Below are 72089 nucleotides of genomic sequence, written 5' to 3' on the forward strand. Positions count from 1 at the left end.
TGCATGTTTGAGAAAAGGTTATTGTACTGCAAAAGACCTAATCCTTCACTGACTGTTTACTCTAGAGCAGCTAGATGTTGGTGCAAAGGCTAGGGAACATCCATGTTGTTATTGCAGGGTAATAAATGTAGGGTAATAAAGGGTCATTCTATGTCAATCACACAGTATCAAGGAAAAGGGTTGCACAGTCTCAGATTTTGCTCAAAGCTTGTCTACTACATAATGTTTAATTAGGTCCCAAAATGAAGACCGAAGATTTTTGTTAAATTTCAATGTTTTCATATTTTCTTTGCCCTTGGATTTTAAATGTCTTATGTTGGGAGCCATGTTTGAACATTGATATTTTAAGTAAGGGACAACGGCTGCTGAGGTATCACTATATATAGCCTACAGAATTCATGGACTAGGCAGAGGCAAAGAACTCATGACGTACAGTACAGGCAGCTACTAGCAGCTACAGCACTGTACATGGGATCTCACAGACATGCCCCCAGAGTGTAGTGCTGTAGCTGCCTGGCTGCGTTAGCTGCTGGCTGTAGCAACTCGAGATTGGGAAAACCCCCGAAAACAATCAGTTTTACCTTATAAGGACAGAACTCAGTGATCTCAAGAAACGGAGATCTATGTGAAAACTTTCTTTTCTAATTTTGCAGCCAATTAGAAAAGAGTATTTTATATCTCCAGGGGATAAAAAGTATTACTCCTGGTCTTCCCCAGGACTTGGTTTGGGACCCATTCTTAGACAAGGTCAACAACATCAGAAATGGTGGAGCAACACCCTTATCTGATATGACATGATTTAACATGAAATGCCCCTATGGGAACATTCTTTTAGTTCATGCAGGTGATTTGGAACCCAAAAGAATGTTTCTCTCTGACCAGACAAACTTAATATGGATTTTTTGTTCTTTGGTTTAAATCAGCTTCCTTTTGATTTTTTCCCTCCTCTTTCTCTCTCAAATAGCAGGGTAATGATGCTTGTACGCTTATGGAAACATGTTTCCATGATTAGTGATTCATTTGTGCCTGTGTAGATCCTCATACCAAAAGAAATATACTCCCTATTGCAACTCTTTTCATTTTCATGCAAAACATTAGGCCTATAATGTGGGCAGCCGTGGCGGGCTTTGGGCTTGGTACCGAAAGGTTGCCGGTTCGATCCCCGATCTGTAGTGTAGCGTGACTTTACAATGTGAAGATGTGATAATAATTAATAATCAAACTCATGATTTACTATTAAAAGAGTTTTAGTCATATAACTGCTTAAATCCAGCTTGCTTTAAAACAAATAAAAATGTGCAAATGCTGCAAGATAATGATAGACAACCAGTGTGAAACAAGTTAGACTTATAATGTTTAAAAACTTAGAAGTTTAGAATTTAAGTGTGTTTTCTTAATTAAAAGCATAAATTGTTTTTTTTCTAGAATAATCTGTTATGATTTTGCTTAAACTTAAAGGGTGTTTTTTCTTAAATATATATAAGAAAGTTTGCTTATAAAACTTAAAATGTTTTGCTACATAAAATGTGTTTGCTTAGATATGAAAAGGTTGTGTTAGAATTAAAGTGTGTTACTGTATGCTAAATGAGATGTGCTTTGAACAAAATGTAAAGACAGAATGTAAGAACATAATGTACCAGCTGTAAGAAACTGTTTGTCAGCAAAACAAAAAGCTGACTGGCAACCAAACAAAAACAAAAAAGCAGAACCAATATTTCATGGCAAGACACAATACCAAATTTGGACATGTTCTATCTGACCGAGAGGGGTATAAAAAGAGAACGGCCCCTTGTTCAGGGCTTTTTTGGATCTTCTTTTTTTCTTTGGATCGAGCATTTTGCTTTTAGACTTAGACAGTTTTCTTTCTTTGTATTTTTTTTATTTGTATTTAATAAAAGTCAAAATCCTAACCTTTGATTAGGGGTTTGTAAAAAGACCGTCTAGCGTTTTCTCGTATTTTTCTGCCTCTCCTGTGTTGCTGAGAACCCCGGACGCCTTACAACAGGGGCTCTGCCCCAAAAATCTTCGCTCCGGGTGAGTAAGCGTCCGTTTGAGGGCTACTTTCTAAGACACTGTATATGGGCAAAAAATATACTGCGCACGCACTGACACACACAGGAGTAGAGAACTCAGCCAGGCATTTAGGAAGGAAAGTTCTATGCTCCAGGGCAGACAAAAATCCAAATAGGCTTTGTTAGCAAATTTATTTGTTGTGAAAAATTGTTTGTGAAACTAAGGTCTAGGACCCATTGTGGTCTAAACGCACATCACACACCCAAGCGAGGATACGGAAATCTGTCTGATAAATACATGTGTATTTGGAGATAGGACTTAAACGGTTATAGATCCGTTGTGGTCAATTGAAGTGCTTATATGTTACAAGAATTGTCATAAAAAGGAGCTTTAATTTAATTTTGACAAGAATCCCCAAATAATAGGGTAGTTGATTTTCTCTCAAATCTGGACGGCCAGACGAACGTCCGTAGTGAGTTTTTGACCTCTCTCAGATTTTGATGACAAACAACTCTTGCAAATACAGCTCTGAATTTCTTCCTCTTTTAGTGAAGTTAACCACATATTGAAGTACGAACCAAGGGAATAGGGAACAGCGACTAAGAGATAGAAAGTGACTCTGAAGTAGTCCACCTTCCTTAGCCCCCAAACCCCAAATTAGGGAATTTGATTCAGATAGAGAAAACCTCTCAACAAAGTCAACCCTATCGTACATCCTAAACCCGTTGAAAAGGGGCCCTCGCATGAGACACATACACTGAAAGATACTTCCTCTTTTACCCTGTGATATTATCACAGTCCGAAGACAATTACACACAGGAGTAGCGATCTCAACTGTGTTAAAGGGAATCCCTTTAGACACCAGAGTAGTCACAAAACGCATACCTCCTCTTTTACCCTGTGAAATCCTCACAGTCCGAAGACGAGCGCACCCACACCTACAGGAGTAGCGATCTCTACTGTGTTACGGGAGCCCCGTTGACACCAGAGTGGACACAAAACGCAACAGTAGGAGCGGCTGAAGTGTCCTAGAGCAAGGCTCCTAACCCCTCACTGCTCCCCGAGCGCCGCTGTAACAAGGCAGCTCACTGCTCTGGGTTAGTGTGTACTTCACCTCGCTGTGTGTTCACTAAGTCACGGATGGGATACATGCAGAGACCAAATTCCTTATATAGACAACTATACTTAGCCTAGAAACCTGATTTACATTTACATTTAATGTTGCTTACTCAAGTTTACTTTGACCTATTCCAGGGCAACCCCTAGGATTTGAGATAACATGGATATTGAGATAACAAGGATTATTGTTCAGAGGCACAAAAGGCTTTGGCTTAGATGGCCAGAAGTTAGTCTTGTAGTATTACAACAATATAACTATCTTGCTGCTATTTCTACACATTGATGGTACATTCAAATGATGAAATACAATATTTTATTTTCAGACACACAGGCTCATGTTCAATATCAAGCACTTACCCTATGTGAAACTTACTACCCCTTTTTATTCCAGACATGAAGACCATTCCCCATTGTTGAACAGCTAAACAGGCATGTTTAAAATAATGTGCTTTCAAAACATAACATTATGTCAAATAACAGAAAGAATCCCTTAACAAAGGCAAACCCACCCAGCACTCACACAATATACTCTAATAGACTATTTAAAGGTTTCACAGGCAGGCAGCAGCCCGTAAGATCACATACAAGCTCGGTCAGAGAGTTCGGAAAAACATGGTGGACTAACACAAAAGCCCTGCAGATTGTTGTGTGTGAGAGCATTAGCAAGCTCTGGGGTTGCTTCCCGTGAGAGCAGGAAGAGAGCTGTCGCTATGTTTAAAAATGTGTGTGTATGTGTGTGTGTGTGTGTGTGTGTGTGGAGGGGGTGCGTCAGCTGGACAGCCGGTTATGTAAACTGGATTCAGACAAGTTTTCCTGGAAAACCTAAGGGTGAATAGAAGTCCACACATTCCTTTTCTGCACTTATAACCCTCCACTTGCAAAAGAGGCAAGCTATCACCACAGAAAATACAAAATACATACTAGTGAAGGGCACTGTGAATACACACTCTCACACATTTTTTAAAGGCATCTTTACTTTTACTACTTTTATTTTACCTTTCCATTGTAAATACTTCTCATGGCTTGAGCCTTTCCCCCTGGACATGCACATGTGCATTTGTTTTGAAGCCAAATGACATACTATGGAAGAATAATAGACTCAAAAGACTGTTCTGGCACTTCCTGTTGAATAGCCAAACCTGAGCATAGCCATTGGCTATTCAACAGGAAGTGCCAGAACAGTCTCATAAGTATTTGTACTTGCAGAAAATTTACTTGTGCGAGCGGCAGAGATTCGTAATGGCAGAATAGCTTTGTAATTCAAAGACAAGCAACTGTGGAAGGTTTAGTACCTGTGGAATATATAAGTGAAGGATATATGAGTAATACTTAAAATCTTAAAATGTTTTTTTTTTTTTAAATCACAAATTAGTTTTACAGTTACAAATCCTGATGCACACACACACAATACATATGAGACACTTCTCATAAGGTGGTGAAAAAGTCTGTGCACTCGCAGAAAAGATTTGTAACTGTTTTTGATTACTATACAGATCATTTTTACAGTTACAAATAATTTCTACAGTTTCAAAACTTGATACACACATAGAAAACTTTTGAGTTTAATATTCTTCCATAACATAAATGACTAGCAACAGGTGAAAACAATCCAATGGTTTGGAGCAATTGGAGCTTTTTGAGCTATTTTGAGCTATTTTGAGCTAACCACAAAAACAGTTCCATGCGATGAGATTATCAATGACAATTACCTTACTGATGATTAAAGTACTACTGAAACAAAATTGAATCCAATATCAATTGGAATGTGGCCAAACAACAATACACAACAATTACCCATAAACATGGGTAAAAAAAGCCTACAAAAAGTAGCCTTTTGTATCATCAGCTTAAGAAAGAACTATTTCTATTTAAGACTTTTTTGACCACACAGTGATTTATATATTCTTGATATTAAGCAGGCTAATACATTTAAAAGGAGTGGTTTCTCACAACTAGGACTAGGTTTTTCACAATCAGACATGCATGCTAGACATTAATCTAAATAAACATCTCGCCATTACATGGTTCTATGGTTCACATGATATGACATCCATTTCAGGATGTTCATGTTCAAAGTGATCCTATTATGTTGAGACTATCTTTGTTTGTTTCTTTGTGTGTTTCTGAAGGAAGAGGGCTTGGACATCACCGAGGCTTGGCACAGATCTTGTGGGGAGGAGGCGAGTAGGTGAAGCCTATCACTCCTTCCAAGCTGAGCTCCACACCTGGGACTGCGGAGAAGGTGAACCTCTGCAGCAGCGAGGCAAACAGCAGGAAGAGTTCCATGCGAGACAGCTGCTCTCCTAGACAAACTCTCTTCCCTGGGGGGTATGAATACATGTGACAACATGAAGATACATACCGGACCTAAATGTACTCAGATAAAAAGCATTGTAAAAAAGAGTCAGTAACAACAACAACAATCTGTCTGTTGATTGCTTAGTCATTGACTATCACGGCAACAACAATCATGTCAGTTTGATAATGACGTAATAATAAGTAAGGGATAATGGACCACACGGTGGTCTGTTCACAGAAGTTAATGCACGGTCGAGGCCAAGATTCTGATGAACTTTAGCTTTGAAACATCGCTATTTTACTTAGCCTGCTGTCATCCATCTAGCTAAAAGCCACCTCCGTCATATGCTACAATGTTGCAATGTTCTGAACGTCTGCATTTTACAGCTCGGATGCAACGTGACAGTTCATTTAAACTTCACGAGTTCGGCGAATTAATATACTGTGTGATACGGCCAAAAAAATGGATCTACTTCATAGGTGTGCAGATAACATACGGTTAATGGTCGTTCTAAATTACGTAGGACAATGGGAAATTCAAACAAGCAGTGGAATAATGTGATAACATGTACTGAAGTTTTATAAATGTGTGATGACAGTTTTAAAAATAGATTTAGGGCTTGATATTTGGTCACCTGCTGAAAACGGAAAGAAAGCATCTCTCCTGCGGAAGTGTCCCTCGGAATCCAGGAAGTGTTCAGGGTTAAACACATCAGGTGTCTCCCACTCATTTTTATCATGGAGCACAGATGACAGGTTTGCGGTTATCGCTGTTCCCTGAACAGGAAAAAACAACATCATACCATTTATTAATAAATTCCAAACAATTTAGGCTGTGTTCACAAAGGGCTTGAAGTTTAACAGCTTAAATGCTATTCTTGTTTGTTTGTTTGGTTGGTTGGTTTTTTCCACACACACACACTTTTCCCCCTTGCTCTCCATACTTATGGGGGTTCAATGAGCTAGGAGGGTAAGCATGTGGTTTTGCTCAGATGATTGAAAGGTCAAAGATCATTCACCTTGGGTATAAAGTATCCAGCCAGGGTGGTGTCTTTGGATGCCATTTTTGGAAATCCTAGTGGCACAACATTTCCCAACCTCTGAGTTTCATGGATGACTGCTTCAGTGTAATGCAGTTTAGGTCTGTCAGTCATGTTCGGGAACCGTGACTGGCCGATCACATTGTCTATCTCAGCCTGGACCTTTTCTGCAATAGAGAAATAGATCTGCTGGCTTAGACATACGTAGACACTTAAAGCTGCTGATTATAGTGTGGAAACCTCTGATGTACTGTGATCAGTACTAAATGTCATATCTCATTCATAATGTCATTGTTATACATTATGCACTGGTAGGCATAGCATTGTTGTTTGTAAAAAAATCATATACATAGATGAGCATTTTCATGGTCTCTAGTGACAACTGGAATGAATGTTGTATGTAAAATAATGATTTAAAAAACCAGATTGATCACTTACGCTGTATCTCAGGATACTTCATCATGAAGTACAGGGCCCAGCGCATTGTAGTGGCAACAGTCTCTGTGCCAGCCTCAACCATGTCGAGGGTGCAGACAATCAGGGTCTCTAAATTAAATCCTGCCTTTTCATCAGTACTCTGAAAGGCAGAGAAAAGGAAGGGCAACAGCCCTTGCTACAGCATACTGGATGAACTTCCGATGTCAGTTTACCTTGTTAATGTTGCATAATGGTGTTCTATCACAAATGTAATGTCAATGTGATGTAATCTAATGTTATCTTTAAAAAAAGATAACATCACAAAAAAGCAAATGGGTGTCTGGGATTCCAATGGCTACCTGTCTCACCTTCTCCATTTCACCCAGAAACACATCTACATAATCACGTGGGTCTGACGGATCCCTGTCCTCAACGTGTTTCAGAATCTGCTGTCGCAGGAAGTCTTTGAATATCCGATAGTTGGAGTGAACGGTCTGGTGGGGACCTGGCAGGTAGTGGAAGAGGCCTGGGAAGGCGTTGTACAGCTGGGAAGGAGTAGAACATCGACACAGATGAACATGAGAATGTGGATCAAAATTGATCATGGTGCATTGTGAACAGGAGTGTTTGTGGTAAAATAAGAGGTAAACTATCAATTCTGTTATCACGTTAAGGTGGACTGCGCCATGCGGTATCGGATTTTTAAAAAAGGCATTCAGAACATGTTTGATGATGGAAGTTATTGCCCAATGTTTATAACAATACCAGTGGTATTAAATGGTTCCTAGAGTGTTGATGAGTGTACATATTATGATTGTGGATAATACAGTGTGATTTTTGAATGTTAAAAGTTTCAGTTGCCGAATAAACTCTTTTGAGAGGTAGATATGGCTGAAATTTCAGAGGTGGATAAACTGTGTTTTATCTCCACTACAGCCCTGATTGTGAAGAATCAGAATTGTGGATTTTGCAACGTGTGCATCACTGACCTGTGCCTGTGCAGTCCCTGCCAATATAACCGCCTCAGCATCTGCCCGGAGAACGTTCTGGAACTGCTCATCACTGTACTCAAACCGACGCCCAAAGACGACTGAATAGATGACATTTGCTGTTGCACTGCACAGCGTGTACTGCGGATCAAACGGCTCTTGTGGACAAAACAAACAACAAAGACAGTCATTAAGCATGTCTGGCCTATTAAAAGCATGCTGCTGCTGATGACCTAGTGACTGTAACCCCCATAGATATATATATACATAGATGCCCCCATAGATATAATACATCTATGGATGCCCCATTGTTCATTGAGTTCTACTGACATGTATACGTTCAAGAGTCCAATGCAGTATCTATGGTAACACCTCTCTTACAGGGAGATTTTTCAGTGTGTTCAGCAGATTTCCCTCGTCGGAATAATATAAGGAAATTTGAGAACTATTATTGCTCGTTATTTTGTGTAATGGCATGCCTCCACAATGACAACAACAGCAGTGGGAATGAATCACTGAATATTGAGTGTTGACTGCCAAAGAGCGCTACACTGACTTTGTCCCTTCCCCTATGAACCAAAGGTAATAAATGTCAAAATCAGAAATAGATTGACAGATCTACTTCTAGTAATCAATCACTCTTTGAAGCTAGACCTTAGGTCAATAGTCTTTCATTAATAATCAACAGCTTAACCAGCCATGTGTGGCCTCATTGATATTTACTGACACTGCTTTCGCTAACAGCTGTAGTGGCATATGTTTTGGTGTTACAATAAGCATGCATTAATATCTAAGCATGGAAATAATATGTCTTTGACAGTTCAGTGTTGTTTCTATGTGACTCACACCTTGTTCCTCCTTGAATGCTTCACAAAGGTAGTGGCACTCTTGCTGAATGTGAAGCTCCAGGGTTTTCTTTCCTTCGCCAAAGTGTCTCAGATGGGCATTGGCAAATTTCTTCTGCACCTTCCACATATACCCATTACTCAAGGCAATACCTTCATTCAAAGACATACAACGCAAATGTTTTACATTCAGCATGGCCTTGCAGAACCGGCATGTCACAATGCCAATCATGCAGTTTAGCATCAGATTCTTTACTCACCAATCCCTTTAAAGACCTTGTGGAAAAGAGGAACGATTGGGCGGTCTGCAAAACTGTCCAACTGAGTAACCAGGGCCTCCTTCACCATTTTGTATCCTGATATAAACACTGTTTTTTCACTGCCCCACCTCAGGCTGTACACGTCTCCATACACCTCAGCCAGCTTTAAAAAGTAAACACAGTGTAACTTGTCAGGAGGTCAGAGATATTCCTACTTACTTACTTAGTTAACAAATAGTTTTTATGGTTTTAAAAAAGTTTTTTATGGTTGATAGCCTTCCAATTCTGTCCTGCTGAAGCAGCACACTGATTGGCTTGAAAAGTGTATAGTCCCAGCACCTTTATTGGCTTATTTCCCACAGACAAAGTTCAGGACCATGCCATTGACAGCGGTAATTATATGTTTGCAGCGGTAATTACATGAATTTATTTTACCGCTAGAACTTTGGGAAATCCCATTCAAGTCAATGGAGCGTTCTACTAGCATTGTGAAGAGCCGTATAATAAGTATAATTAATCGTTGCTTATCATGTAACTCTAGCTTTTCCATCCACTCTGTTCCCTCAAAAATAATAAAATAATCATTTAAAACTCTGCACGTATCTGTGCATGGTCCTGAACTTTGTCTGTGGGAAATACGCCAATTAAGGTGCTGGGACTATACACTTTTCAAGCCAATCAGTGTGCTGCTTCAGCAGGACAGAATTGGAAGGCTATCAACCCAATAATGACCGGCGTTCTATACATTATCCCTTACTTATTACATGGCTCTTCTTCACAGGGCAAGTAGAACACTTTTAAATTCTGTTTCAACTTTCATGGAGTAGACATGTACGACTCTGTTCTAGTCAAATTTCACATCTCTCAAGTCTATCGTCTTTGTGTAAATCGAGTTTGAATTGGAAAAATAAAAAAGTGTTACAATTGTGCCAGTTCTCCCCTACTTCTTTGTGTGCAATGACAATGTGGAATATTATTTTCCTACCTTGTCCATAGTTTTGAAATCTACTCCTGTGAAGACATTCCCAACTACTGGGAGAGGCCATGGTCCAGGTGGATAATTGGGAGGATCTTTGTTTTTGACTATATCCACTACAATCAAGAGAACACAAATAACCACTAACCATGCTTTTAAGTCAAGCAAATCTAGCAACAAGTTTAGTATCATGACTGGACATGTCCTCAAAAGAGTCTTACTATGTGAATGCCCCTCTGTTGGGAGAGGAGACTATATGCTGTGTTATGTAACCCATTGCAAATTCTTCCTGAGTGAGGGGATGGGATGGGTGGGACTTAGTTCCTTTGTTTATAAAATGTGAAAGTTTATGCTTGATAACACTGTGCGGTGGGAGTAAAGTTCGTCCAAAGTAAATTGCTTGAAAAGAAAAAAAAACCTTGGAGTTATGCCAAATGCAGTGCAGCTGGGAGCTTTGCAGTGGGGTTGCTGTGTGAGCTATTTGTTGAATGTATTTGTGTTCCCTTTTTATATAATGTTCTCTTTTATATATATATATATATATATATATATAGTGTGTGTGTGTGTGTTTTCTGTTTGTGATTACAATCAGTATGTAGTAGAAATTCCCTATTGTGGTAATGGTAATACAATAAGATTTCTATAGTAGACCTACTATAAGATAGTATAGTGGTTATATAATACTTCTATGATGTATACCTCTATAATATATTACTCTAGTGTTCCTAGGCTACAGTCTTAGTAATATTTTTACTACCATATTCATCTGGAGACTCAGTCAGGAAGGTCAATCAGGAAACAGGCTTTATCAACGATGTGCATCAAGGGAGATGCACCCACAGTATTCACCAGTATCTCTGTCTATACAAGATTAATCTTAAACTAAAGTAAGCCATGCATCAGGTACACTGTGTGAACTGCAAGCAGCATGCTATTCAGTTAAACATAGCAAAGATCATTATGCCTATGTTCACCTCACCTCACTATTTCTTAATCTGTGAAGTCAATTAAGTAAAAATGGGAAAAAAATATGAGAAAGTGCTAGGAAAATCTCTTTATAAGCTACTAAAACAAGAACAACTAGGCCACCTAATATAAGTTGAATAGCACTTGGTTAGAAGCAGTTTTTTGCAATGTGTGGCATTTGCATTTTGTGTCTGGAGGCTGTAGCCTAGTACACATGCCTATTGTCCGTTCCAATCTGAACAGAACTAGGACATTTGCAGGCTTCAGAAGTAAAACAAAAACCCAGATGAAGTAAATGAAAAGTTGATCACTGTGATCTAAACTTATACAAATAGCTTGGACGACAAAAGATGAGGGTGCCGCCGCTTTCTTTCTGTGCTTCTGAAGCAACTCTGAAAGACTTTAGGTTTATGGCTGCTATCCTTGCCAGGATTATAGCCTATGATTTTGAATGCACGCAAAACCGGACAAAAAAAGTCTAGAGAAAAGGCTAGAGTGGGTGAAATACATTTATCAAACACAGACGTGACTATCAAAGGAATGACTTAATTTGGTTGTTTTGACTTCGCTGCCAACTGGTTAACACCCAGTTTGTTTGTTTAAAAACTGAACGGAAGCAGTTTTTTGTTTGAAGTGACGAGTTTAGTAGCCTAAAGTTCAGTCTGTTACCAAAATGACATCGATCTTATTTATTTTTTATTTGCTCGACATTAGGAGTGTTTTTGTGTTTCTCACCGTTTTCCTTCTAATTTATGACTTCATCAAAAACAAACGTCCAAATAACTTTCCTCCTGGGCCGCGTCCGTTGCCTTTTATAGGTGACCTTCATCGCCTTGACTTCAACAATATTCATCTACAGTTTTCCAAGGTAGGTCCCTTGGCTGGTTTTAAAGCAGGACATGATTAGCAAACCTGCATAGCCTAGCCTATCCCTTACACAAGTTATAGTTTTTTTCGAAGTACACTAGGCTACAGTGCAGTAGGCTACAATGATGTTTAATGATATGTCCAAAATATTGCATTTCTGCAGTAAAGTACTATGCAATGCAATGGCGTTTTTTCATTTCCAAAATATTGCATTTCCTGCATAAGAACTGTAAATAATTCCTCCAAAACTGCAGTTTAGATATTCAGAAAACTGCCGTTTGGATACGTAGTATGTAGTAGTAGTGTAGTTATTTTTTGTAAGGGATGTTCAGTATAAGTAAATATACTCTTTTGTGTCATGTCTTTTTGTGTCTCTGTTACTGTCACTAGTATGCTACAGTGTAGCATGTATCAGAATTTGTTGAGATACAGTGTAGCATGTATCAGAATATGTTACCAGTTATAACAAAATATTACACAGTTAAAGCCTAGTGTAGCCTATTTTTTCAACTAAGAATAGCTAAATGAAAGTCCTGGCTCTCATATACTGAATTAGAAATTGTAACCCATGCTTTTGTTACATCTAGGCTGGACTATTGTAACTCTCTGTATTTAGGTCTGAACCAATCTACCCTTGCTAGACTTCAATTAGTCCAAAATGCAGCAGCTAGGCTTCTTACTGGAACAAAGAAACATATGCACATATGTGCTGGCCCAACTCCATTGGTTACCTGTCAAATACAGAATTCATTTTAAAGTTTTACTTTTTGTTTTCGAAGCCCTAAATAGATAGATAGATAGATAGATAGATAGATAGATAGATAGATACTTTATTGATCCCTAGGGGAAATTCAAGGTCTCATACAGACATCACACACACACATTCACTAACAGCAGAAAAAGTAATTAAAAGTATATAATATAAAAAACACAACTAAGCAATAAGGACAGTAGAAGATAAAGAACGTACTAAATATACTAAAATACAAATGATACTAAATAACACTTAATCTAAATCAATTCTAAAAACAGTATCCACATAGTGGGTGATTAATCAATCAAGAGGCGCTTGCAATGACTGAGGCAGGGACTGAGCCTGTGATTCTCTGTGCATAGTAAGGTAAGGTAAGGTGCTTTGTGTGAGTGAGTGTCAAATGAGTAAGTCCAACAGTGCAACAGTGCAATAATAAAGTCTATAAATAAATATATATATATATATATATAACTATATTAAGAAAAGGTATAAGTGTGGCCACAGTTTGGCTGTGGCATGGAGGGAGGGGTTTGCATATGTGCTAATATAGCATGCAAACAGTGAGGCAGAAAGACATGATGTCTTCCACAGTGTGGGAACTTGTCCGAGGCGTAGACTCAAATTGAAGATGTGCTTCAGTGGCTCCCCCAGTTCAGCAGCACAGGCCTTGAGTAGCCTTGGGCACAGTCTGTCAGGCCCCGCTGCCTTATTGGTGTGAAGTTTCTTTAGTTGAGCTCTTACTTGATCTGCTGTGATGATCTGGGGTGTGAGGGGAGGGGGAGGGGTGCATCTGGGATCTGTATGTCTGATGGCTGTTGACTGAGGTCGTTGTCACCTCATTGTTCGTGATCGCCATGTGGGGGAAGGGTGCAATATCCAGTGATGGTGGGGGTACGATAGCCTGTGATGGTGGAGGTGAGTGTTGCACTGGTATTGAGGGGGTGTGGGGGCTGGGGGATGACCACCTCCTTGATGTCCCTGTCAAGGCGGCCAGAGTCGTGGACATCTCAACAGGCACAGGCAAGGAGGCGTCAGGCGGGGGCAGGGCGTGAGGTGATGGTGGCTTAGGTCGTTGGGTGTCACCGGGATGCAGAGCTGGAGGCTGGGAGGTGGGGGTAGGGCAGGCACGCAAACAAGAGTCAGCCGGGGGTGGTGGACAGACCACTGCCATTGGAGCTGGAGCAGGGCAGTCAAACCTGTTGTAGAAGTGGTTCAACTGGTTCGCCCTGTCCAGGTCCCCCTCCACAGAGCTGCTGCTCTTCTTCAGGCCAGTGATAGTCTTCATGCTGTCGCATGCCTCCTTCATGTTGTTTTCCTGCAACTTCTGTTCCACCTTCCTTCTGTAGTCCTCCTTAGCCTCTCTGAACGCCATCTTTTTCCTATTAAGAAGGGTCTTGACATTGCTGGTTATCCAAGGTGTTGCGAAGGACTGCTGTTTCAGCCACAACGCTGTTCACGTAAGCAGCCAGTTGTCGCCGCTGGGTCATGCTTGCAGCGCGTGCACCCCTTCTGACTCCACTTGTTCAACTTATCAGAGTGTGAGTCTGGGGATGCTTGCGCTGAGGGTGCTCAGTGGCGGGAATAGAGAAGGAGCAGATACATTGGAGACGGCTATAGCCTTTACAGAGTGGATTATTGCGTTGGACTGGACACTGTATTTGTATTGTTAAATTGTGTGCGTTCAAAGACCTGTAAGTACTGCTACATAGTTACAAATTGTTTGTTATGTATATTGTAATATTTGTGCTGAGATTGCCAATAATATTCCGTGTGGTAAATGTGCTATTAGAACGCAAGTGTTTGTTTATGGGCCACGGTATTAACGCAAGTGCGTGTCATTTAATTATTGTTATATGTTCGTGGTTACTGTATACATTGCTAGTTTGCTAGTATAATGTTTTGTATCGTGCCTTTTCCCTCTGAAGGCTTATGTGCAGCGTGTTTAACTGTAACTCCTATGGAAAGAATGTAATGCACTAGTTTACACACTTTAGGTGATTTTTAGGTGAAGATTTGCTGCTAGCTTATATCAGGTTGCTGCTAGGCTCATATATGTGTCACCGTTAGCCTTAAGCATTAAGCTGTGGATGTTTATATTGACGTGAATAGTAAGTATTTCTGTATTTGTCTTTTTTCCAGAACCACACACACTCACATATACACAAACTCAGACAATAATATTCATCACCAACTCCATTCATTCCTGCAATAAATACAACCATTGAGTGTACATCATCTCCGGCATTTTAATCCAATGCACCACAGCGGCTACTAAATATTACTGACCAGTGACTGCCACTCTCCTTAACAAATTGGTGCCGAAACCCGGGAAGAGTAGTTGCTGTGGATCAACCAGGATGTACCACCAGTCCAACCAAACAGCCGATGCCCGGCCTAGACGTGAGAGAAGACCACCAGCTTGGTTTGACGATTATACGGTCCATGGTATGGAATCCTATCATGAGGAAGCGGAGATGGCAGCCGAGATGGTCCCTTTTGCCCTCCATGCACCTGTAACCCAGTTATCTGTGGATGCCAGTGCTACACCTAGAAACCCGAGCCAGCCGGTGCCCCTCAGACCACAGTATCAAAGCACTCCTGCCCCCCAATGTCCACCAGCAGCACAGGACACTTCTGTGATTTTGGAGGCTCTTAAGCAGCTCCAGGAGGACAACCAGAGACTGCACTACACAGTCATACAAATGCAGAGACAGATCAACACCACTGGTTCAGGATCGGTCCCCATGCCTCCCCCCCCTGCCCTCTCAGTGTTACCCCGGTCTGCTTCATTCAGGCCAGCACTGGACTGTAGCCTTCCACCTCCACCTCCACCACACAACATGCAGCCCACAGGTGCACGCCATGGTGCACTCAAGGAGGAGAAGGATGACTGGCCACTGCCGCCACCTCCAGCAGAGCTAGCGGCCCCCAATTACCCAATGCCAGCACCCTCTGCAGTTACACACAGCCCCTTGGTGGAGGAGCTCACAGAGCACATGAGGAGAATGGGGAATATGCCACAGCACCCTCCAGTGCCCACCCCAGCTTACTGTGAGCCAGACACAGGCTCAGTTTGTGATTCAGAGTTCAGCATCCCTGTGTCAGGCAGAGCATCAGCAGGTCATCAACCAGACATAAAGGATTTCCACCACCAGCAAGAGCGGGTGTATCGTGGACCCAAGCCCAGCATTCCCCACTTTACAAAAGGAGACCCCAGAGAATTCACCCGGTTAAAGATAGCACTGGACAATTTGTTACCTGCTGATGCAACTGAGCGCTTTAAATACCAGATACTGGTGGATCACCTAAAGTTTGATGAGGCTCTTTTAATTTCAGACTCTTATACCAATTCCAGGCAGCCATACACAGACACAATGGCATCCCTCACTGAACACTATGGTCAACCACACCAGCTGGCACTGAGACGCATCGCAGAATTGATGGAAGCCCCCAACATCCGCACCAATGACACCTGTGGCTTCAAGAGATTTGCGCTGCGAGCACGAGCGCTATTGGGAATGCTTGACCATCTTGGAGAGAGTGGCCAGATAGAGCTGCATTGTGGGTCACATGTGACAAGATTACTGCAGAAGCTCCCACAAGACATGAGAGCAGAGTTTAAAAGATATCTGTACCCTCAGCGTATCCGCATCCCCACTCTGCTGCACTTCGCTGAGTGGTTAGAGTATGAGCTGAAGATGCAGGAGACTGTGTTTGAGATCCTCAGTGGGAGTGGGAAAGCAGATGGAGACCTAAAGAAAGACAAGTGTCGGGATCCTAAGTCAAACCGGCCCACCAGTATCTTACACGGAGCAGATCAGCCTGACAGGAAAGCTGTGAGTGAAGCACCTTCGTCAGTAAGTAACAAGCCAGGGGACAGACAGGTGTACTGTCCGTACTGCTCAAATTCTCAGCACTATTTGAGTGTGCGAACTTCAGTCTGTTGAGTACAGAGCAGAAGACCTCGTGGGTGAAGACCAACAAGAAGTGTTGGCGCTGTGGTAGAGGTCACCAGGCTGCACAGTGCCGTCTCAAGACTACCTGCAAAAAATGTAAAGGGAAGCATTTAGACATCCTCCATGATGTGAACTCCAAACCAGCAACTGAGAACAGCTCTTGTCCTGTCGGGAAGACGAATGATGTGTTCTATTTGGATCGACGGTCAGGCTGCAGTCCAGTAATGCTGAAAGTGATCAAGGTTATCCTGCGTAATGGTAAGCACTGCATGGAGGCATATGCCATACTGGACGATGGCTCAGAGCGCACAATTCTGCTGGCCAAGGCAGCACAGGCTCTAAAGCTGCAAGGAGAACCTGAAGACCTCTCCCTGAGAACAGTGCGTCAAGATATGAGAGTGATACATGGGGCCTCTGTTACATTCTCCATCTCTCCTGCCTGTCAACCACACAGGACTTTCAAGATTAGTGGAGCGTTTACTGCAGATCAGCTAGGCTTAGCGGAGCATACCTACCCGGTGAAGATGCTGCAGAGGAAATACAAACACCTGAAGGGACTGCCACTGCAAGCATTCAGTCAAGTCCACCCAGTCATTCTGATTGGTTCAGATTACACACATCTTATCACCCCAATCGAGCCGGTGCGCCTGGGGCCCCCTGGTGGACCAGCTGCAGTAAAGACCAGACTGGGCTGGACTCTTCAGGGGCCTACAAGGTTTGTACAACAGCAGCTCCAGCAAAGCCAGTGTTTGCACGTGTCTACTCTATCCCCCTCCGCAGAGTTGTTCCAGCACGTCGAGAGGCTCTGGCAGATGGACGTTCTGCCCTACAGAAGTGAAAAACTGGTGACCCGCTCCAAGCAAGACAAGGAAGCCATCGACCTCCTTGAGATGAGAACTGTGCGGATGGATGTAGAAGGGATTCAGCGCTATGCCACCCCGTTGCTGCGGGTAAAGAACATGCCAAAGCTTCAAGCACCAAAGGAAGCGGTTCTTACGTATCTCCGCAGCACGGAGAGGCGGCTTGCCAAAGATCCTGAGCGGGCAGCTGCTTACCGTGAGGAAATTAAGAAATTGGAACAAGCAGGATATGTTGTGAGGGTCAAAGAGGAAGAGCTGAAGAAAAGTGTTGAGTAGTCCTGGTATATCCCTCACCATATGGTCTGTCACAATGGGAAGAACCGCATTGTTTTCAATTGCTCCTTCACATACAAGGGTGCTAATCTGAATGACCTACTTCTGCCTGGGCCCACCCTAACGTCAAGCCTGCTGGGAGTACTGCTACGTTTCAGGGAGCATTCTATCGCTATCAGTAGCGATATTAAAGGAATGTTCCACCATCTGAGGCTTCTGCCTGAAGATAGGGCTGTTCTCCGCTTTCTGTGGAGAGACCTACAGAAGGAGGAAAACCCGCATGTCTTTGAGTGGCAAGTTCTTCCGTTCGGAACCACTTGTAGCCCATGTTGTGCGACATTCGCATTGCAGAAACATGTTTCCGATCATAGCCAGCCAGGGGAAGACGTTCGGATAGCAGTAGACAAGTGCTTCTATGTGGACAATTGTCTCCGAAGTGTACCTTCCCTGCATGAAGCTAAGCTACTGGTAAATAAGCTGCAATCTCTCCTGTCTGAGGGGGGGGTTTGAGCTACGTCAATGGGCCAGCAACATTCCTGGGACCATCAGCCACCTGCCAAAGGAGTTGAGATCGGAGAGCAACGAGTTGTTGCTAAATGCATCAGAAACAGACCCGCAGGAGTTGGCCTTGGGCCTTAGGTGGTTTTGCCACTCAGATACCCTTGGGTATAAATGCCGTCTGGAGGGTCACCTCATACCTACTGTGAGGAATATCTACAGGGTTCTGGCAAGTCTCTATGACCCATTGGGTTTCATCATTCCATTCACCACAAGGGCCAAACTCCTTGTGCAGGGCCTGTGGAACAAACCCAGAGAATGGGATGATCTAGCTCTGCCTGAAGATGCCCTACAGATGTGGACAGAGTGGGAAAAGGAGTTGGAACACCTGCAGAAAATATCCATCCCCCGTTGCTATGTGAGTTCTCAAATGGACAGTGTGGCATGCACTAGAACAATCCACATTTTCTGTGATGCGTCTGAGCGAGCCTATGGCTCTGTCGCTTATCTGCGAACAGAAGACCAACATGGACGGGTTGAAGTGTCATTCCTCACTGCATGATCCAGAGTGGCACCTAAGAAACAACAATATATGCCCAGACTGGAGCTGTGTGCAGCGCTGACAGGAGCTCAGCTGGCTGCTCTGCTGCCAAAGGAGCTCACACTCCCTCTACAGGATGTTGTGCTCTGGACAGACTCCACGACCGTGCTTACCTGGATCCAGTCAGAGTCCTGTCGGTTCAAGGTGTTCGTTGGCACAAGAGTGTCAGAGATACAGGAACTGACAGGTGCCAGGGAATGGCGTTATGTGGATACTGCCAGTAACCCCGCAGACGACATCACAAGGGGTAAAACATTGCTGGAGATAGCTGAAGACGGCCGGTGGAAGCATGGACCAGCATTTCTATCACGACCAGCAGAATTCTGGCCCTCCGCAGGCGTGGTGGAGGAAGATGCTGAACTGCGGAAGCCCACATTCTGCAGTTACGTCACAACAACTGCAGAGCCCCCACTCCCAGATCCAGACCTTCAGGGACATGGTGCATGCTGTTACTCTCTCCCGCTATGGGGCGGCCTCCAGTCAAACTGGTCCGACTGCAGATGATTACCGGGAAGTAGAAAGGGATGTCCTACGGCAATCACAGCAGGATAGTTTCCCCGAAGACTATGCCCATTTAGCTGCTGGCAAATCAGTGGCATCCAACAGTCGACTGATTACACTTGCCCCTGAATACGATCCGGACACAAAATTAATCAGAGTTGGGGGACGGCTCCGCCGCGTTCAGCAACTGGAAGCCGATGCTGTTCATCCCGTGGTCTTAGATCCAGCGCACAAGATCACAAAGCTCATTATCCATGATGCTGACAAGGATCTGTGACACCCAGGTTCTGAGCGCCTCTTTGCAGAGATCCGGAGGAGATTTTGGATTCTACATGGGCGTGAAGCTGTTAAACGCCATCAACACACCTGCCCAGACTGCAAGAGGTGGAGAGCACAGCCGATAGTGCCCCAGATGGCGGACCTACCACAAGCACGGCTGCGCTTGTTCAAGCCCCCCTTCTGTTCCACTGGAGTTGATTGTTTTGGGCCGTTCACTGTCAAAATTGGACGGCGCTCAGAAAAGAGATGGGGGATACTGTTCAAGTGTCTGACGACGCGTGCAGTCCACATAGATGTTCTGGCCAGTTTGGACACTGACTCATTTCTGATGGCTCTCCGCAGATTTATTGCTCGGAGAGGGAAACCTGCTGAGGTGCTGTCAGACCAGGGCACTAATTTTAAGGGTGGGGAGAGAGAACTCCGTGAGGCGTTCCAGGCATTGCAACCTGACCTGAAGAAGGAACTGTCTTTGCATCAGATCAGCTTCAGGTTCAACACCCCTGGCGCACCTCACTTTGGTGGCATCTGGGAGAGAGAAATCAGGTCAGTGAAGACTGCCCTGTATGCCACTGTACAACCCCACGCAGTACAAGAGGAGGTGTTGCAGACTGTGTTGATAGAGGTAGAGGGGATGCTGAATTCCAAGCCGTTGGGATATGTATCTAGTGATGTTGCTGACCCAGATCCAGTAACCCCAAACCTGCTGTTGATGGGGCGGCTGGACCCCTCACTACCCCAAGCAGTTTATGTTGAGTCAGAACTTCTGAGCCGAAGATGCTGGAGGCACTCACAGATCCTTGCAGATCATTTCTGGAAGCATTTTATTAGGAATTACCTTCCAGCCCTCCAAACCCGCACAAAGTGGCAGAAGGACACTCCAGCACTACAACCTGAAGCCATTGTGATGGTGGTAGACCCGCTCCTGCCACGAGCTCAATGGCCTGTGGACCGAGTCACCAAAGTGCACCCTGGAGTCGACGGACGCATCAGGACGGCAGAAGTACAGGTCAACGGAAGATACTACCTCAGGCCAGTAGCCCGTCTCATCACACTTCCCGCTATCCCGGCTGTGGACTCTGAACCCACCAGCCCTTCGGAGTAGGGCAAATTCGGCGGACCAAATTTGGGGGCGGCTGTTGCGAAGGACTGCTGTTTCAGCCACAACGCTGTTCACGTAAGCAGCCAGTTGTCGCCGCTGGGTCATGCTTGCAGCGCGTGCACCCCTTCTGACTCCACTTGTTCAACCTATCAGAGTGTGAGTCTGGGGATGCTTGCGCTGAGGGTGCTCAGTGGCGGGAATAGAGAAGGAGCAGATACATTGGAGACGGCTATAGCCTTTACAGAGTGGATTATTGCGTTGGACTGGACACTGTATTTGTATTGTTGAATTGTGTGCGTTCAAAGACCTGTAAGTACTGCTACATAGTTACAAATTGTTTGTTATGTATATTGTAATATTTGTGCTGAGATTGCCAATAATATTCCGTGTGGTAAATGTGCTATTAGAACGCAAGTGTTTGTTTATGGGCCACGGTATTAACGCAAGTGCGTGTCATTTAATTATTGTTATATGTTCGTGGTTACTGTATACATTGCTAGTTTGCTAGTATAATGTTTTGTATCGTGCCTTTTCCCTCTGAAGGCTTATGTGCAGCGTGTTTAACTGTAACTCCTATGGAAAGAATGTAATGCACTAGTTTACACACTTTAGGTGATTTTTAGGTGAAGATTTGCTGCTAGCTTATATCAGGTTGCTGCTAGGCTCATATGTGTGTCACCGTTAGCCTTAAGCATTAAGCTGTGGATGTTTATATTGACGTGAATAGTAAGTATTTCTGTATTTGTCTTTTTTCCAGAACCACACACACTCACATATACACAAACTCAGACAATAATATTCATCACCAACTCCATTCATTCCTGCAATAAATACAACCATTGAGTGTACATCATCTCCGGCATTTTAATCCAATGCACCACAGCGGCTACTAATTATTACTGACCAGTGACTGCCACTCTCCTTAACACAAGGCTTGTTGTTGGGAAAGCAGCGTACAGTTCTGGTGGGAACACCAATGTCCATACAGAAGTTCAGGTAGTCAGTTGTGCACTGTGTGACCTCCTCTAAGTCCTCTCCATTCTGTAACACACTCCAGTCAGTGCACTCGAAGCAGTCTCTCAGAGCCTCATCCGCTTCAGGTGTCCACTTTCTGAAGGTGCGTGTGGCAACTGGTAGCCTCTGTACTTTGGGCTTGTACATTGACTGGAGATGAATGAGGTTGTGGTCTTACTTTCCCAGTGGGGGAAGGGAGTTTGCACTGTATGCATCCCTCACGTTTGCATACATGAGGTCTATTGTCCTGTTTTTCCTTGTAGGGCAGTCAACAAACTGGTAGAAATTCATGAGTGTGGAATCCAGTGTTATGTGATTGAAGTCACCAGAGATCACAAAAAAGGCATCAGTGTGTTGGGTTTGAAGCCTTGCGATTGTGGAGTGGATGACGTCACACGCTGTATTCGGGAGAGCTCGAGGTGGAACACGGAAAATGGAATGGCACACAGTATATCTGTGACCTTTTAAGTCCCTACTCTACTTCTAGGCCACTGAGGTCTTCCTCACAACATCTTCTCTCAGTCCCAAATGCAACCCTAAAAACTAAAGGTGATAGGGCTTTTTCTGTTGCTGTCCCTAGACTCTGGAATAATCTCCCAGGACCAGAAATTAAGTCCTGTCCAACCATCAGTAGTTTTAAATCAAATTTAAAGACCCATCTATTTTTTTTGGCCTATAATGTCCATTCATTTCTCCCCTTGTTTGTTTATTTATCTTATTTCTATTTCTTTTCAGCATTATATTAACTGACATCTTTAACTTTACTGTACATCTTTCTCTAGGCCTATAGTAGTAGTAGTTTCAGTAACCTTATGTTCTTTTATCTACAATCATAATCTGTTTATTACAGTGCATGAAGATGCACTGTACTGTTCTTCCTAGGCAACAACTTCTTATTACAGTGCATGAAAATGCACTGTACTGTTCTTCCTAGGCAACAACTTATTATTATTCCGCTTACCACTTTTTCCGTACGCTATTTCTCTTGAACAGTTTAACTTAGAAACTTCATTCAAACTTTGTAACGTAGGTATTCAAACGGACAAAGCTGCTATGTCTTTTCAACTTTGAAACTTTTATACTTTTTAAACTATTAAAGAAACACTTTTTAAAAATCCCCATAGACTTAACATTGCCGATTGTGACATCATAATACGGCAATTAGAATCCTATGGCAGGTGTTCAGGCCACCTGCAGCCTCAGGCTTTAAGCATACAATCTGGGTCAATTAAGACTACACATCCTATTCAACTGTTTCCTCTGCCCAAAACTGTTTCAAAATAAGTCCTCACTACAATAATCCACTGTTAAACAATGTAACCCATTAAACTACTGAACTTTCAACATTCAACTTTTAAACGGTCTACTTTTAAACTATCATTAAACTATCTATCTATTAAACTAGCTGTCTATCAACAACTTTTAAACTATCTACATTCAACGTTTAAACTTTTAAACTATATACATTCACTAGCTGTCTATCAACAACTTTTAACTTGTCACCAACTATGTCAACATTTTTCATCAACTATGACTCCTACCCACTGTAGCTAGTTAGCATGGTAAACAAAGTTAGCATGTTAACATTGTAAGCATTTTTAACAAAACTGCTAAAAATGATTAGCTAGGTTAGCTAAGTCACATGGTTAGCATAGTTAGCATGTTAGCATGTTAACATGCTAGTTAGCATTTTTAGCAAAACTGCTAAAAATGATTAGCTAGGTTAGCTAAGTAATATGGTTAGCATAGTTAGCATGTTAGTTAGCATAGTTAGCAAAACTGCTAAAAATTATTAGCTAAGTTAGCTAAGTAACATGGTTAACATAGTTAGCATGCTAGCATTGCTAACATGCTAGTTATCATAGTTAGCATAACTACCAAAAATGATGAGCTTGGTTAGCTAAGTCACATGGTTAATATAGTTAGCATGTTAGCATTGCTAACATGTTTAGCAAAACTGCTAGAAAATGTTAGTTAAGTTAGCTAAGTAACATGGTTAGCATGTCTAGCACTGCTATAACACATTAAGTAGCATGGTTAGCAGAATTAACCATGCTACTTATGGTAATTCCTTGGAATTGCATTTCTAGTTATTATTATTCCGCTTACCACTTTTTTCCGTACGCTGTTTCTCTTGAACAGTTTAACTTAGAAACTTCATTCAAACTTTGTAACATAGGTATTCAAACGGACGAAGCTACTATGTCTTTTCAACTTTGAAACTTTTATACTTTTTAAACTATTAAAGAAAAACTTTTTTAAAATCCCCATAGACTTAACATTCCCGATTGTGACATCATAATACGGCCGTTAAGCAATTAGAATCCTATGGCAGGTGTTCAGGCCACCTGCAGCCTCAGGCTTTAAGCATACAATCTGGGTCAATTAAGACTACACATCCTATTCAACTGTTTCCTCTGCCCAAAACTGTTTCAAAATAAAAGTTCTCACTACAATAATCCACTGTTAAACAATGTAACCCATTAAACTACTGAACTTTTTACATTCAACTTTTAAACGGTCTACTTTTAAACTATCATTAAACTATCTATCTATTAAACTAGCTGTCTATCAACAACTTTTAAACTATCTACATTCAACTTTTAAACTTTTAAACTATATACATTCACTAGCTGTCTATCAACAACTTGTCATCAACTATGTCAACACTTTTCATCAACTATGACTCCTACCCACTGTAGCTAGTTAGCATGGTTAACAAAGTTAGCATGTTAACATTGTTAGCATTTTTAAAAAAACGGCTAAAAATGATTAGCTAGGTTAACTAAGTCACATGGTTAGCATAGTTAGCATGCTAGCATGTTAGTTAAAATTTTTAGCAAAACTGCTAAAAATGATTAGCTAAGTTAGCTAAGTAACATGGTTAGCATACTAGCATGTTAGCATGCTAGTTAGCATAGCTGCTAAAAATAATTAGCTAAGTTAGCTAAGTAACGTGCTAAAAATTATTATGTAGGTTAACTAAGTAACATGGTTAGCATAGTTAGCATGCTAACATGTTAGTTAGCATTTTTAGCAAAACTGCTAAAAATGATTAGCTAGGTTAGCTTAGTAACATGGTTAACATAGTTAGCATGTTAGCATTCTAGTTAGCATAGTTAGCATAACTACTAAAAATGATTAGCTAAGTTAGCTAAGTAACATGCTAAAAATGATTAGCTAGGTTAGCTAAGTAACATGGTTAACATAGTTAGCATGCTAACATGTTAGTTAACATTTTTAACAAAACTACTAAAAATGATTAGCTAGGTTAGCTAAGTAACATAGTTAGCATACTAGCATGTTAACATGCTAATTAGCATAACTGCTAAAAATGATTAGCTAAGTTAGCTAAGTAACGTGTTAAAAATGATTAGCTAGGTTAGCTAAGTCACATGGTTAGCATAGTTAGCATGCTAACATGTTAGTTAGCATTTTTAGCAAAACTGCTAAAAATGATTAGCTAGGTTAGCTAAGTAACATGGTTAGCATAGTTAACATGCTAGCATGTTAGCATGCTAGTTAGCATAGTTAGCATAACTGCTAAAAATGATTAGCTAAGTTAGCTAAGTAACATGGTTAACATAGTTAGCATAACTACTAAAAATGATAAGCTTGGTAAGCTAAGTCACATGGTTAATATAGTTAGCATGTTAACATTGCTAACATAGTTAGCATGTTTAGCAAAACTGCTAGAAAATGTTAGTTAAGTTAGCTAAGTAGCATGGTTAGCATGTTAGCATTGCTAGCACTGCTATAAAACATTAGCTAAGTAGCATGGTTAGCAGAATTAAAAAATCTTAGCATAACTGCTAGCAAACATTAGAGCCATTCCAACTTTCAGTTATCGTCAAATATCTACCTATACACAGCCATTAAACTATTTGAATATCAACATTCATTAAATTGCTAGAAAACGTTAGCTAAGTAACATGGTTAGCAGGTTAGCATTGCTAGCACTACTATAAAACATTAGCTAAGTATAATGGTTAGCATAGTTAAAAATCTTAGCATAACTGCTAGCAAACATTAGAGCCATTCCAACTTTCAGTTATCGTCAAATATCTACCTATACACAGCCATTAAACTATTTGAATATCAACATTCATTCAACTTCCAGTCTGTCAACAACTTTTAAACTATTTACCTTCAACTTTTAAACGGTCTACTTTTAAACTATTATTAAACTATCTATTAAACTAGCTGTCTATCAACAACTTTTAAACTATCTACTGTCTATCAACAACTTTTAAACTATTTACATTCAGCTTTTAAACAGTCTACTTTTAAACTATCAACTTTTATTAAGCTATGCAACCACCATGTCTATCCTAGCATCACCGTAGTAACCATCTCTGTATTATCTGTTTTAACTATACATGATATTTTACATCACAACTTTAGCATTTTCATGCAGTGGTAATTCCTTGGAATTGCATTTCTAGTTATTATTATTATTATTATTATTATTATTATTATTTTGTATTTTTATTTATTTATTTTTTAATTTTTTTGTCATTTATATTTTTGTTTTTATTACTGTATTTATTTTATTTCTGAGCACCTTGGGTCAATTACATTGCGTTAAGTGTGTTATATAAATAAATGTGGCTTGACTTTTTTAGTGTTAGATTATTTGTAGTTATGCACCAGAGATTTAATTCTAGTTTTATTTCAGTTTGCTGAAAAATATGGAGATATTTTCAGTGTTCAGTTCATTGGACCATGGCTTGTTGTTCTCAATGGACACAAGTTAGCGAGAGAAGCATATGTTCTCCAAGGAGAAAACTTTGCTGATCGACCGTCCTTACCTGTGTTCGTGGACCTTGTGGGACACAAAGGTAGGCTACATGGCCTCAAGGCAAGATTAATGTAGACAAAATACTTTGTATTATGATAAAGTTTCATGATAAGGTGTTAAATCCCGAATGTTCTTTGCTTAGGGGTGGTGTCATCTAATGGCTATGCTTGGAAACAGCAGAGAAGGTTTGCTCTTCACACCCTGAGGAATTTTGGATTGGGCAAGAGAAGCCTTGAGCCCTCCATTCTTCAAGAATCCAGATATCTAAATGAAGCATTCGCTAATGAGCAAGGTAAGTAAGCCAGATGCATGTAGGCCTATCGTGATTTGTGACCTTTTTTATTTTGGTTTATGTTTTTTGTCACTATATGCTAGTGCACAGAGCCTATATATTAGCAAAAGGTCAAGGTCACTGTGACCTTAGATTCTTGTGGAGAAGCACCTCAAGGAAATTTGTTTTATTCAGGGGAAATATTTTATTATTCACTAATTGCTGCTATTTTTGAGTAAAACCGCTGTAGACTGCTGTTTTAGGAATGAACAGTTACAAGTTAATTTATACTTGTGCATAAATAGTATTGAAAATATGAGGTGTTAGGGAGATAACAAAACAAGTGAAAACGTAATGGCACTAGCTACTCTGAAAGAAATCCATGGGCAGGGCAGGTGCCTACAGAAGTGTGAAGGGAAACTCACACTGCAAGTTGGATGTGACAATAACTGGACACAAATAAGCGTATAGCTTGTTCATAGACACAAAAGTGATCCGCTCAGTCTAATATGAATGTTTTTGCTTCCAGGCAAACCATTTGACCCACAATGGCTCATTAACAATGCTGTGTCTAACATAATTTGCTTGCTGGTGTTTGGGGATCGCTATGAGTACTCCAGTGATGAATTTCAGTCCCTCCTCAAGAACATCAATGAGGGTGTCCTTCTGGAGTTTGGAATATGGTCGCAGGTAATGTTCTCATCACATTGTAACTCTTCCAGAAACGATCTACATTTAACTCTTATGGCCCTACTTTAAATGACGGACAGGCATAAACAAAAGTCGCTCCAATAAGCAATGAGTCTTGTGTATGAACTGAAGCTGTTGTGTTCGGTGTGGGGACATTAAGCTGATCCACCGATATTTCAGCTCTGGATCTTGGTCATTGAATTAGCAAATAGATTTTGCCTCGTTATTAAATTATCTTTAGACTCTGCTATTTGTCCACCTTTTGAATGAGGACCTATGATATGTGTATGGATTATAGAACATGATGTGGCACTAATATCACCTCAGAGAAACATTTTACATTCAGCTGTACTTTGTGTGTTCACAGCTGTATAATATGTTCCCATGGTTATTTCGTCGAGTGCCTGGCCCACACAGAAGGTTGTTTACTGTTTGGAATGAAGTCATTGACTTTGTAAGGAAAAGAATTGAGGATCACCGTGTGGACTATGATCCTTCTTCCCCTAGGGACTACATTGATTGTTTCCTTGCAGAAATGGGAAAGGTGAATTTAATCATGCAGACTACTATTTGAGTTACATATGATTAATTAAAGGTGCAAAAGGTATATGTAATGATATTGCACACAATGTATGAATCAACTCTCTTTCTCTAGTGGAAGGATGATGAAGCATCAGGCTTTGATATAGAAAACCTGTGCTTCTGCACACTGGACCTGTTTGTCGCAGGAACTGAGACCTCTTCTACTACCCTGTACTGGGCACTGCTGTATATGATCACATATCCTGAGATACAGCGTGAGTGGTTTTGCATAGTCTCATGCAGGACCTGTATCACTGAGGAGAAATAATCCCTGATTAAATTGAATGTATTCTCTCATTTTTGTATTTCAAACTTTTTCTTTCTTGCTTAATTTTTAGGCAAGGTGCAAGAAGAGCTAGACCGAGTGGTTGGATCTTCACGACAGCCTTCCTTGGCAGACAGGGAGAACTTACCTTATTCGGATGCTGTTATTCATGAGATCCAGAGATTTGGAAACATCATTCCATTGAACTTGGGTAGATGTACCACCAAAGACACCCAAATTGGTGACTACACCATTCCCAAGGTGAGCTAAGCATGGTGTAGTGCATTTAGATAATACATTAGTGAAAGATTATACAATGGTTAGTTTGAGCTATTTATTAGTATATATATATATATATACTGTATATATATATATTTCGACCGAATTACAACCGATATCCTTCCCCAACTCCACTCCCACTCATGTCATATTGCTTAATTAACTAATGCATTATACTGTAACAATTGATGCAACACACAGATGTCCAATCAAAGGTTTATTTGCGGAAGCGGGAATCACCCATACACACAGACACCATTACACAGGAAACACAAGGGAAGTCAATAAAACAAGCATGATACACGAACAGGGTAGTCACATACAATACACCGGTTAAAACACATGAGGTACAACCTAAAGAAAGACTACACAAGCTAACACATACATGACAAGGTAAACGCAATTACACTCACTAAAACGACATTACACAATCCAGCATTCACACACATTGCATTCTGGGAGGCTACTGTAGCACTCAGTCCGGAAGGCACCGACGTTACAATACATATGTGTTGGCTGAAAAAAGTGAAAAAAATATATGAACTCAGTGTACTGAATTGTGGAACTGGATTGTGAAACTGTATTTCTGCATGTCTGAGTTCACAGGTCTTTGCCAAAGTCCATTTAGGCAAGTCCCCCCACTCTGTACTCTATAAATATCTCCCCCCCCCCAAATGGCTTAAATAAAGCTAAAAAGGATAAAAATGCGGTTGGTTACTTACAATACATGATGGGGCGGGATATGTGTAGACAACCCCATACATTTCTATGGACGATTCTTTGAGTGCTGTATCTCCTTATTAGAAAGTCTCTGTTATAACTTGGCGTGAAACCCCCCAGTGGCATGAGTGCTTTTAGCATCAAGGATTCTTCCACAGGATTGGAAGTTACTGTCATAATGTTCCAAAGGATGAGGAGGAAGAAGAGGTTGAGACTTTGAGACAACTGAGATTAGGGATTGGGCTTGGTGTCAGCACCTGCAGTGGACATGCCCCCAGCATTTCAATTACTTTTTTCATAATTTTGAAACCTAATTTTATGTCCTAGGCATTTTATCCATTATTTAAATTTGTCAGAGTGGCTAATAGCACCCTCTTCGGTGGTGTAACAAACACCTACAGCGGGGAAAATAAGTATTGAACACGTCAATATTTTTTTCAGTAAGTATACTTCCAGTGAGGCTATTCGCATGAAATCTTCACCGGACATTAGTATTAACTTAGGTAATCCACACATATATAAAAATCCAAACATTAATGTCTAAAAGTAGAGTTATGAGTAAAAAAGTGGAATGGCACAGGGAAAAAGTATTGAACACACTAAGAAAAAGCAGTACACAAAGGCAAGAAATGGCAAGGAACAAACTGGAATCTATAAGTAGTTAGAGAAATTATCCCTCCTATCTGTGCAAATTGATATAAGCTGGGTTAATACATACTGGTGGGCTATAAAAAGGTTTTTTCTTACCAAGGTGTCAAACAAGAAGCATTTCATAATGGGTAAAAGCAAAGAGCTCTCCCAAGACCTTTGCAACCTTATTGTTGCAAAACATATCAATGGAACTGGTTACAGATGCACATCAAAACTTCCGAAGCATCCAGCAAGCAGTATTGGAGCCATTATCTGCAAGTGGAAGGAACATCACTGCATCATCACTGACCATGCACATGATCTCCTTGCAAGATTTCTGACCAGGAAGTCAGAAGGATAGTCAGAAGAGTAGCCCAAGAGCCAAGGACCACTCGGAGAAAGCTCCAAAAAGACTTGGTGCAGTTGTTACAGAGAAAATCATAGGTAATGCACTCCACCGCCATGGCCTCTATGCACACTCATCCCGCATGACTCTATTGCTGAAGAAAAACATGTCAAAGCTCGTTGAAAGTTTGCTACACAACATTTGGACAATCCTATGAAATACTGAGAGAATGTATTCTGGTCAGGCGAGAGCAAAATTGAACTTTTTGGATGTCATACTACACACCATATTTGTAGGAGAAATGGCACTGTGCATCACTCTAAAAATACCCTACCAACAGTGAGGTTTGGAGGTGGTGGCATCATGATATGGGCTGTTTTTCATCTCACTGTACTAGCAGACTTCATACAGTTGAAGGAATGATGAATTGAGTCATTTTGTTCCGGGAGAATCTTGACCATCCACCAGGATGATGAGGATGAGACATGGCTAGACCTTCCAGCAGGACAATGATCCAAACCATTCAGCAAAGGAAACTCTCAATTGGTTTCAGAGAAAGGAAATCAAGGCCCTGACTTCAATCCAATTGAACAGTTTTAGAAGTAAACTAAAGATCAGGATTCACAAGAGGGACCCCTGGAATCTTCAATATTAAAGGACTATCTGTTGAAAAGAATGGGCCAAAATCACACCAGAATACTGTAACTGGTTAGTTTCATCATACAGGAAATGCATTGAAGCTGTCATTACGAATAAAGGCTTTTCCACAAAGTATTTAAGATATTTCAGCAGGCGTGTTCAATACTTTTTTCCTGTGTCATTCCACTTTATTACACATAACTCTACCTATTAGTGTTGTCACGATACCAAAATTATGACTTCGACACGATACCTGCCATAAATATCACGATGCTCGATACTAAAACGATACTACGGCGAAATCCTAAGATATCTGGAGAAGAAAGGACTCATACCTCCTCCAAGTGTATGGAGTCATTTGTGTTGAATTCGGTGCACTTTTGTAGTGTGCAGGTCAATTCTGGGTTCTAAACTTCTAAACTTCCTACATAATTATAATTTTTTTATAGTCAGTAAAATAGTAGGCCTACTTTGTGTGATTAATCCTTTATTGTTTGTTATAGTTCATTTACATTGTGTTGTGTTTTGGCAATAAAGTAGCTTTAAATAGCCAAACTAGGCTAGATCAAGGTCAGTGTTAAAATCACTGAATGCTACGCAGAGAGGCCTAATCTTTAGGCCATCTGATGTACAGTATAGGCTACCCTAGGCCTTCCCGTGTTCATGGGATTTCTTTGACAGTTGCAAAGGGGAAAATATGAGGATAGTCTTCTTTGCGCCCAGTGTACAAGTACGAAGTTCCAACCACTCAGGTTCGTCAGATAGGCCTACACCATTACCTGTTGCAATATATCTGTGTGCATTCCTACATTACGTCTATTTCTTTGATAACATGATTTGCTACCACGTACTGTAACAATAAGCCGCTATTATTATTAGGACTCAACACGCTTTGGTGGTATACTGTGGGCTTTAATTAGCGGTCTACATGCCATGACAAATATTACCAGTAGTACTGACCGAACATGAAATAGATCGTTTACAAGTTATGGTAATGTTATTCTGGCGTGAACATTGCGCTTTCATCACGTTAGCACCCTATGATTACAGCTCGTTATGTCTCGTCAAAATGAGTACAGCTCGTTATGTCTCGTCAAAATTCATTGATGAAGGAAGGTTCGCTTTATCCCAGAGAACCATACTCGTTTCACTTAGGCTAGACTAAAACATAAGAGAAGAACTTGGCACTAACCATGTAGTCGTGTTTTCTATAGCATATTCGTTAACCTGTCGTTCTTTGAACTCTTTAAAAATGTTGGGATATGTCTGCGAGGTGTTTACCCAAGTTCCATGCATAGCCTACTGCTTTTAAATGACTTTGAAACATATTTTACAAACAGGCCTCTGTGTACCTGATGACTTGCCTTCACTATTCGCGATGTATCCGAAATAGTTGCAGATTTCACTGCACCTTTTGTTTAATCCACAAGGCCTAGAACTGTCGGCAAAGAGCTATGTTGACGTTGGCTGCGCACTCACTCACTCAGAGCTGCCTGCTTGACACGCCCACTTGCCTAGATGCGTGCAAGGAGCAGTGAGAACAGCAGTTCACACAGACACAGAACGTTATTATTTTAATAAAGTATCGATTCTAAAAACGTCTGAAATCGTATCGTTTTTTGCGTGAAGGCATCGTGATACCTTTTTAGTATCGATACACCGTGCAACACTACTACCTATGGACTTTAATGTTTGGATTTTTTTTAATATGGGTGGATTATCTGAGTTAATACTAGTGTCTGGTGAAAATTTCATGCAAGTAGCCTCATTGGAAGTATACTTACTGAAAAAAATGTTGACGTGTTCAATACTTATTTTCCCCGCTGTATCTATTTCTTCTTTAGTCAATCTTTAATTGATTAATGATTTTGCTGCTTTTTTGTCAGGGCACAATGGTGTTGGCCAGCCTCACCTCTGTTCTATTCGATGAAACGGAATGGGAGACCCCTCACACCTTCAACCCCGGACACTTCTTGGATGCAGAGGGGAAGTTCATGAGGAGGGAGGCCTTCCTGCCTTTTTCTATTGGTATACCTCATTTATGAATCTTCAGTGATGGTTGAGTTTGAATATAATGGCTAAAACATTTTAGCCCCTAAAGTATTGTACTACAATTTAAGAAGCAGTTTGTTTTATGCTGCATTACTTGAAACTGAACTCACACAAATCACAATGGTATGGACACAGTCAGTTATTCAGAATGACAAAATAAACTTTCAGAATGGTTTGCCAATGAAAGGAATAATATTTGTATGAAACCATAGACCATTATTATGACCACCGCGCAGCCAGATTTTTTTTTCTTTTCTTTTTTTTTTTTTTTTTTCTTTTTCGCATGTCCAAATTTCTGTCAAGGATTCCCGGGACACTGTAAGACCAGGGTACACGAAACTTGGTGGGCATGTAACCCCACATGGATAGCATGGAACCTCCTTTTTTTTGTTTTGATCTGTAGCCCCCCCGCTGGACTGGACCCCCCGAAAGGAGTGTAGGGCAGAACCAGTTTTCTGTGAATATCTCGAGAACCGTAGGGTTTAGGAGGACCATTTTGTTGTATGTTGATCTCAAAGGGCCATGTCAACCCATTCCATAACCACTCCTTTCATGTATAGCGCCACCTAGTTAAACACAAAAAAGTAAAAATGAGGTGTTGTAATCGCAGGTATCTGTGACCTAACATAGTCAAAACTGCACGAAATTGGAAGTGTAGGATCATTATGACACCCTCTGAATGCACGCCAAGTTTCGTGGAATTCCGTTCATGGGGGGCCACACAATAAATTAATTTATCTTACTATACACCAACTGGCCTGTAGGTGGCCGGAGACAGTTTTCTGTGAATATCTCGAGAACCGTAGGGCCTAGGAGGTCCACCTTTTTTTGTATGTTGGTCTTAAGGGGGCATGTCAACCTATCCCATTACCACTTATTTCATGTATAGCGCCACCTAGTTAAAAATTAAAAAGCAAAACATTAGGTTTTAATCACAATATCTCTGGCTGACATGGTCAAAACTGCACGAAATTGAAAGTGTAGGATCATTATGACACCCTCCGAATGCATGCCAAGTTTCGTGGACTTTCGTTCATGGGGGGCCTTACAATAAAATAATTTATGTGTACATTTAGTGACCGTACACCAACAAGGATTCCCGGGACACTGAAAGACCGGGGTACACGAAACTTGGTGGGCATGTAACCCCACATGGATGGCATGGAACCATCGCTTTTCGTTTTGATCTGTAGCCCCCCTGCTGGACTGGACCCCCTGAAAGGAGGGTAGGGCAGACACAGTTTTCTGTGAATATCTTGAGAACCATAGGGCCTAGGATGACCAATTTTTTGCGTATGTTTGCCTCCAGGGGTCATGTAAACCCATTCCATATCCACACATGTGCATAAACAGATACACACGCACACACATACATTCACAGTAATCCTACGTATGACACATACTCACACAGTAGACATATAGGCATGCATGCACATGCACACACACAGGCACATAAACAGGCAAACACACAAGCACATGCACATGCACGCACACACACACAGACCCACACACACATAAACATAAACATGTACACGCACACATGCACACAATTCAAGAATTTCTCAGAATTATGAACAGGCAAGATGGGGGTGGGGTTGTATAAAATGTATATTACATGTGAAATCTATGAACTAATCATGTTTTGGTACTTGTTGTCTAGCAGATACCAGTGAGAATTGAGTGTGCATAATGCAATTCAGTGAGACAGTTAGAATCATATATGCCTTTCAGCGTGACTTATTTTTGTGGAAAACATGTGCTGGACTGGGCGGCGGTCATATTTTGTACCGCTCTGCGGTACATCTAGTTACAACAAAAAGTTACTCACTGTGTGTTGAGTGTGTTTCACTAATTCACGGATTGGGATAAATGCAGAGACCAAATTTCCCTCACGGGATCAAAAGAGTATATATACTTATTATTTAATAGCCATCCCTTGTGTAGCTCTTGTGCTATACATGGTGTGTGTGTTACTGTGTTCCTTAACATGCTTCATTGATAGTTCTTGACTGGGATTTTTCAGGGAAGAGAGCGTGTCTGGGAGAGCAGCTGGCCAGAATGGAGCTGTTCCTGTTCTTCACCTCGCTGCTCCACCGGTTTTCCTTCTCAGCACCAGAGGGAGTAGAACCCAGTCTGGAGTTCCGATTTGGAGTCACTCGCACCCCTCAACCCTATCAACTCTGTGCTGTTCCTCGCTGAGACTAACTTTAAAAAATAAATGCTGCACTGCACTGGACTATATTTTAATACGTCATCCATACTGTAACATATATACAGATATACATGTATAATCTTTATAGAAGTAAAATTCCAGCAGTGGTGCTGCAGATGTAAACTAGGCATGAATGCGGCATGAGAGGAAGACAAGATGACAAGCACATTTCTTAAACCCTGGCAAACAGAGCTGCAAACAGTGTTGTAAGGCTGCATGTGTACAAATCCGCTTGGAGCTTGCGATGAGAATTCTTGGGCTAACCGTTGATGTGCCGTGAGAAAGGTTGGGAATAGGCACCCACCCACCAGCCCAGCACTAAACTCTAAGCGTGGTAAACAAAATATACGGATATTTCAGGTAGTAAAAGCCCCGGTAATAACCAAACTAGATTTTGTCCAAATCTACACACCTGAAAAATGTAAGGTTAATTTATCAAATGTTAATTTGATAAATATTAAGTATTAAAAAACATAGTTGTTTTAGAATGTTTCAAACGAAATGGTTGGTAATTAGCATGTTTACGTTTAGTGTTTTTGCATTGTTTCCCCTGTGCTGTGTTTACCTGTCTGTTGTCATATGCTTTGTTCCCCGCCCCTATCCTTATTTGGTCTGTGCTTCCTGTCTTTGTTTAGTTTCCTGCCACTTTCAGTTGTCACTTGTTTTGTATGATTACCCTGTTTGTCAGCCATTTGTCTAGTTTTTTAATTGTGGCTGTATTTCTACCCTGATCCTCTCACCTTAAAGGTGCTCTAAGCGATGCCATGCGTTTTTAGGCTAAACATTTTAACCAACCGCTAGCTGTCTGTGTCCTGAATACACTGTAAAAAAACACGATCTCTGTGGACAGCCCAGGCTCCAAAAACGGCAACAAAAACAACCTGGGCAAACCTAGCCCATGAAAACATAACAAACTGTTCCAGCAAATCACAGACGAGATGCGCGTTTAGGAGAGTTTCAATTGCATGGGAGCAGCACAGGAGGGAGGGGGAGGAAGTAGCGAGCTAGCTCTCTGTTTTGAGTCAACAGAATTGACGTTACCCAGCATCGCTTAGAGCACCTTTAAAGGACAAGTTCGGTATTTTACACTTCCCCTGTTGCCCTGTTTTCAGATTGTTTCCCCCCACCTCCACAATGGCTGCATAGGTGCACTGGAACAATCCTTCCTAAAACGCATTAAACTTTCGTTTAACAAAGACGTAAAACTCACGAGTGGTCAGGGGTGTTCACTGATATGCTCACACAAAAATTGCTGCAAACGATGCTTTCCAACAGGTGTTTTACCATTCCTTGTAAAACTGTGGAGCTATTTTTCCAAACGCCTCACACCCGTACATTCTTCCGTTGAGAGCTTGAATAATAGACACTCCAGCCCAGTTGGTGGCGATAATGCACCTTTGTATACACTTGCCAATTACAAGCAAACCACTGGCAGAAGATCACTGTCTTAATTGAAAGCATTTGAAGTATTTTGCAACAGACAGCTAATAATGGGGCGATTTTGTGCAGTTCTGAATTGCGGGAAAATTCATGGCAAAAAAAGTTGTCACAGACTTCCTTTCAACGATCCAGAAAGGCTAAAGTTGTGGCTGGAATTTCTGGGGTTGGATGTGAGAACATCTGTTGAGGATCTGCAGAAAGCTGATCACCGTGTCTGTGGGCTGAGGATTTCGCTGGAGGTTGAAAGAAATCGCCCAAAAAGCTCTTTCGCCTGAGAAAGTGGTTCCCACATTACGTCCTGGGACGACAGAGTTGGAACTTGGGGTAAGCTTGACATTTTGTAACATAACGTTTGTAACAGGCGGAAAATTAACTTATTTGTTATGTTTATGTTCATAGTCATGTTCATAACATCATAAGCCTAACACCAGCCCTAGCCTACATGAATAATTTGGCTATATGATTTTGTGCGTTTACAATATTTTTGGCTGTGGAACTTTCATGATGAAAACGTAATGATTCACGTAGGCTATCATTCACATCGTGCAAGTTTTAAGACATTTTAGCATAGCCATGGACGTGACTTGGACGTGACGTAAGGAATTGCCATACTCCATTATGTCATATGAAGTCAGAGCCGATGTGTTGGCCCAGAAAAGCTTATGAGTCAATATCACCATAAGGTGCCTTTGAGACTTCCCCATCAACCCCCAAAAAAGCTGAGATTTTCCATTGAACTTCATATTCATTGTATTAAGTATACTGTATGTTATGCTGTTAGAAATACATATTGGTCAAGCTCCCACACTTTTTATAAATGAACTGCCAGCAGACAATTTACATGCAAACAGCAAAATATATCCACCCTATCATGGACAATTTCAAAACAGAGTAAATACATTGTAATTACATAGTGATTATAAAATGTACATTTTCAGAAAACTATTTAGTCCCTTTCTCAACAATACATTTTAGTTAATATGAAAAGTATTTGGATAATAATGAAATTATGGCAAACTATTTGTTTCTCTATAAAAATCTGCGAGAGTTGCACTTTCTTTTCTAAATAAAATCTAACAACAAAGATATCTGGTCAAATTTTCAAACAATACTATTTGGCCCTCATTTGCTTATAAAGGAATCACACAAAAGATTTTGCTAACTTGTGGAAATAATTTGTTTATTTTCATAGAACATGAAAATGACAGGGTGGACAGAGACATGACAGGGTGGACCCTGGGCATGACAGGGTGGACATGTTGTGGAATGTCATTGAATGGCCCCATAAATGCAAGGAACAATGCAGTTTTACTTCTCTCTTTTTTGAGCTGTGCCTCTAATATTTCAATCTGTTTTTTCAGTTTTCTCTTCGCACTCCTTAGAATGCTTTCCCCTTGACACCGTTGCCTGAAACACAAAATATTTGTAAGGATTTTTTTATACGATTTTAGCAAGTTAGTTATCAATATGAAGAGTTCAGATGCAAAAACCCTCTAAATCCATCTGACCACTTTCCTTTTAAATGAGCATTTAAAATCAGGCTCCTATAGGTTTTTGCCTATAAATCAATATGTCAGACCAGGAAAGAGTGGTATTTAGTGGGTTTTGAAGTTAAATTATTTGAACTGACAACATGAACTGTGTGTGTGTGTGAGTGAGTGAGAGAGTGGGTGTAAATGTGTGTGTGTGTGTGTGTGTGTGTGTGTGGGTGTGAGTGTTTCCCTGTGTGTACATGCATGTGTGTGCAAACATTGATGGTTTTCCTGCACATGTGGCAACATGACAATATGAACTGACAACAGGAACTGTGTGTGTGTGTGTGAGTGCGTGTACATGTGTGTGTGTGTGTGTGTGTGTGTGTGTGTGTTGGTGGGTGTGTTTCTGTATGTGTGTGAATGCCTATGTGTGCGAACATTGGTGGTTCACACGTACATGTGGCAACATGACAACATGAACTGACAACATGTACTGTGTGAGTGTGTGTGTGTGTCTGTGAGTGGGTGTACGTGTGTGTACTGTTTGTGTGTCTGTTTGTGTGTGTGTGTGTGTGTGTGCATGCATGCATGTGTGTGGGAACATTGGTGGTAAGTTGTAGGAGTGTGTGTAAGGAGATGTGTTTTATCTCCTGGATGAAAATTATACTCTTTCCCATTCATTTCCTATGGCGGTCATTTTTGACCGTAAACAAAAAAAGTGTTTCTACGTTGAATAAATCACTCAAAATTCAAAGAAAGTAGTCAAAATAAATTCTGCGTTCAAAAGCCTTTTGTGAAGGATATCATAAGATCTTGAGGCAGTCTGATGAAAAATGACATATTTATGGTACAGGGAATGGTTAAATCGGTCATTTTTGACCGGAACAGTGTTAGAAGGTTAACGTATACTATGTGTGGAGAGCATCCATTCACCATCTTTATCTCATTTTTGACGTAGGTGGCATTTAGACGGTTTTGCATCTGAACCCTTCATATGTCATTTTATGGGGACATAAACAGTTGATAATTGTCCTTCAAATAAATCTAAACTTTCTAATAAGTCTCATCAGCTAAACTTCCAATGATCTAACCTGGAGGGCCCTGGCTCACGCTGATTTTCAGGAGTTTCAGCAGGGGAGTTGGGTGGTGTCTCTGACTGTAGCAAAGCACTGGCCCTGTTTCTGGCTCTGGCTTGACTTTTTGCCTCTCTCCATTTCTTTCTTTTTGCCCTCTTCTCTCTCTCACTGAGCTCATTGACACCCTTCTTCTTTCCAGTCTCTCTGTCTTTTTTCCATTTGACCCTTTCTTTCTCAAGGTACTTTCTTCTTCTGTCTGGGTCAGCATCACGGCGTTCCCGATATCTCCTTGCTATCTCAGCTCCTTTTGATCTCATTCCTTGAAAAAGACGATTCAAAATGTTCCCTTACACATTTTAATTGGCAGTCCCTGTAAACTAGGCTTGCCTTATCAAACTAGGCTTGCTGATACCGATATCGCCAAAAAAATTGTCCAAATGTCCAAATTTACTATGTATAGCATGTACTGTTATAAAATGTGTGTAATAGCTGTTGTAATATGTGTAACATTATCAGCATGTGGCCTAAACTATGCACATGTCCTACCTGTCATGAACCATGTCCACCCTGTCATGGAAGGCTTGCTGACAGGGTGGACAATGACAGGGTGGACATTTTTGGCTAATCTTAGCATTTAATGAGCACATGGTGGACCTTCACTTAGCAACATGCTACAGTCAGCAAGCTGACTATGTACTGTTTTACAAATATATTTCAAAGTTCTGATAGGTTTTTCTATCAATTGATATTTCAATATGACAGAGTGGACATTTTAAGCTTGACAACATCCAACTACACACATAATATGATGAAAATTATGAAACATAAGTGGAAATACTTACTCTGCAACTCGCCACTTTTTTTATGTAAGCTGAGTAAATAAATGTGCCGCTTGTAGCAACCATATATTTTAGGGTTCATGCTATGCTAGTTACAGTATGTGCTTGTTATGTTATGCTATGCTAGTACTGTATCGCAGCTTCTACCATGATAATACATTGCAGAACAACTGAGTATGGGTGTAAAAATTAAAAATGTAGTCTCAGGTGATCAGTGTAGTCCCCTATCCTACCCCCTCCGCACAACCTATCAAGAGTGTGTTAGTTGGTTAACTGCAGTTTATTGGGCGTTCCAGTGTTTCGGCTCGGATGTCCCTCAGCGACCGCATTGCGACCTCCAACGTCTCGCTCTAATGACAGCATTTGGCATGAAGGATTGGACGTGATATATCTGTTATTTTGGATGAGATGTCCCAGGTTCATTTCCTGGCAGCAGACACTCTCCATGTGTGCCATGTCAGTGAACATAGGGACACAACCCCCACATAAGCACCACCGATTGTTTTCTGTGCGCTCAGATACACCTCTCTCTCGATCATCTATTTCTCCTCCATAGTCAGGCTCTGTGGGGGGCACTAAAACTCCCACTGCTCTTACTGGCTCAAAAGCATAGGCAATTGGATGCCTGTCCTCATTGGTGGGTCTATCTCATTCGTCCATATCCATTTTGTTGAGGCAGTAAGCTAACTGTGAGGCTATGACAGCCGCTGTGTAAACAGCATAGAATGTTGTACCAACCATTCTTGTGATGTCATCATTTTCTGAAAACAAAGATGGCGGCGCACAGCTGAAATTAATGCAACTTGTTTGTGCTTTATTCGGAATAACGGGTCATATTTCTGACTTTATTTGTATTTATGGTATATTTAAATATTTAACTAGTGCTATAGACATCTATTTTATTTGACTGCTTCATTTCCACTTTAAATTCCAATTCAATTCTTGAATTTCACTTGCATTTCAATTGAGGTAGCAAACAGGAAGCAGAATTGCAATTCGAATTGTGCACAACCCGGAAACATTGTGGCGCTAAATTTGATCTTTTAAACATGTTTGGATAGCGTAGCCTACGATACCGTGACTGCATAAGACTAGAAAGAATACAAACAACCCCATTACCGTTTCTGGTGTTATACGGTAACTGGCTTTCATGTTAACTGGCTGGACTGTTTACCAAAGATGGTTGATTACGAAGATACTTCATGAGAGGCCATTTCCTGTCCCTGGAAATTTATGCAAATAGGGTAGCAGTACACGCCCCCGCACATTTATGCAGTGATCGGGCTCTCTTTTTAACATTGAGGTCTATGGCAGAATCCAAGAATTTCCCAGAATTTGTCAAAGCCTTATTTTTCTGAGCAATGGATGCACATTTCGGACACGGTATCATGATCTCCAAACCCTCCTCCCTATTTCAGTAGAATGTCGTGATAGTATGACCCTCCAGTCGGGAGAAAATCAACATTAATTTGTTTATTTTGTACTCCGGCTTGTCTGGCGTGGAACCGAGGCGTTCAAACGTAAGTCATACGTCAGTGACACGCCCTTGTGCAGGCGGGAACTGAACCAGAGCCCGTCTCTGACTGAACTCCACTTTGCCCTCATAGACATGAACTAGGACGACCCATCTTGCTACGCATTCATTATCTTTGTGTTTACTTTGCCTCTGGAGTTAACGTAACCGCCCCCTTCTCTTGCAGGTGTGTTCAGCTGATGATTTAGCCTCCGATACCTGGCTGCAGATTCGTCTGTTTAACTGAAGTTCAAATAGACATGTTTGTGATGCTGCACTTTGTTGTTTAATAAAGCTTTACAACACGATGTGTCGACGTTGGAAGTGTCAGGTTGTCTGTAGTAGGCTAGGCTACATGCGCTGGACCATGAATATGCCACCAAATACATAAAACTAAATAAACTCCACGTGGGTCTCGAACCACTACTAAATTAAACTACTTGCATGATAACCTGACATTAACCTGCTTGTGCCACTAACCAGGGGCCTGTACTACGAAGGGAGCTTAACCTACCAAGATGTAACCCAGGGTTACTTTGTTAAACCGGGGTTGACAAAACCTGGTTATCTTAAGTGGTGTTAATCGGCGCTGATTATGAAGTTGATTTGTTGAGCTGGGGTTAACCTAATTGGAGTTTGTGCGCGTTCACATAAAAGGGGCGGGTTGCAGCACAATCATCTCAGCAATTTCTACATCTATACAGCACCATCCACATTTTTGGCATTATAAAGATGGATAAAAAGAAAATTATTACATTACATTTATTCATTTAGCATGCAAAAAAAAACTTACAAGAAAGCTTACAAAAAAGGGAAACAATCAAGAAACAATCAAGGTAGGCTATAGTGTGACAAAGACACGTTAGTGCAGTAATAAATACTACTCAAAAGTATCAGTTCTAGGATAGTCTAGTGGTAAGTGCTAGAATTGGCATGTCTAGTTGCTGGTAGTGCTAGAAGAGGAGGTACTCTCTGAAGAGCTGGGTCTTCAGGAGTTTTTTTGAAGGTAGAGAGGGACGCCCCTGCTCTTTAAGGAACTGATAGCGCGTTCTAATAACAGGAAACAATAGATGATTAAGCAATAACCCCTGAGAGGCCGTAGGTTACGCTGATTCTATAACAGCTGAGGGGCGTTGTTAGGCACGATGGGCTAGCGGAGCGTGATTCAGCCAATCACAATCAAGAACGTGATTCAGCCAATCACAATCAAGGACCGGAACTTTCAGTTTTAGAAGAACAGTTTGGATTGCTCTGAGCGTACATGGGGCAGAGCCAGACCCCGTTCATTGGTCTGGAGATAACAGCCTGTATAAGGGCGTTTGAGTAAGTGGGTGCAGAACCGGAGACTACTTTGTAGGCAAGCATTATCGATTTTAATTTGATGCATGCAGGTACAGGTAGCCAGTGGAGCTCTATGAGCAGCAGGCTAATGTGCCCTTTTGGGTTGATTGAAGACCAGACACACCCTGCTGCATTCTGGATCATCTGAAGGGTCACTGCAGGCTGGGAGATCCTTCAGGAGGGCATGACACTAATCATGACATTAATTTAGATCAAGATGGTTGTCCCGTGAGTGGAATTCTGAGACCTATTTGGAGACCACCTGTTCGATAGCTTTGGATAGGACGGTGTTACCTGAGCCACTTTGAATGCTGTGGGAAAGCGAAGCGAAGCATTAATATTATGTGTGATAGCTATTGTGGGCGGGGCAGGTTGACACACTGATTTTGGGGTTGGTTGGCACATACATTCCCTATGGCTATTTTGTGACAAATCTATAAACTTTGTATTTTACACATAAAAACATCATCAATCTTTATTTTAGCATTGTTATTGTAATTACTGAAAATAGTTTTACATTTGGAAGCATTTCAGATATTTTTAAACATTTGAAGTAAAAAAAAATCGGTAGGGACAAAATTGGTCTTGACGGTGGGCCCTACTGAAGAAAAACACACAGGAAAGACATCAGCAAAGCCCTACAGGCAGTGATCTATGAGCACTTCAAACAAAAGCAAAAGGGGTACTGCAAAGGACTATAACATAGGTGTTCCAACCAACCCCGACTACATGTGCCAACCTCCCCTATCTTTCTCTAAACACTGTACAGTAACTCTAAGTTAATGTCCTTTGAACTACTTAAGCCTTAAATTTTAAGGAATGCAATGCAACTCAACTGGCATTGAAAATACCATGACATGTCAACAGTGCCAAATGGTCGTTCAAGACAACGTGCCTATCCTACATATTTTTTCATTAGATTAGGATTATGCTACTGATGTTAAACTCCTAGATAAATCCTACAGATGTTTTGGATATCAACAGTGTTTTGTTGTTTCTTTCAATGTTCTTTATATATGACTATGTCCAAAACAAAGCATCAAAGAATTTTCCTCCTGGAACGTGGTCATTGCTGTTCATAAGCGACATGCATAGCATTGATTTCAGTAGTTTTTCTGTAGCATCCAGTTAAAAGGTTTGCTACATTTAGTGCATTTACAGGCCCATGTCCAGGACCTGTGGATACTTCATGAGGTGATAATGGAATGCTCAGGCAATACAATTGTCTTTATATTTTATACTCTCACTAACAGTAATAAACTCATGTTCTTTTGGGGCCCTCCTGTGGCAGAAACGTGTTAGCGACCATTTAATCCCTGATACAGTGACCGCCTTCGACATTTCTGATAACAAAAAGTTATCAGAAATTTCTGTGAACAAGGCTGATAGGTAGGCTAGGCCTACAAAGGGAAAGGTGGGGAAGAAGAGAACACCGTACCACGTGATTTTCCAGTCCTGTTGTGTAATGGGTGGTTGGTGTTTGCAGTCTATACAACAGTTGCCTAACCGTCGCTAGAGCAAGCAAAATGACGGCAATATTGTATATTTTGGAACTATTCAACATCAAGAGTTTTTTGCTTTTTCTCTCAATTTTCCTCCTTGTGTTTGATTACATCAAAACCAAACCACCAACGAATTTCCCTCCTGGACCGTGGTCATTGCCTTTTATCGGCGACGTGCATCACATTGACATCACCAAAATCCATCTACAGTTTGTCAAGGTAGGTGTAAATCAACCTATACTGTATGTGTGTGTGAGGCCATTCCATCTGCGCACAAAGCTGTGTTCGTTGCGCTTCACCTGTAACCTACCTGTACATTTTATACGAAGTCTTAAGAGTTCTTTAAGTCATAGCGTGATTTATCAGGAAAGGGCTGCTAGAGAGCTCTGTGCGTGGCACAGACAAACTTAAAGAAGCCCTATGCAGGCAGTGTTGCCAGATGCCAGTAAGGTTTTCCAGCCCAAAGCCTCGTCAAAAACCGCGAGAATGCACAAAAAACCGCCCAAATTTGCTTTTGCTTGTTTCTCATTTAAACACATTGAAATCATTAACAAGCTTTAAAATTACCCATTTTTGGACTTAGCCTATCCAATTTCAGAAACAATATTCAATCAAATGAACGCAAAAGTAGGCTACACGGACCTCAGTCAGACTATTCTTCTATAAGCTTATGTTACGAAAAATAATGCAATAAACGTAGACTATCAATGAGTCTATTTGTGTCAATAGACGCTTGGAACAAAAGCATTCAATAGGCTAGCCTAACATAAAAACATTGAGTGGATATATGAACATACAAAATAGCCTAACGCACAACATTTCAATTATTTATAATAGCAACATGACATGCATATTCATGTATAACATTAGATGAAATCGCATTGATTATAGAACAGGGGTGTCGACTCTTTGCAGAGGCAGTGCGTTCATAACTGGTGGGCCAACTCTAGGCTACACAAAAAATATTTTCATAGGCCTACGCCAAATGTAGGCTAAATGCTTGAGTTAAACTTGAGTCTGACACCTGTGATTTAGAACAATTAATTAATACATAGGCGCTATCTATTCCTTGAGACAGGCAGTTAGGCCTAGAGTTTTCATGAAAATCGCGCTGAACATAGGCTATTTAGGACAGTGTCAGTGCGCTCTTTGCAGAAGCAGTGCGTTCATGCATGGCAACTCTATACACGCAAAAAATATTTTCATACGCCAGATATAGGGTAAAGGCAAACTTGAGTTTGACACCTGTAATTTAGAACAATTAGTAGGCCTACCTGACAGGCAGTTAAACCTAGAGTTTTCATGAAAGTCGAGTTGAACGAACAGGGGTGTCAGTGCGCTGCAGAAGCAGAACGTTCATGCATGGCGGGCCATCTCTACACAAAAAACATAGGCCTATGGCCTAGGCCCTTCGTGGAAATTGCTTTGAGCAATTGTTATTAGGCCTAAAAATAATTAAAAAGTTCTAGTAGGCTTTGTCAAACTTCCTCAACAACTGTCGGGCTGGACGGAACGTGGGCCGTAGTCCTATGTCAAGCCATTCGTGCAAGACCTGTGCGCACATCCATCAACCCTGAAAGAAGGGGAAAGTCCATCCTGTCTCGTAGGTAATCTTTCAGCAGTGTGCACCCTCATAAAGAGATTGACTGTAATGAGAAAATGATCTTTGCCCACTTTGGCATATTGATATTGTCAGTCAGCTAGCTAAATTTGAAAACCCCGCGAGCTGTGTGTTTGAAGGGCGGTCTGCGCCGCAGTAGGGGAGAACCAGACTGAAACACTTTTTAATTAAACGTAATTTACAAAGACATCGTAAAACACTGAAAGCTAATATTTTGTCACAAGCAACCTACATCTGTCCTCTGTCAAATACAGTTGCATTTTCAGGTCTGAACAAAACCATTCAGTAGGCTAGTTATTTAAGGAGAAATCGAACGTGCGTTTTGTTTCATTCGTCCCTCCTGGCCGGGATAAATGAAACGACATGGGGGACGAAAAAAAACATACAGCTTAAACTTCCCACAACTTCAATATTTGACAACATCATGAATGGTACTTAATATGTGTTATTTTAGATAAATTACTGCTGGGCTTTACTGTCTGCTATGAATATCTAACAACTTATTGCTGTCATTGTGAAGCGCATATCTCGCGGTTATGGAAATACCATGCACTATGCCATTTATAGCTAGAATGCATGTTTCGATACATAAGGTGACGTGAGCTGAGAGTGTCTGTTGTAAGTTTAGGGGGCACGTCAGCCAGAGGGTGTGTGAGTGAGTGAGTGAGTGAGTGAGAGACTGCTGCCTGCTGAGGGTCGCTGGAAGAAGGGTCTGAAGTGCCTATGTGTTTCGGCTACAAAAACCCGCCGAACTGATCCGAAACCAGCCCAATTTTTATACACCCGCCCAAACCCATTTTTGCCCGCAAAATAGATTGCAAAACCGCCCAATCTGGCAACCCTGTATGCAGGTCTGTTTATTCCTTCGCTGTTGCTGGGTTTTCGCCTGATTTGGGCTCGCATTATTCACGACATAGCTCCCCCTGCAGCTTCGGTAGCAAGTGACTGCTACGCTAAACCCCCAATAGCTAGCGAGCTAGCATCAATAAACCAAGCTAAACACATAGGGCTCACAATAAAACGGTCGAGCAAAAATCACATTACAAAAACGAAGTTCACCCAAAGGTAGGCTACTTACAATTTCAACAGCAACAAAGCCAAGTCGGAGTCCGTTTTGCAGTCTTCTTAGAAACTACAATCTGACTAAATCTGACTACATTTTCGAGTATTTCCGCCGAGTTACATCCGGATGTGTTCCGACCGTGACCAGAAAGTTGCATATTCGGTTTTTCCGCGGAGAAGCACTAGGGGGAGACGAAGCACCCACCAAACGACCCAAAAAGTGTTGTAGAACCATCAGAACGACTCTCAACCTGCATAATTAAGGTCATTTTTGCTAAAATTGTTGCATAGGGCCTCTTTAAACTTGCCCCTTGTCCATAGGCTACTTCTCATTTAGGCTCTGGTATTTTGGGATTCAGCCATTCAGAAATAATTCAGTGACATTTCATTCATTCACACTCACAACCCACAGGTTGGGTTACTTTTGAAAAAAAGCTCACAGAAAAAAAGGGGTTGCTTGCGCATGGCCTGCCAGAGTTAGGGGGAGGATTTTTGATTTTCGAAGGCATTTGCCCATCACAGCCGATCGAAGCCGCAGCAAAGCCGGCAAACAGGAAGTGGGGTCTAGGGCTGGGCGATAAAACTATAGCGAAATATATCGGGATAGACATGTAATCGGGTCAATAAAAAATACATTCAATAGAACATTCGATAATTAAAAGCAACACGTTACGTTATGTTGTCGATAAATTAATAGGCTAAATATTGCATTGTATCTAGTATGTGCAACTCTACCAGAGTAGGCTATAGAAGTAGGCCTACCTTAACACAGGTTAAATGACCTGTTCCGGTGAAAATGGTGACTTTCCCCGCTCCCCCTAGCATCCCCAGGCAGAAATCCAACCTTGCAACTTTGAGACTACCGTCCCGGTAAGAGAAGTGAGAAACAAGAAGCTCGTTTTAAATCGTGTTTCTTACCTTGTAACATTCACGTTGTTCTGCCGAACTTATGCTAACCGTTTCGCTAGCATGTAAACAAATCTGTGTGCTTTATCGTTACCTTTTTCCACAGTTTGAAATAGGATAATGCACAACTTCTCCAGCAGAGGCAGAATAATTGCTAATCCTGCCAAGTTTCCCTTTAAACTAGGCTCCTAAATATGTCTCTCCCGCCCACAAACACATCATATTACATAGGAGGAGGTTAACGTCTTAAATTGTCACTTGAGCTCTGCTGTCATTGCTGGTGTAGTTACTAGTCTGAGAAGTGGTTAGAGATATAGTTTGTCAATTTTTTTGGAAAGTCATAATGATTAATCATTGTGTTTGTGCTGGTTGCACTAATTCCAGCCTGTCAGGATATCTTTTTCGTGCTTTTGTGCAGGTAGCCTAAATAGAGGGGACTTCACTACCTCATCTGTAGGTCTGACCTTATTTAGAATAACACAATATTGTGAATATGGTGTTTACATGAGTTGTTAATAAAAGGTTCCATTCATATTCCCGTTTACATGTCTCACAGATAGTATAAAATAAGCTTAAGTCACGCAGCATATTCTGACTTATCAAAGTTCTAAACGTTCCTTCCATGTGCGTTCAGATACCTGTAAGTACTGTTACATTGTGTTTGTTACATATGCACTGCCATTGGCAGTGGTATTTAATGCTGTAAATGCATTGAATTTGAGTGTTTGTTTACTGAGCGTGGTGTGAATGCAAGTGCGTGTAATTTAATTAGAATTATAAGATATATATATCCCTTGTTAGTTCGCAGTAGGCTACTGTTTTGACACTTTCACTTGTAGTTAATGTGCCAGCAGCTGCCTAAGCTATAATGCCACTTTCCTAATGCCTACCTTCGCTGCGACCCCTAAGATTACAATACAGATTATACTTTAATTGTTTGATTAAAAACACTATGCTGTGACATTGTGCATTTGCATTGACTTCAGTATTTGTATTGTGTCTTTGATATTGTATCTCTTCCAGTTTGCTGAAAAATATGGACGTATTTTTAGTGTCCGATTTTTTGGACCAAGGATGGTTGTTCTTAATGGACACAAGCTAGTGAGGGAAATGTATCTCCATCAAGGAGAAAACTTTGCTGATCGACCATCCTTACCTTTATTTGCTGATATCGTTGGAGACAAAGGTGATTTCCACCACAGGAGTATTAAGATCACTATTTTCATGTAAGGGATAATGTATAGAACGCCGGTCATTATCAGGAAAATAAGTTCCGACAGGGCGAACCGCACCCTGACGCGCCAGCGGAGTGGTCTTGCTTTGCCCTAAAGGGACTTATTTTCTCGATAATAACCGGCATTCTATACATGATCCCGCTTGTTATACGGCTACTTACCAAAACGAGAAAATAAACTCTTTAAATGTAAATGTCTCTTTGCATTTATTTATTACCGTTTCGTCGTGGCTTTTGCTGGAAAATGGTTCGCAACACACGCTGAACTTAAATCAAAGTTCCATTGCAAGACGTGACCGGACTACTAGCGGAGTAATATGGAAGACGTGAATCAGAAGCACAAAACCCGTTGCCATTGACAGCTGTCATTATATGTTTCAGCGGTCATTACATGGTGTATATTTGACCGTAGAATGTTTGGAAATCCCATTCAAATCAATGGAGCGCTCTACAAGCATTGTGAAGAGCCGTATAATAATACTGTATAATGATAATGTACAGTGGAGTATTGAATGAATCAACATGTTTTTCAGTAAGCATATTTTAAGAAGCTATTCACATGAAATTTTCACCAGACATTACTATTAACTCAGGGAATCCTCAAGTATAAAGTATTTACAACATTTAAGTCCATAGGTAAAGTGTGTGTATAATAAAGTGGAATGACACAGGACAAAACGTATTAAAAACGCTAAAAAAGCAGTTCACCAAGGTAACATGTACAAGGTACATTATCCCTCATCTGTGCAAATTAATATGAGATGGGTTTGTAAATATTGATGGGCTATGAATAGGTTTTTCCTTACCAAGGTGTCACACTAGAAACATTTCATAATGGTTAAAGCAAAACGCTCTCCCAAGACCTTCATAAGCTTATAGTTGCAAAGCATTAGCCTGACGTATATGTACAACAACTGGTTTGTGATCTGATGATTCATTCATGTTGCTCAGTCTTTGTTTGTGTTGCACCTTCACCTAGTGTATTACGGGGTGTCTGTGCCGCATTGAAGCGAAGTGTGAATTTCTCAGAATTGAGAATTGTGATTACCACTAGAATCAACATAATTTCATAACTACCAGAGCTGCTGTGGGCAGCCATCCTTAGATTTTAAACTCTATTCCAAATGGCACATTTTAACAAGTTCATTTAAGCATTTGTCCATATTCATTCCCAATATAGCACACATGCTATACTTTAATTTTTATTCCAATCATGGTTTTGTTGTAAGCAAGGCTTACTTGAGACAGCTTAAGGATGTCCATTAATAGCTAGAGGCTAAATCATTCCAGCAAATGGTTCTATTTACCAGGAGATTCTTGCCATCCATCAGTATGATGAGAACTTCCAGCAAGACAACAATCCAAAGCATACAGCAAAGGAACTCTCAATTGGTTTCAAAGAAAGAAAATCAAGGTGTCATTCACGGCCCAGTCATTCCCCAAAAAAGGCCCAGTCATTCACCTGACTTAAAAACATATCAAGGTTCACAAGAAAGCCCCCTAGAATCTTCAAGGTTTAAAGACGATCTGTTTAGATGAATGGGCCAAAATCACACCTGAGTGCGGCTGATTATTTTCTTCATACAGGAAGTGCCTTGAAGCTGTCATTACAAACAAAGGCTTCTCCACTAACGATTAAATACATTTCAATTGGCGTGTTCAATACTTTTTTTCTCCACGTCCACTTAATTACACATATCTTTATATACAGACTTTAATGTTTGAATTTTTTATATGCGTGGATTTCTTGAGTTAATACCAAAGTCTGGTGAAAATTTCTTCTGGATATATTTACTGAAAAAAAAAATGTTGACTTGTTCAATACTTATTTCCCCTGTTGTATCATACTCAACTATATTCATGTTAAAGTACCGTTCTGTTATTATTTGGATTGTTTCTGTCTTATATTCTCTGCTTAGGGGTGGTTGCGTCTAATGGATATCCTTGGAAACAGCAGAGAAGGTTTGCCCTTCACACCCTGAGAAATTTTGGATTGGGCAAGAGAAGCCTTGAGCCCTCCATTCTTCAAGAATGCAGATATCTAAATGAAGCAATCGCTAATGAACAAAGTGAGTGAGTAAGATGAATGGTTAAACCCTGTACAACTCACAGCTGAGGAGTGTATTACAGTTTTTCTCAGTCGCTTTAGTGCATTTGTTGAATCATTATTAACATTTACACAACAGTTAGTGCATTTCTTGAAACAAATGGAGCAAACTGCACTGCATGTGTATTACCTACAAAAGCGTGTATCTTGCTCAAAATGCAAAATAAAGTATCTATCTATCTAAATGCTTTGTCTATGCCTCAAAAGCAAATATTTATATAAATAAAACTGTCAGTGCAATCAAAATTAGAAGTCCTGACGCCATTGTTTATGTCAAGATAGTCAAACTGTTTTGTCTTGTTGTCAATAAGACAGATTACTCTGTAAGTATTTTCTAATTAACAATGCGCAAGGTAGCACTATTTTTTATTTCAAAACTACAAAGTTACACAGTGTTTACTGTTGACAGACATTGTGATAGTGTAAAGAAAACAAAGACTTTTACAGCATTATGCACATGAGAAATGACCAATATACAGTAAAACACCCCTTGATAAGAGCTGTGCACCATTGTGCATCATTCTATATCCTGATGTTTCTGTCTGTCAGGTCACATATATTTATATACAGTACCCTCCAGAATTATTGACACCTCTGCTAAAGTTGATTAAAAAAACGGTATAAATAATCTGTTGGTGATTTATTGTAATCTCAAAATGTAAAAAAATAGGAAAAATCCAACCTTGAAGGGAAACAAATGTATTTTGAGAAAAAGGAAAATCTCATAAAGAAATAAATATTTTTAACAAAAACACATTGCTCACAATTATTGGAACCCCTGCTTATAATACCTTCTTAATCCTCCCTTTGCCATTAAAACAGCTTGAAATATTCACCTATGACACGCCATAAAGTTGGAGAATACAAAGCACGAGATTTAAGACCGTTGGAAACAAAATTTTCCCAGATCGTCCAGATTCCTGTCCACACTTTTGCATTCTACTCTTTGACTCACCCCACTATTTCTCTATGGAGTTTAGATCAGGGGACTGAGATGGCAATGGCTTTAATTTTTTTGTTCAGTAAACCATATTTGTTTCGATCTGGACGATTGTTTTGGTTCATTGACCTGAAGAATGATCCAATCATGAGCAACCTTTAGTCTCATGTCAGAGATTGACAGATTTCCTTTGAAAATGTTCAGGTTTTTCTTGTTGTTCAGGACACCTTAATTGGATTCCCAAGGCCTTTGGGAATAAAAACAGCCCCACAATAGCACACCGCCTCCACCATAATTCTCATTAGGTATGGGATTCTTTTCAGTCTAGTCATTCTTCTACAGTATATATGCCAAAGACACGTAACGTGTTTCTGGCCAAAGAGCGCAATTTTCATTTCATCTGACAATAGACCACACTTCCAGTCACTGTACCATTTAGTAACTCCTGCCCTTTACATTGGTAATTAAATGACTGGACAGGCTAGCATGCCCTCTAAATAAGCTATTAGCAATGAGTCACTTTTGAAGATTTTCGGGGGAACTTGGTGACCCCAAGATGACACCTTTGTCTGTAACTCTCCAATAGTGGTTCTTATGGAATCTTACCATCCTCCATACTGTATGTGGGGGCAAGATAACCTTGGGTCTTTGTCCAAGCATGTTTGTCACATTTCCAGTTGATTATAAATCATTGTTTTAACTGTAAATATAAGCATTTTCAACAAGGTAGTTTGTATAGACATTCCCTGACATACAAATGTCAACACACTTTCTTTTCATTTAAATTTAGTGTATTCTCTTGTCTTTCTGATGTTGAAAAATGACTAGAGGGTTTACCCTCTGTGTCACCTTATTGTCATACCTTAGTGAAAAAGAAAGTCATGAACTACTTCTGAAAGTTCACAGACACTCTGATTAACTTAAATAAGTTGAAATTAGATAGGAAAATGCTTCTGTTCTAGGGGTGCCAATAATTGTGAGAAACGTGTTTTCGTTAAAAATATTTATTTCCTTATGAGATTTTCTTTTCTCAGAATAAATTGTCTTCCCTTTAAGAGTGGATTTTGCCTCATTGTTTTCATACAATGAATGAGTACAATGAATTATTTTTTATACCTGTTTTTAGTCAACTTTACCCACGGTGCCAATACTGGAGGGTACTGTATGCTAGACAGACTATGACAACTAGTTATGACAGCTAGATGAAATAAGACCATTTGTTTTATGGGGTAGGACTATTCAGCAGGGAACCAGTATAGTGCATTTGACCAACATGACATTAGCAATGGAAAATTAAAATGAAATGAAATGCAATGAAAATAAAAAAAAAAACAGCAGACACAGTTGCATGGATGTACTAAAGCATTGCTATTTGTTCAAGATAGGGATAAACTGGTTTAATGTGATTAGTGATAAGATGATATGGAGTTTGGACAAACAGTTTTGATAATTTCAGTTCTGATCTGAGAAATGTGCCAAAGCAACTGAGAAAAACTGTAATTTTGTATTTGTTGAATTCAATACATTCTCTTTAGTTTTGCATGCATACCCACAGTCTTTTTATTTTGGTGCTCCTAGGTAAATCCTTCGACCCACAATTTATCATTAACAATGCTGTGTCTAACATCATCTGTGTGCTGGTGTTTGGGGACCGCTTTGAGTACACTGATGATGAGTTCCAGTCTCTCCTGAAGAACATCAATGAGGTCTTGTACTTAGAGGGAGGAATTTGGGCCCAGGTGATCCTTTCCTCGTACTGTCTCTTTATATATCCAGAAAATGAAACATGGGCTGTCCATAGCCCAACATCGTGAAAATATGTTAAAAATGTTTTCCCTTATTCATTCATAGTTGTACAACGTATTCCCATGGATAATGCGCAGAGTGCCTGGCCCACACAGGAAAATATTTTCTATTTGGAACGGAGTTATTGATTTTGTAAAGAAAAAAATTGAAGACCACCAAGGAGACTTTGATCCTTCAAACTCTAGGGACTACATTGATTGTTTCCTTGGAGAAATGGCAAAGGTGAGTTAAATCATTCCAACTATTACAATGAGTATTATACATTAACATATACATACATACATACATACATACTGTACATACATTAACATACCGGTACATACAATTTTAAGTAAAGTCAAGAGATATAATGTGCTATTCCAATGGGATACAGATTTAGTCAAATTTCGTACCTGTATAGTCATCTCAACAATCACTTAAGGGATAATGCAATGCAATCATACGTAACATTCCTGAAGACCTCTCCCCCTCGCTGTAAAACTGTAAACCATCTCTCTCTCTCACACACGTCTTCATCTCTCTATTTGCACAGCTATACAGCACCCTCCACACCCATTTAAAGATGGGTAAAAATAAAATCATCTGTTGCCGTTTTAAATTTCAAAATCATCTGTTGCCATTTTGTCATTTCTTTTTGAGGGATATTCTTGTTAGAATAAATGTGCGACACTTCAAGTTTGGATTTTTCTCTTCTTCTTTGTTTTCACTATGAAACTAAGATAAAACGCCAAAAAAGGATGTGTTACCTCACATCTTTACCAGGGATTCTGTATGTAGTCTTATCAACTTGTTATATGTAGACTTAAAAAAAAACATCTTCTCTGATGACACATTCCATTGTTCTTTTTCTTACCTTTCTTTCTTTACATTTCTCTTTCCTAAGTGGACAGATGATGAAGCATCAGGCTTTAATGTGGAGAATTTGTGCTACTGCACTCTGGACCTGTTTGTAGCAGGAACTGAAACCACATCTACAACCTTGTACTGGGGGCTCCTGTACATGATCAAATACCCTGAGATACAGCGTGAGTATTTGTGTCATTCAACATCTATGCACTTATTACCACCATGCACCAGGTAACTGGTTCGAATTCCACTCGGACCACTCTGATTTTGGCAGTCGTGTCCTACTAGTTAGGGAATCAGACTTGTGACCTCAGGGTGGCCAGCTTGACCCCAGAATGGTAGGCGAATTCTGGGTGGGGGACTAATTGAACAGCGCTCTCCCATGTCCACATCCATTGCCCTTGATCAAGGCACCAAACCCCCAACTGCTCCCCAGCAATGGCTGCCCGCTGCTGCAGTTGATTGACTGAATCCTGATCTCCACCCTAAGGTCTAAGCCCTGAAGCCTCAAAGACTTAACTGACATCTGACTGCCTTTGGATAACCCTGTGTTTCACGTCACAACACTATGAATTGTTAGTAATTCCCTTGAGTAAAGTCTGCATAGATGACTCCTTACGGAAAGGGCACAGAAAGGGTGCGAGCGAGTATTATTTGCAGCAAAAGCCCTCATGCACTTCACAATTGCGCAGTGGGACAGCCCTAAGCCCTCATGAAGTTTGTGGGAAAGCGCATCAAAGTTTGTGAGTCCATGAGGGGAGAGATTTCAGCCTTTGGGTATTGCTCACTACCCTTATATTAGTGTGTGTCACTGCTCCTAGTGTGTGTGTGTTGTGTATTTGTTATTATAACCTTTATTTAACCAGGTTAGTCTCATTGAGATATATAATCTCTTTTTCAAGAGAGACCTGGCCAAGATAGCAGAACAAATAGCAACTTTCTAGTTACGGATAGGAAACTGCCCCCATCCCCCCTAAAACATCAATCATTGTCAATTGTGCATTTTTAGGCAAGGTGCAAGAGGAGATAGACCGAGTTGTTGGATCTTCACGTCAGCCCTCTGTGGCTGACAGGGAGAACATGCCTTACACTGACGCTGTTATTCACGAGACACAGAGATGTGGCAACATTCTTCCATTGAACGTTGCCAGACAGACCACCAAAGACACCCAAGTTGATGACTTCATCATTCCCAAGGTGATTTTGGCACATTGAACTGCACTTTGTATCTTTGGAACATTGTATCCTGCCAGAAAATCGGCATTTTCTTTTGAGGGGAGATTTATCTTGAACTTGGTGAATAGAATAATTGACAAAGTGCTCTCTAGAATTGTTTAGTTGTCATTATCTTTTGTGTTCCTCAGGGCACAATGGTGATGGCCAACTTGACCTCTGTTTTGTTTGATATGACAGAATGGGAAACCCCTCACACCTTCAACCCACAACACTTCCTGGATGCAGAGGGGAAGTTCAGGAAGAGGGAGGCCTTCTTGCCTTTTTCTATTGGTGTGTGTTTAGTTTTGAACGTGTCATAAATAAGACTAAAACCGTTACAGTAATAATCAGTACACATGAGCTCATGCTATTATTTTTTTTATCAACTAGGCAGTTGTTGAGTTATGTTATTGTGTTCACAAGCCTGTTTTTTTATCGTTTTCTGTGTGATTTTGTCAGGGAAGAGAGTGTGTCTGGGAGAGCAGCTGGCCAGAATGGAGCTGTTCCTGTTCTTCACCTCGCTGCTCCAGCGGTTCTCCTTCTCAGCACCACAGGGCGTAGAACCCAGCCTGGTGTTTCGAATGGGAGCCACTCACTGCCCTCAACCCTATCAACTCTGTGCTGTTCCTCGCTGAGACGCATATAAACTCTTTGAAATCTTAATCTTACCTGTAGTTTTTTAATTATATTTGTAGTGAAGTAATACACATATTCAACTCTGTACACTTAAGTGACACAATCAGACATAACCTGAAACTGTTCTACTGTTCCATGTAGAATAGTGAAGAATTTTGCAGCATGCAATGCATTTATTTAGTATAGAACAGTAAAAGACCATGCCTCATACCTACTTCAATGGATACTATTTGAGTGCTCAGAAAATGTGAATAAACTTCCCATGCAATAACTGCCCATTTCTTTTTTGGAGCCCTTAACACAGCTTAGGCTACCTGCTCTCCTTCCCCTTCCATTTTCTCCCTTCACAGCATCGGCATGCAACAGCATACTGTGTTTACATGAAGGGTGCCCTGTTCTGCCCCGTCTTTTACTTTTAAAACAGTCTGATATCCAATACACTTTTGTGATATTCAGTGCATTGCTCCACACATACTCTAACTGTCAGTTTAAAAAAATCTCAGATGTACACAGCCCTGCTAGGTAAACTGGAAGAAAAGACACAGTGGCGTCAACCATACCATAGAACTCCAGCCAACCAACATCTTGCTTCAGTAACATGGTGGGGAGAGGTGTTTTGATTGGCTGTTGAGCTCGTTTATCAAACCCCTGAGACAAGAATCTCAGGAGGGTATTCCAGAAAGGAGGGTTAACAAACACTGAGATAAAACTTAACCCCTGGGTTGTCTGAACCTGTGACGACAAAACCCGAGCTGTCGGTTCCAAAACACCGGTTACCAGTTAGTTCAATCGACCCTGTGTTAGTTAATAGATAAAAAAATTATCCTTCATATGACCATCAGGGAACGTTCCCTTAAGGTTCCCTAATAGTTAGTACAAGTATAAGTATATAGTATATATACTCTTTTGATCCCGTGAGGGAAATTTGGTCTCTGCATTTATCCCAATCCGTGAATTAGTGAAACACACACAGCACACAGTGTACACACAGTGAGGTGAAGCACACACTAATCCCGGCACAGTGAGCTGCCTGCATCAACAGCGGCGCTCGGGGAGCAGTGTGGGGTTAGGTGCCTTGCTAGTTGATTGATTCGTTAGAGAAAGTCAAGATTCACCTGGGAGCAATTTACCAATTCAGGACAGATTTAGAAAAAAGTCTAATGGAAATGTATAGAAATATCAACGGGACGGACCAACCTAGCCAACCTTGACCATGCCTGGGCTGGTTAAGAGTCATTGTGGCAGTAGCCCAGGCTTTACTAAGCTATGGGCTGCACCCTACTAAGCTACAGTACGACATAATGAAAAAAGTCTGCGAATGAGTCTGCGAGAGCAGGGGCGGAAGATGACTCACTTGTGATAGACATGGTTACTGACCCTGGAACGAATTTGATTACGAGTAAGGAAAACATGTTTGTGGAAGCCACTAGTTCAGAGAAAACTGAGAAAAAGCTGCAGATGTGTGTGTGTGGTTGGCAGAAGGTTACAAGTCTAAAGGGCCTGAAAATTCATCAAGGGAAAAAGAAGTGCTTGGTAGAGGGAACACAGGGTCCCCGCATTGATAGCTATTTCTTAAGAAGTGCATCAAGTCAGTCGGTTGAAGTTCAGCGACAGGAAGAAACCCACAGTTCGCAGGACATCAGTACCTCTGTTGTTGAGGTAAGTTCTAGTGTTAATTTCGTCAGACGAGACGAGAGGAAAAATGTTCGTCAACAACCTTTTTTTCCATGACTAAGACGAGACGATGACGAAACTGCACTAATGTCCTAAAACACTGACTAAGACTATCTTAAGATGCATTATTGTTGACGAAAAAAGACGAGACTAAAATGTTTTGCATGAAATAAAAACTAAGATAAAATCTCTCTTCATTTTCGTCTACAAAATGAGAAGGCAGAATATCTAGCTGTTACGTTTTCAAAATATTCCCAACGAGTTCATGCTCAACAGCTTTCCTGTAGGCTAGTCTACAGTACGTGCTGTTGCTGCAACCCTGTGGCGGCAACACGAAACTACATAGAACAAGAACACTGGTGATTTCTGCCAGTTAGCAAGCTAACTAAGCTTTATGCCACAATGCTACATACCCAGAAGTTGAAGCTTCTCTTATACAAATTAACATCCCCCAGAATGTCCATACGAAAATTTTCAGCAAGTAATGTCAACTATTTAACTAGTTACACTGATGATGCAAAGTTCGCTAGCAAGTTAGCTTAGATGGAGAGTTAGGGGAATATGTTGCGCTTGGGCGCATATCACCATCTAGCGTGGCGGAGTAAACTTAACTTAACCAATAAAAAGAAACGCACGGACCAGCTAGCTAAAAAAATAAATAAACAATAGACCTACTTCAGCAGCAGGCTATATTAGCCTACACAATAGGCCTACTCACTGAACCACCTTGCTTATTGTCTTTGCACTTTGCTTATTGTGTCAAAGGATTCATATCATTTAAACTGGCTTTACATACTGTTTGGATTTACATACAAGTTGGTTCAATATTGCAAACAACTCATCTATATTATATTTTACCACGTGTGCTTGCGGGATAGCTTGCGGACCACCAGCGGTCCCCGGACCACACTTTGAGAAACACTGGTTTACGAAGATCATGACAGTGGTCCAGTCAAATCTTTTACTGTCTATGGTCAAATCCCAGCCGAGCTATAACTGTAGCTCGACTTACCTCTGCATGTAAACATACTGACTGACAAAAAATCTGAATGAGTAATTATAACAGACGAGTAGCCCTGTGGACACACAATATTGTTGGAAAATTGAGATGTGTGAAACACTATTTGACTGAAATGGTAATCAGAAATAATTTGTTATAAAAAAAGACTAAAATGTTTTGACTAAAACTGACTAAGACTAAGATACCTGTAGTTTTCTTTTGACTAAAACTAGACTAAATTTACGAGACTTATAGTCGACTAAATCTTAACTAACAAAAATGATATTTAAATGACTAAATATGACAAAGACTAAAAAGGACATTTGGTCACAAGACTAAGACTAAGACTAAATTAAAAATAGGTGACAAAATTAACACTAGTAAGTTCTAGCACTGAGGCAGAGAGAGAGAGGCCAGTCAGCCAAGGAGGGAGAAGATTAATGGTCATAGGCCTGGGGTTAGATGGCCAGGCGCAGCAGAATGTAGAATGTGGGAAGATGTTAATAGTGATTTGGTCAGTATCCTGGGTCAGCTCAAGGGGACGGCTGAAAGCAAATTAGAGAAAATGGGAGACATTATTTATAGCTATGGTAAGGAAAGATTTGGGACTATTGAGAGAAGGACAAAACGGCAACATGAGGTAGTTAAATCTAGGCGCCAGCAGGAGATAGATAAACTCATCAAGGAGAGGAGGCAGCTTAAGAAGCAGTGGAGAAAAGCTACAGATGATGAGAAGGAAGGTATTGACTGTCTACAGGCAGATGTGAGGGAGCGGTTAGTAGTGCTAAGAAGAGCTGAAAATATTAGGAAAAATAGGAAGAAGAAATCACGAGCCCAACTAGCATTCTATAAAGACCCATTTAAGTTTGTTAAGTCTTTATTCGTAATGCAGAAGAGTGGTAGTCTTTTGGAACCTAAGCAGAAGCTTGAGGAGTATTTAGAGGGAGTGCACAAAGATAGGGAGAGGTTCAGGGAGATGGTACTTCCTGCTGATATCCCACCTATTGGTGAATTAAGTAGCCAATGCGATGATAGTCCACCAAGGTGGAAAGAGGTGCAAGAAGTAATAAAACGTGCAAGGGCCTCTTCAGCCCCGGGACCTAATGGAGTGCCCTACCGGTTGTATAAGAGTGCACCAGATGTTTTAAGATTTTTATGGCAATTAATGAAGATAGTTTGGAAAAAGCAGAGTATTCCCAAGGCTTGGTGGAGGGCTGGGGGAATATTTATTCCCAAAGAAAAGGACGCAGTGGAGATTAATCAATTTAGGCCAATTAGTCTACTGAATGTTGAAGGGAAGGTTTTCTTCAGTGTGGTGGCACGGAGACTGACAAATTACCTTGAAAGGAATAAACTAATTGATACCACGGTGCAAAAAGCTGGAATTCCTGGCTTCTCCGGGTGCTTAGAGCATACCAGCATGATTTGGCACCAAATTCAATTAGCAAAGCGTGAGAAGAGAGACCTGCACATTGTGTTCTTGGATTTGGCTAATGCTTTTGGGTCTGTGCCGCATAGTCTGTTGTGGGAGGCCTTTGATTATTTCAGAATCCCAGGTAGCATTAAAAGCCTAGTAAAAGCATACTTTCTGGATATTCAATTATGTTTTACTACAGCTGATTACACCACAGGTTGGCAACAACTTGAGATAGGAATCATGGCCGGATGTACCATCTCCCCACTTGCTTTTACAATGGCAATGGAGGTCATCATTAGGGCCTCAAAATGGGTAGTGGGTGGGGAGAAGTTGCAGGGAGGGCCACGCCTCCCCCCGATTCGGGCTTTCATGGACGACATGACAACCTTGACGACAACCGTTCCATGCACCAACAGGTTGCTGGGTAAGTTAAATAGTAATCTGCAATGGGCCAGAATGAAGGTGAAACCAAGTAAGTCTAGGAGTCTCTCAATTATTAAAGGGAAGGTAACAGATAAGAAGTTTGCTATAAATAAGGAGGTGATTCCCACAGTTCTGGAGAAACCAGTGAAGAGTCTGGGAAGGTGGTATGATGCAAGCCTTAGTGATAAATCACAGGTTGAAGACTTGAGACAGTTCACTAGGCAAGGTATTGCAAAAATTGACAAGTCGGGGCTGCCAGGTAAGCTCAAGCTGTGGTGTTTGCAGTTTGGTTTGTTGCCTCGGCTAATGTGGCCATTGACAGTTTATGAGGTTCCTCTGTCAAAGGTAGAGAGGTTGGAAAAAATGATCAACTCCTTTGTCAGAAAATGGCTCGGAGTCCCACGCTGCTTAAGCAGTGTAGCCTTGTATGGGAAGGGTATTGTAGAGTTGCCAATATCTAGTCTGACAGAGGAATTTAAGTGTGCTAAGGCTAGATTGGAATTGACTCTTACTCAGTCCAAGGACCCAGTGGTGAGGAAAGTTGCACCCACAGTTAATGCAGGGAGGAAGTGGAACCCAGAGCAGGCAGTTAAGCAAGCTCAATCAGCATTGAAGCATAGAGATATAATGGGCCATGTGCAGCACGGGCGGGGGGGTCTAGGGGTGGGTGCAAGTAAACCCTTGTGGAGTAAGGCTTCTGCAGGAGAAAAGAGGAAAATGGTAGTGGAGGAAATGCATAGACAGGAGGAGGCTGTAAGATGTACTAAGGCAGTGTCGCAGGCAAAACAAGGGCAGTGGGTGAACTGGGAAGGGGTGGAAAAAAGACGGATTAAATGGAAAGATCTATGGGACATGGAAGCTGGTAAGATCAGATTTATGTTAGGTGCTACATATGATGTGCTCCCATCTCCCAAGAATTTAAGTCAATGGTTTGGTGAGGATGATAAATGCATACTTTGCTCGTGTGTGGGCAGTCTCCACCATATCCTATCAGGATGCAAGGTAAGTCTCACCCAGGGGCGGTATACGTGGCGTCATAACCAGGTATTGAAATGTGTGGCAGCGGCAATAGAGGATAAAAGAAGAGAAGTCAATTCATTAGCAGCTAGTAAAGGGGTAAGGCAAATTAACTTTGTACGTCAGGGGGATAAACCTTGTTCCGCGAAGGCCAGGTGTAAAACCGGCCAGTTGAAAAATGGGGCGGGCTGGGAAATGAAGGTTGATCTTGGCCAGCAGATGGCGGTACCTCCACATATAGTGAGTACAAAGCTACGTCCTGACGTAATTCTATGGTCTGATTCAGAGAAGATAGTCAAAGATTGTTAAGGCGGAGCAAGATACTTCATCAGGAGCCACTTCCGGGAACCCGGATCGCACGAGGGGGGGGTCAAAAATCCCCCTTTATGCAGAGCAGAGGCAGCGACTGCTCCATTTAAGTCTATGGGCATAGCTCAGAATTTTACCACATATGCTAAGGTCTTAGTTCTATAGAGTTAGGAATGTGAATTTCGGGCACGTTTTCATGATCCTCAAACCCTTGTGAACATTTCAGGTACATTTTTAGCATTTTTGAGCATTCCAGTCTGGAGAAAATCGACTTTATATCAGGTGTGCGCCGGTTATTTATGCCGCTGCTGTTGGCGGGTTGCAACGTACCAGAGAATGTCTGAACGTACGCTCATCAATACGTCATCAACACGCCTCTTTATGCAGACAGGATTCGATCCCCATTTCGCGCCCATAGACATGAACTACGACGAAGTATTTTGCTCCGCCTTAACAATCTTTGAGATAGTTTACTTTATTGAACTCACTGTTCCTTGGGAAGACAGAGTGGAAGTGGCCAATGAGCTGAAGAGAGCTAAATATACTGAAATAGCAGAGGAGGCAGCTAAGCGAGGTTGGAGTGCACGATTAAGGCCTATTGAAATCGGTGCACATGGGTTTGTGGCCAGATCTGCTATTGGCTTGCTGTCTGAATTGGGCATTTGTGGTCGAAGTCTAAGGCAGGTGGTTAGTAACATGTCTTTAGCAGCAGAACGGGCAAGCGAATGGTTGTGGGTAAGGAGAAGTTACCCTTCCTGGGGCGCAAGCTAAGGTAAGCTAACTGGCTCATTTGTTTTGGTCGTGGGTAATGAGAAGTTACCCTTCCTGGGGCGCAAGCTAAGGTAAGCTAACTGGCTCATTTGTTTTGGTTGTGGGTAAGGAGAAGTTACCCTTCCTGGGGCGCAAGCTAAGGTAAGCTAACTGGCTCATTTGTTTTGTGTTTGTGATGGACTGTGCCTAGGTTGATGGTACTTGGCTAAGGTTCTTTATGGTTTATGGTTCAGTCCACATCAACGGGATGGACCGACCTAGCCAACTTAGACCATGCCTAGGTTGGTTAAGGGTATTTGGATGCTTGTTGTGGTAATATGGGGCAGCATGGGGCGTAAGCTAACTGCTAACTGCTGGCTAATTTGTTTTGTGTTTGGGATGGGCCCTAAGCTAACAGGCTAAGCTAACTGGCAAATTTGTTTTGTGTTTGTGATGGGCTGTGCCTAGGGTGATGGTTGGTTGGCCAAGGTTTTTTATGGTTATGGTTCAGTCCACATCAACGGGACGGACCAACCTAGCCAACCTTGACCATGCCTGGGCTGGTTAAAGGGGTGGTTCAGGATTTTGGACATAAGACCTCATTTCCAAGTAAGCAAGTGTGATATTTATCAGTGGAGACCGTTTTCAACACGTTTCATCCAGTCCTTGTAATTGCAGAGTTCGCAGGTGCTAGGCTAGCGCAAGTCAACGGTATGTGCTAGCCTGCCACTAAAAACAGTCTTACCCACTCCACAGTACACCCGAGGCAAATAAATTATAACGCCAGACTATCGATGTAAATGTCTGTATTGATACTGTTATTTCTAACGTTATTCTATCCTTGCATTTCAACGATCGCATTACATTTTGAGGGACTAGTTTCTTACCACGACGGAATTATACTTGCTCCGGTTAGTAGTACTGCGCCGAAAAGTAAACAGTAAAGCGCACTCCAATGGGGATACTTAGTAGTAGCCTTGGTAATATCAGTCCGCTGCTGAGATGCAAAATGACTACTACCAACTTCAGGGACCAAAGTATAACTATTGCAACGCGATGCGAGGGTAGTTGTATTTCTTACACTATTCTATCAACACAGACATTTACATCGATTGTCTGGAATTTGCCTCGGGTGTACTTTGGAGAGGATAAGACTGTCTTTAGTGGCAGGCTAGCACATACCGTTGACTTGCGCTAGCCTAGCACCTGCGAACTCTGCAATTACAAGGACTGGATGAAACGTGTTGAAAACGGTCTCCACTGATAAATATCACACTTGCTTACTTGGAAATGAGGTCTTATGTCCAAAATCCTGAACCACCCCTTTAAGAGTATTTTGGGTATTGGATATTTCAATGTGGTAATATGGTGGCAGCATGGAGGGGAGTGTCTCCAGGACGCTGGTTTCACTGTTAAGCCTTCATGAGGTGTCGTGGGCCTAACTTACAGTTTTTCTCAGTCGCTTTGGTGCTTTTTTCAGATCAGAATTAAAATTCTCATAACTATTAGTTCAACCTCCACAACATTTAGTCATTTGTGCACATCATAGTAGCAATTTCTCCTTCCTCTGAACAAATTGCAAATGCTTTTGGACATGTATCAGTTGCTTTCATACAATTCTCTGCTGTTTTTAACATTATCATTTGCTTATGTCATGTCAGTCAAAATGAACTATACTTATGGATACTGAATAGTCGTTCCCAATAAAACTAATAGTCTTCATTTCATTGCTTGAGTCATTACATACAAAATTGGTGAACTAGTTATCAAATTCTGTCACAATGCTGTAGAATTGCAAAGAGCATACAGTAAAAATGTATGTATTCAGTGTCTTGTACTCACTTACTCCCCTAACTACAGCAATGTGTAACTTTACTGTAGTTTTCAAATGGCTGTACAAGTACTGTATAGTGCTGTCTTGAGTGTGTTCAGGTAGTGTCACCAAGTTCTGAAATTTTTTTGCATTGGAAAACACTGAGAGAACTGTCATAATGAAAACATGACAAAGCCATTTGACTATCTTGTTCATAAACGATGGTGTCAAGACTTCTCATTTTGATGACACTGACAGTTTCATTGACATGAATACCTGCTTTTGAGGAATGGACTATCCATTTTGAGCAAGTGACGTGCTTTTGCAGGTCATCCACTAGGTTTTGCAGTTTGCACTAATTGTTTTGAGAAATGCACTAACTGCTGTGCAAATGTTAATAGTGATGTGAGAATAGCACCAAAGCGACTGAGAAAAACTGTAACGAAACATCGGTGAATGAGGGTGCCCACTTGATAACCCCAATGACATGCCGCATACTATATAGGCTACTGCTGTTGGATAGGCCATTTGTATTGTGCTTGTGACCATTTGTTGGCGGATTTGTGGGTAGTGTGCTTTTTAAAGTTAAACTTGAGCAGGGGCTTCTGAATGTGTTTTTACCTTGGATTTTGGCACAAGGGATTTTAACATCTAATCCTGTGTATTAATGTAATGCTTGACATATTATGACAATGTGTTCAACCATTTTAAATGTATAGACTTATGCTATGAACTAATGCCTAAATGTTGTGGGAGGAGAGACTATTCAACAGACCCATTATAACAATTTTGATCAACATGACATAAGCAATTGACAATGTAGGAAACAGCAGATAATGTACATAATCCTTTGCATGGATGTACCAAAGCATTTGCAACCTGTTCAAAGAAATGAGAAACTCCTTTTTTGATGTGCACGAGTGACACATGTGAAAACTGAAAAGGTAGTTTTGAGAATTTCATTTTTCATTTCATCTGAGAAATGTACCAAAGCAACTGAGAAAAACTGTAAATTAAAATGTATTTGAATGGAAATGGACATACCCTGAATTAAATTAAGAATGCCCACGTTTTCATTTCAGGAGTGCCTGGAGACTTTTCTTCATATGCCCAAAATTGAAAATAAGGCTTTTGTTTCGACCTGGGCATGTGAGCACTTATTAGGATACCTGATCATCCTGGACTTTACCATACAAATTCAACACAAGCTGCTCATAACAGTCCTCAAGTCAGGAGCATCGGATGACCTCCCGCCAAGGATAACCAGGTTTAGACTCAGATTTAAATTTCAATGTCATCCATATTCCAGATAAAAAAAAACTCCTCACAGCATATGCCCTATCCAGAACACCTCTGACAGCCATAGCCACTGAAGCTGAGCCAGATCTGGAGAAGGAATGCAAAGTCTATCTTGATAGTGGGGTGGACAGCCTGCCAGCTACACAGACAAAGCTTACACACACAATAGCCTGGCTCTTGCATTTGGTATTACATTAAAGGAACCATATGTAAGATTGTGGCCAAAACTGGTACTGCAATCACTTTCAAATTACTGTATCCCCTCCCCCTTCCCCCCTGACTCGAGGTTGCCAACCCGGAAGCCAAAACACTACTGACTTTGTGATTAGTAGATAGGTAGAGGGTGGCGCATCAGGCCAAAACACAACATGACATGACAAAACACAACATCAACATCAGTTGAGGGCTGCAACTTCACTTTTTAAATGGCAATATCCTGGCTATACTGTTGTCAGTGATATAAGTATTTGAAATAAACATTATTTCTTAATGTCTAGTGACATATCAGGGCCATTTTATGATTAATTGAAATACATTTCTTACATATGGTTCGTTATAACAAATGTTGTTATTAAATTATAATTATAATATAATTATTTCATAATTATAGCCTAATTTAGACCCTGTACTTTGTCCATCATAACTATTAGGGACCATAATTTGTATCCATAACAAATGTGGGTTATAAATTATATATAAATAGGCTTAAAGGAACCGTATGTAAGAAATGTATTTCAATTAATCATAAAATGGCCCTGCTATGTCACTAGACATTAAGAAATCATGTTCATTTCAAATACTTATATCACTGACAACAGTAGTCCGGCCAGGATATTGTCATTTAAAAAGTTAAGTTGCAGCCCTCAAATGATGTTGATGTTGTGTTTTGTCATGTCATGTTGTGTTTTGGCCTGATGCGCCACCCTCCACCTATCTACTAATCACGAAGTCAGAAGTGTTTCGGCATCCGGGTTGGCAACCTCGAGTCAGGGGGGAGGGGGAGGGGATACACCGCTCTATAGTAATTTGAAAGTGATTGCAGTACCAGTTTTGGCCACAATCTTACATATGGTTCCTTTAAGGGCAACCTTTCGAGTTTCGCTGCACGGCGGTCACAATAAGGAGATACATAAACTTCTCTTGTTTGAGTGGGCAATAACCCAGTCTGATACCCCCAACATTAGCCTATTTATAGATTATAATAAAATTATGTTTTTTTTTTCAGTTCGCTGAAAAATATGGGATTATTTTCAGTCTTTGACTTGGACCCCGGATGGTTGTCTTCAATGGCCACAAAGTAGTGAGAGAAGCATATGTCAAGCAAGGAGAAAACTTTGCTGACCACCCATCCTACCCTTGTTCTTTGATAGTATAGGAAACAAAGGTGACTTTGATCAAAGTAAACACAGATGATCAGTATAATTTAAGCAGTTGTAATAACGTACCACACTCATCATCACTGCAAAATACTGTTGAATCCTGTTACTGCTATTTAAAATGTCTGTCAGGGTACTCTGCTTAGGGCTGGTTGCATCTATGGACATCTTTGGAAACAGCAGAGAATGTTTGCCCTGAGAAATTTTGGATTGGGCAAGAGAAGCCTTGAGCCCGCCATTCTTCATGAATAGATATCTAAATTAAGCATTTGCTAATGAGCAAGGTAAGTGAGAATGTATGTGCACAAGATCTGAAATTAACACAGATTGAAATAAGAATTAAAGTTTTCTTCGTTGTTGGGCAAGTCTCCCAGTTGTTGAGAGGACCAAGCTTGAGAAATATATTTACAATGAACATCATTTATAATAAGTAGTTGTTGATACTGCGACAATCCAGCATATTCAAGTCATCATATCAAATACATCAGAGATATTTATAGCAAAACAAGTAATAAATGGATAGGAGGATTGATCCCATATATAGCACCTCGCTGCTCCAGCGGTTCTCCTTCTCACCACCAGAGGGAGTAGAACCCAGTCTGGCATATGAACTCCTAAACTCTGCGCTGTTCCTCGCTGAGACTCCCTTTAAAATGCTGTGCTACGTTCCAATAAACATGTGTATTTTTAGGAATCCTGTATATCTTAATTTTACACAATATTATTAATTACTATATGGTGTGAATTAATGCTCAAATCAAATTTGTATGCTTTATTTCTATTTGTATGATGAACAGTGTATATTCATATTCACTTTTAAACAATCATTCATATATATATATACATATACATATACATATATATATATATATATATATATATATATATATATATATGTATGTATATGTAGGGCTAAGCTTTCCATAGTGACTGTATGGATCATTTTTGTTTTGAGTTGTAATGTTTTTTTTCCTTTTATTTCCTTCCCTCATAAATTATTGTCAGGAAGCCAATAAAATTATCATGTTTTAATGTATATTACCAAACTGGGTTTAAGTGGGGTTATAGATGTTAGTTGGATTATAGATAAATTAGGCCAATATGAAATCATGAATTAGTGTACAATCATTCAGAAAACATTACTTTATGCTTTTCAGTTGGGGCGCCAAAACGAGTTTCAAGCCGGGGCCAGATGATGATGAAAATGCTACCATAGGTTACTAAATCAGAAAATAAAGTATGTATATGGATATCACACTTTTTGAAAAGGAAAATAGATGAAGGCAGTGACTAACAGGCAAGGCTAGAGTTGGAGAAGTTCTGTCCTGTTGCTGTAAAGGAGACACGGGAGTGCCTGTCGCTGACTAACATGATAGGCTTACAGGTAAACAGCATGTCATTTTTACTGACAAAACCAAAGACAGTGCCCCCTTGTGGATTAGGTGCATTCATAACAGTGTAGCCTCTGTTCTAACCCCATACAAGACCTACGCCACTCTCTTCATCAACCGATGATTTTCACTGCACATTGCACTATTTGCTGCAGCTTACACTTGCAAGTGTAAATACAGAGTTGAACCAAACAAAGAATGGAGGTTGTGATGATAGAGCTAGATCAGCAGCAGTGCTTGGCAGCCCAAATGTCTAGAGTTTGGTCTCAGGAAATACAACTGCTGCTGGGCCTTTTTCATAATTGCAGTAGTACTCTGTCTTTCCCATCCACAGCCTAATCAGCCCCATGGGCCAGTTTGGGTGATTTGTAGTAGAATGATTGTCAGGTGCAGTCATTTCAGTTTGCTCAATGCCATCTTGTGTCTTCAAATGTAGTTCCTAAAAGTGCACAAAAACACAGAAATCCATTGTCCATTGCAATGATATATAGACCTAGGCCTATTTAATCGATAGAATTAGAACATGTTCTGTGTGATAGAATGTTCTCTGAGGACAGATCTCTTCAGTTTGGACCCCTTAGGCTCAGGGCATTCTTAAATTGGGGTGGCACCAAAAAGATGGAAGGGGTCATGAAATGATTTTCAGTCTGAATTAAAGTTTTGTTTGAAGTAGTTTAACAAGTTTTAAAATGTAAAATAGGATATTCAGTTTCAACTTTCAACACAGATTCTACTCAGAACAAGCCAACAGATTAGCTTGAGGCACACTAACCTATAACAAACCCGAGACCAATATAAGTAGGCCTACCAGTTGAATTTCAACAGGGTCCACAATAGTCCATGTAAATATGAAAGTAGACACATGGGAGAGAGAGAAACAAACAGCCAAGCTAACAGCCAAAACCAAAGACTTTAGAGCAAAGTAGGCTACTGGCCCAAACATTACCTGAGGAGATTCTTCCACCTATTGGTCACTACTGCATTATAAGAGCTAGCCTATTCATTGATGTCGCAGTTTAGTTAATTTGATAGGGAGCTAATTCTTGGGAGGTGAGCCTACATAGAGAAAACTCTAATACATTATAAGAAAACAGTAGCCTACTTCTGTTCATTTGGTAGCCTGCTCTTTGGTCTAAATTCATCATCACTTAAGCCAATTTAGAATTCCAAGTTTTGATTTCAATAAAGAGTATTAGTAATCTCTGCTGTAGGCAAAAACTAAAATATTAGGTCTATCAATCCAGTTGCTTACGGGTTGTTTTATGCAATTTAACACTGAACAAATGGGGGAGGTGCTGTAGAGGTGGCAAAAAACAAAAAATATTCATGCTGTCTGATGCTCTGTCCAATCCTATAAAAGTGATGCTATGCAGGCTAATTTAAATTAGTAGCCTTTATACCTTAACATAGGCTTCGTCCAGGGAATTATTATATATAAAAGTCCCCGAAGGTTTGAAAATGATCACATTTTACAGAAATCGTTTGTATAAAAACTGAAGACGTTGCTAAGGAAAGTTAAACAAAGACACACAAACATGCTTAAAGTGACAGCTTAAGGAGCCTCTCCTGGCATATTCTCTGTCCATTTGACCAATGAAACGCGAGCATGGTGGGCTTTCATCCTAGATAGGTAGTTTGAGAGTGCCGCCCATGACTACAAGGCGAGACGTCCAACGAAAAGGTTTGGCGCAGCGTTGGAGTGCAGTCCATCAGATGGTGATGTTACATTTCAGTTTTTTCCATAGGTGTTGCATGCCATTAATTCACACTGGTCTGCAGAAATCAGTTGTCATTTCTATTATCTCTTTTAGCGAACTGCTGCTGAATTAGCAAGCCAGTTAACATTAGCTTGCTATGATATCACTAGCTGACTGCTAGCTAACTTGGCGGTCACTGAAAATTGATTATAACTTGGCTTTTCAAGCTAGCTAATAAGCAGCTAGCTTAGAGATGCGGTCAGTTGGAAAGAGCATCCTTGTGAGGAAACATAGCTGACACTGTCAGTAATAAGAGATAATATTGGCAATCGATGGCAATAATAAACAAAAGTATTATAAACCCGTATTAGTATTTGTAGAACTTAAGTAACGTTAACGTTAACTCATCTGATGTTAAGTTACAGATTTGGAACAAGGGTGGGGTAAAAATTAAACGTAAAACATCTTTGTTATCTTAATCCCGTTAACCGTCACTGGGTGTTCAACAGATGTTCGTGTTCATACTGTCAATGTTATTTCTTATTATACTATTTTTGTAACGTAACTGGTTTTTCGAGTACATTGGTGATGTGCGCTCGCCAGACGCCGTCCCGCAACCGCACTATTTTATTAGCTATCAAAGAATAGCACTGCCCCGAAGTCACATGAAGCTACCCACGTCCCATATCTATGATATCCTGACATGAAAGCGCTTTTATGATTTGACAGGGTCATAGGTAGGTTACTGATAAGTAATTTGTCAAAACTGACAACAGTATGAAAAAACAATAACACACAAATGTACTGTATTGGCAATGTAGTCATTCAAACAGTTTTGTGCCTGGCTCAACACTCAACAGTGAACGTTGCATCTTTGTAATCTGTGACAAAATTCAAGGGGTGTTTTTGTCGACGCAGAGTGTCTCTTAAGGCGAAAGAGGATCAGCCTAATTCTGTCTGACATGTTATAACTAATTCATTGGTGCACAAACTGCAGCCCCCTTTTGCTTTTGGGATAAGTGCTCTCCACCTACTGTTTCCAAAATAGCACTAAATGGGAGAGTAGCCTGTGTGGATTGGACTGGCTCTTCTGTGGCCCTGTGTTCGATTTGAATATGGTTGGACTGTTCACTATAAGTATGGAGAAAACCCACAGTGAATTAGTTGAGTCTACACAGGATTGCATCCACTGAAAACAAACTGGCATGCTTCTACTAGGAAGACAGGATTCTCCATGTAGTTGCAGTATGAG

At 40.8% G+C, this 72089-nt stretch overlaps 4 protein-coding genes and 1 long non-coding RNA gene across 7 annotated transcripts in view; 4 read left to right on the plus strand and 1 right to left on the minus strand.

Moving 5' to 3' along the window:
• Window positions 1–1292: 1292 nt before the first annotated feature.
• On the plus strand, window positions 1293–7913 carry LOC143116830 (uncharacterized). The gene is made up of 3 exons (XR_012985929.1): window positions 1293–2034; window positions 5262–5374; window positions 7824–7913. It is a non-coding gene; the product is annotated as an uncharacterized LOC143116830 (long non-coding RNA).
• LOC143116829 (cytochrome P450 2J4-like) lies at window positions 3427–10214 on the minus strand. The gene is made up of 9 exons (XM_076278149.1): window positions 9967–10214; window positions 8982–9144; window positions 8725–8874; window positions 7877–8034; window positions 7256–7432; window positions 6909–7047; window positions 6450–6637; window positions 6066–6207; window positions 3427–5453 (listed from the first exon to the last, which is right to left on the minus strand). Exons 1-9 carry the CDS (start codon window positions 10147–10149, stop codon window positions 5278–5280), a joined length of 1476 nt encoding a protein of 491 aa, XP_076134264.1. The 5' UTR covers window positions 10150–10214; the 3' UTR covers window positions 3427–5277.
• A 1357-nt stretch (window positions 10215–11571) lies between these two features.
• Window positions 11572–36321, plus strand: LOC143116832 (cytochrome P450 2J2-like). Of its 2 annotated transcripts, XM_076278151.1 has the most exons (9): window positions 11572–11791; window positions 26304–26466; window positions 26569–26718; window positions 27227–27387; window positions 27755–27931; window positions 28043–28184; window positions 28308–28495; window positions 32735–32876; window positions 34924–36321. In XM_076278151.1, the coding sequence occupies exons 1-9, from the start codon at window positions 11597–11599 to the stop codon at window positions 35097–35099; spliced, it is 1494 nt and encodes a 497-aa protein (XP_076134266.1). In that variant the 5' UTR covers window positions 11572–11596; the 3' UTR covers window positions 35100–36321. The 2 variants fall into 2 exon arrangements, with proteins under 2 accessions (XP_076134266.1, XP_076134267.1); XM_076278152.1 differs by lacking the exon at window positions 34924–36321 and having other exon boundaries at window positions 32755–32870.
• Window positions 36322–44231: 7910 nt separating this feature from the next.
• Window positions 44232–56942, plus strand: LOC143116831 (cytochrome P450 2J2-like). Its single transcript, XM_076278150.1, has 9 exons — window positions 44232–44517; window positions 48911–49073; window positions 51041–51190; window positions 53747–53907; window positions 54020–54196; window positions 54858–54999; window positions 55830–56017; window positions 56185–56326; window positions 56495–56942. The coding sequence occupies exons 1-9, from the start codon at window positions 44323–44325 to the stop codon at window positions 56668–56670; spliced, it is 1494 nt and encodes a 497-aa protein (XP_076134265.1). The 5' UTR covers window positions 44232–44322; the 3' UTR covers window positions 56671–56942.
• A 13861-nt stretch (window positions 56943–70803) lies between these two features.
• Window positions 70804–72089, plus strand: part of nek1 (NIMA-related kinase 1) — a 32537-nt gene continuing 31251 nt past the window's right edge. For both annotated transcript variants that reach the window (XM_076278153.1, XM_076278154.1), the window contains exon 1: window positions 70804–70856. The gene's annotated coding sequence lies outside the window, so the exon portion shown is untranslated. The remainder of the gene's footprint in view (window positions 70857–72089) is intronic.

Source organism: Alosa pseudoharengus, unplaced genomic scaffold (genome assembly GCF_046254945.1).
Source record: "Alosa pseudoharengus isolate Yale_2024_CS ecotype anadromous, Long Island Sound unplaced genomic scaffold, YU_APseudo_1.1 YU_APseudo_1.1_scf_11, whole genome shotgun sequence".
In the NCBI taxonomy this organism is placed as follows: Eukaryota; Metazoa; Chordata; class Actinopteri; order Clupeiformes; family Clupeidae; genus Alosa; species Alosa pseudoharengus.

Coding starts and splice junctions, on each gene's coding strand:
- LOC143116829 (XM_076278149.1), bottom strand. CDS start 10,149: ATGATACTAAACTTGTTGCTAGATTTGCTTGACTTAAAAGCATGGTTA. Junction 6,638..6,908: donor GAAGTATCCTGAGATACAGC/GTAAGTGATCAA, acceptor TCTCTATTGCAG/AAAAGGTCCAGGCTGAGATA. Junction 5,454..6,065: donor TTTCTTTCCGTTTTCAGCAG/GTGACCAAATAT, acceptor CATACCCCCCAG/GGAAGAGAGTTTGTCTAGGA.
- LOC143116832 (XM_076278151.1), top strand. CDS start 11,597: ATGACATCGATCTTATTTATTTTTTATTTGCTCGACATTAGGAGTGTT. Junction 27,932..28,042: donor TCCTTGCAGAAATGGGAAAG/GTGAATTTAATC, acceptor CTCTTTCTCTAG/TGGAAGGATGATGAAGCATC. Junction 32,877..34,923: donor CTTCCTGCCTTTTTCTATTG/GTATACCTCATT, acceptor GGGATTTTTCAG/GGAAGAGAGCGTGTCTGGGA.
- LOC143116831 (XM_076278150.1), top strand. CDS start 44,323: ATGACGGCAATATTGTATATTTTGGAACTATTCAACATCAAGAGTTTT. Junction 53,908..54,019: donor AGGGAGGAATTTGGGCCCAG/GTGATCCTTTCC, acceptor ATTCATTCATAG/TTGTACAACGTATTCCCATG. Junction 55,000..55,829: donor CAAATACCCTGAGATACAGC/GTGAGTATTTGT, acceptor GTGCATTTTTAG/GCAAGGTGCAAGAGGAGATA.